The following is a 72089-nucleotide window of genomic DNA, read 5'->3' on the forward strand; positions in this document are numbered from 1 at the left end:
TCTCCTTGTTTGCTATTCCCTGCTAAAACCAGATGGCACTTGAACCCAGACAGAGCTCAGACTGGGACAAGAATCCACCATCCCAGACTTAAGAGGGGACTCGAACAACTGTCTTTTAACTAAAACCATTCACCTGATATCTGGAGTTTCTGAAGCTCAGGTTCTCATGTCTCAGAGCCAAGAAGAATTCAGTGAGAGACCAAATGGCAAGCAAGTTCAGTTCAATTCAGTCTCTCAGTCATCTCTGACTCTTTGCGACCCCCCACCGCAGCACGCCAGGCCTCCCTGTCCATCACCAACTCCCGGAGCTTGCTCAAACTCACGTCCATTGTGTCGGTGATGCCATCCAACCATTTCATCCTCTGTCGTCCCCGTCTCCTCCTGCCTTCAATCTTTCCCAGCATCAGGCTCTTTTCAAATGAGTCAGCTCTTCACACCAGGTGGCCAAATTATTGGAGTTTCAGCTTCAACATCAGTCCTTCCAATAAACACCCAGGACTGATCTCCTTTAGGATGGACTGGTTGGATCTCCTTGTAGTTCAAGGGACTCTCAAGAGTCTCCTCCAACACCGCAGTTCAAAAGCATCAGTTCTTCTGCACTCAGCTTTCTTTATAGTCCAACTCTCACATCCATACCTGACTACTGGAAAAACCATAGCCTTGACTAGACTGACCTTTGCTGACAAAATAATGTCTCTGCTTTTTAAAGAATGAGGTTATTACCACAGGATGCTTGTGAGAGATACAGTCTCTGCCCCAAGACTGGAGGACTTCATTTTTATAAGCAAAAGAAAAGTGAGGAAGGGAAGAAGACCACCTCCTTCCTCACTTTGTGGATAGCTGTCAAAGCTTACGTCATCCGTTCCTCCTTTAACACTGTGTAGTCTAACCGGGACTGTCGTGGCACCAACGAAATCATATGTTTGTGAGCAGAAGTGTGGTGACATACTAAAATCTGGTAATCTGGAATCAAGATTGCCGGGAGAAATATCAATAACCTCAGATATGCAAATGACATCACCCTTATGGCAGAAAGTGAAGAAGAACTAAAGAGCCTCTTGAAGAAAGTGAAAGAAGAGAGTGAAAAAGTTGACTTAAAGCTCAACATTCAGAAAACTAAGATCGTGGCATCCGGTCCCATCACTTCATGGCAAATGGATGGGGAAACATGGAAACAGTGGCTGACTTTATTTTTCTGGGCTCCAAAATCACTGCAGATGGTGATTGCAGCCATGAAATTAAAAGACGCTTACTCCTTGGAAAGAAAGTTATGACCAACCTAGATAGCATATTCAAAAGCAGAGACATTACTTTGCCAGCAAAGGTCTGTCTAGTCAAGGCTATGGTTTTTCCAGTGGTCATGTATGGATGTGAGAGTTGGACTGTGAAGAAAGCTGAGTGCAGAAGAATTGATGCTTTTGAACTGTGGTGTTGGAGGAGACTCTTGAGAGTCCCTTGGACTGCAAAGAAATCCAACCAGGCCATCCTAAAGGAAATCAGTCCTGGATGTTCGTTGGAAGGACTGATGTTGAAGCTGAAACTCCAGTACTTTGGCCACCTGATGCGGAGAGCTGACTCATTTGAAAAGAGCCTGATGCTGGGAAAGATTGAAGGCAGGAGGAGAAGGGGACAACAAAGGATGAGATAGTTGGATGGCATCACTGACTCAATGGACATGGGTTTGGGTGGACTCCAGGAGTTGGTGATGGACAGGGAAGCCTGGCGTGCTGCGGTTCATGGGGTCGCAAAGAGTCGGACATGACTGAGCGAGTGAACTGAACTGATTTCATCTCAGGTTTCAGTATAATGTTCCCTTTCATTTAATTTCTTTCCCCTTTCACCTTGAATCCTATCTTGGCTTCGAGCAGAGATGCTACTCTTCAAGGGCCATTAACTCCCTGATTTCATGTAGCAACATTCAGACCCCGTATCTACTGTCCTGTGTTTCAGCTATCAGGGTTTGTGGCTTGAGTGTACTTGGCACCGGATGTGTCTGGTCTTCCTTCAAGGTAGCCTAGATTGTTGCTAGGTTACTGGATTCTTTTTTTGAGCAGTCATTGGCTTGTAACAGTCTCCTAAACTCCCTTAAAATTCCCTCTCTGCTTTAACCTCCTAGCGGAATTTTTTAATTAAAATGACTTTATTTATCCTACTCTCTCCCCATCACTACAGCTGCACCTGAGTCAGGCACTGGGAAGAATGCCCTTTCTGGAGGCTGTCAAGCTTTAGCAGACACTCCTGCTTGCGTATATCCAGTCCCATCAATACCTTAGGGGCTTCACAGGCTGTACTGAACAGCCCAGGAGGTTCTTTGATAATCAAAACTTTTAAGATTTTAGCAGGCTTCCTCTATTTGCTTCAGTTCTATGAATAACCCTTATCTAAAGATCTTGTCCAGCCAGCTCTTTTCCAGAGCTGAAAACTGGCAGAATATGTCAACTCCAAATATGCTACTTTGGCATAAGGATTATTTTAAGATAAAGACATTTGAAAAACAGAAGGTACAAGAAGGACATTCTGACCACCCCTGCCCACCTCCCCACAGGCTGCACTATTCTTCCTGAAAGGAGGAGACAAAACTCCCTGGTGCAAGATGCCAGGCGTAAAGAAACATTGTAAACATTGTTACCACCAGAGATGGGAGTGGGGGCAGGAGAAATCTATACAAACAGACCTTGTTAAAATAACTCATTTCACCTTAGGCTCCCCATGTGTTTTAGTTACTTTTCCACTGTTGCCTCTCTATGTTCAACCAAGTATATAAACACTTAGGCCTCTACTCTTTGGGTTGGGGACAGCAGGCAGGTCGGTCTTCATTTTCAAAATCCACACGCTGGGACTTCCCTGGCGGCCCAGCAGTTAGGACTCCAAGGTTCCAAAGCAGGGAGTGTAAGTTCGATCCCTGGTCAGGGAACGAAGATCCCACATGCCACCTGCCATACCCAAAAATTAAAAAAAAAAAAAAGATCCATATGCTTTGTCTCTTGTTAATCTGTTTTAGTGAATTTAATTCTCAGGCCCAGTCAGAGACCCAGAAAGAATAGAGATAAAATTCTGCCTCCCCTGCAGAATCTTTCAGTCTAAAGACCTGATTTTTAATCTCTGTATTCCACCAACCTACTTCTCACTTAATTTAAAGGTCTTTGTCTCGAGACAATCCAAAATCAAAGATGGGGGGAGATGGTGGAATAGAAGAACATTTACTCATCTCCAGTGAGAGCACCAAAATCACAACTAGCTGTTGACCAGCCATCGACAGGAGGACACTGGAACCCATCAAAAAAGATCCCCCATGTCCACAGATACAGAAGAAGCTCCAAAACGGCAGGAGGGGCCCAATCACGACAAAATCAAATCCCATACCCACCAGGTGAGTGGAGAATAATAATACCAAAGAAGTTCTCCACTGTTATGAAGGTTCAGAACCTCACATGAGGCTTCCCAGCCTGGGGACCCGGCAGAGGCACTGGCAGTCTCCAGAGGGACCTTAAGCCCAATGGGATTTGACTACAAGACGTCCGCAGGACTGGGGGAAACGGAGATTCCAGTCTTGGAGGGTACAAACAAAACCTTGCACACACCAAGACTCAGAGAAAAGGAGCTGTGACTCCAAAGGAAACTGAACCAAAACCACCTGCTAGTGTTGAGAGTTTCCTGTGGAGGCCTGGGTGGGCAGGGGCTCACCGCAGGGTTGGGTGGGGGGGCCGGTAGCAGATGTCTGGGAAGGTCCCCTATGGTGTAAACCCTCTTGGAGGTCACCATCAACCTGCCCATAGAGCCCATAAACCCAAGGGCTGAGTCGCCTCAGGCCAAAAACCTACCAGGGAGGGAGCACAACCCCACCCATCAGCAGATAATTGGATTAAAGCTTTACTGAGCAAGGCTCTGCCCACCAGAGCTAGACCCAGTTTTTCCCACCACCACACCCTCCCAACAGGAGGCTTACATAAGCCTCTTAGCCTCCTTCATCAGAGACCAGACAGAAGAAAGAAGGACCACAGTCCCACAGCAACTAAAACAAAACCACTTTACAGCAAGTTAATCAGCATGAAAAAGCAGAAAATTATATCCCAGATGAACAAGATACAATCTCAGAAAAACAACTAAATGAAGTGGAAATAGGCAAACTTCCCAAAAAAGAATTCAGAATAATGACAGTGAATATGATCCAGGATCTCAGGAAAAGAATAGAGGCAAAGACTGAGAAGATGCAAGAAATATTTACCAAAGACCTACAAGAACTAAAGCTAGTGGAGGTGATGGCATTCCAGTGGAGCTGTTTCAAATCCTGAAAGATGATGCTGTGAAAGTGCTGCACTCAATATGCCAGCAAATTTGGAAAACTCAGCAGTGGCCACAGGACTGGAAAAGGTCAGTTTTCATTCCAATCCCAAAGAAAGACAATGCCAAAGAATGCTCAGACTACCGCACAATTGCACTCATCTCACACACTAGCAAAGTAATGCTCAAATTTCTCCAAGCCAGGCTTCAACAGTACATGAACCGTGAACTTCCAGATATTCAAGCTGGTTTTGGAAAAGGCAGAGGAACCAGAGATCAAACTGCCAACATCCATTGTATCATCAAAAAAGCAAGAGAGTTCCAGAAAAACATCTATTTCTGCTTTATTGGCTACACCAAAGCTTTTAACTATGTGGATCAAAACAAACTGTGGAAAATTCTGAAAGAGATGGGAATACCAGACCATCTGACCTGCCTCCTGAGAAATCTGTATGCAGGTCAAGAAGCAACAGTTAGAACTGGACACTGAACAACAGACTGGTTCCAAATCGAGAAAGGAGTATGTCAAGGCTGTATATTGTCACCCTGCTTGTTTAACTTATATGCAGAGTACATCATGGGAAATGTTGGGCTGGATAAAGCACAGCCTGGAATCAGTATTGCTGGGGAAAATATCAATAACCTCAGATGTGCAGATTATGCCACCCTTATGGCAGAAGTAAAGAAGAACTGAAGAGCCGCTTGATGAAAGTGAAAGGGGAGAGTGAAAAAGTTGGCTTAAAACTCAGCATTCAGAAAACTAAGATCATGGCATCTGGTCCCATCACTTCGTGGCAAATAGCTGGGGAAACAATGGAAACAGTGACAGACTATTTTGGGTGGCTTCGAAATCACTGCAGATGGTGATTGCAGCCATGAAATTAAAAGACACTTGCTCCTTGGAAGAAAAGCTATGACCAACCTAGACGGCATATTAAAAAGTAGAGCCATTACTTTGCCAACAAAGGTGCATCTAGTCAAAGCTATATATAGTGTTTCTAGTAGTCATCATGGATGGATGTGAGAGTTGGACTATAAAGAAAGCTGAGCGCAGAAGAATTGATGCTTTTGAACTGTGGTGTTGAAGACTCTTGAGAGTCCCTTGGACTGCAAGGAGATCCAACCAGTCCATCCTAAAGGAAATCAGTCCTGAATATTCATCGGAAGGACTGATGCTGAAGCTGAAACTCCAATACTTTGGCCACCTGATGAAGAACTAACTCATTGGAAAAGACCCTGATGCTGGGAAAGATCGAAGGCGAGAGGAGAAGGGGACGACAGAGGATGAGATGGTTTGATGGCATCACCGACTCAATGGACATGAGTTTGAGCAAGCTCCAGGAGTTGGTGATGGACAGGGAAGCCTGCTGTGCTGCAGTCCGTGGGGTTGCAAAGAGTCAGACACAACTGAGTGACTGAACTGAACTGAACAGGAACGGAAGAACAAACACAGGGAGATGAGTAATATGATAAAGGGAATCCATGGCAGAATATCTGAGGCAGAAGCATGGGTAAATGACATGGAGGACAGAGTGGTGGAAATCACTGCCTCAGAACAGAGTATAGGATAAAGAATGAAAAGAAATGAAGACAAGTGAAGAGACCTCTGGGACAGCATTAAAAGCATGAACATTCACATTATAGGGGTAGAAGAGAGGGAGAAAGGACCTGAGGAAATATTTGAAGAGACAATAGTTGAAAACTTCCCTAACGTGGGAAAGGGAATAGTCAGCCAAGTCCAGCAAGCACAGAAAGTCCCAGGCAGGATAAACCCAAGGAGGAACACATCAAGACACATAGTAACCAAACTGTCAAAAATTAAAGATGGAGATAAAATATTAAAAGCAACAAGGGAAAAACAGCAAAGGACATACCAGGGACCTCCCATCAGGTTATCTGCTGATCTCTCAACAGAAAGTCTACAAGCCAGAAGGGAATGGCATGACATATTTAAAGTGATGAAAGGGAAGAATCTGCAACCAAGAATACTCTACCCAGCAAGACTCTCCTTCAGATTTGGCAGAGAAATTAAAAGCTTTCCAGACAAGCAAAAGTTAAGACAATTTAACACTGCCAAACCAGCTTTACAACAAATGCTAAAGGAACTTCTCTGGGGAGAAAACAAGAGAAGGAAAAGCCCTACCTACAGAAAATAAACCCGAAATACTTAAGAAAACAGCAATAGGATCATACGTAGCAACAATTATCTTAAGTGTAAATGGATTAAATGCACTAATCAAAATGTATAGACTGGCTGAGCAGATGAAAACATGTGCATGTATGCACTTCCACGTAACCACATCGCTCTGCTTGACCAAATTGTATGTAATTATTTTATATTGTTAGGTTAATCGTGTTCTCATTATGGCTTGTCATCGTAATTATCTTTTATTTTTTGTCTAGCTATTGATTGTGAAAACTGACAAACATCTGTTACTATTGTGATTATTTAAATATTACTCACTTAATACCATTGGATCATGATTGGTCAACAAAAAAATTATAAAATTCTATATCACCAAAACTACCTTTTAATAGAAAAACCTGTAATAATTTTTTTTAATCCAGATACATATCAGAATTATCTTAGAATTTTTTGAAAAATACAAATGCCCACGTATTGCTTGTTGTTGTTGTTGTTGTTTTTCCTGCCAGAGGTCCAGATACATTTCTAACGAGCAGCCATGTTTAAAAATGACTGGACTATATGAGGACTTTTTACTTTTACCTAGCTTGTTTCACTTTTTCTATTTCATATTCAGTGCTCCCGCTTCATTTGGTTTACGTTTCCCAATTCCTCCATCTCTTTTTCTTCTTGATGTTCTTTCTCAAGCCTTTATCAAGCATAGTAGAAAAGCTTTTGTAAACATACATATAAATAATATGTATACTATATTAGAAATTTTATGAATTTTTGCCTAACTAAAAAATTTATGACATTTTGATTCCACTTATTTGACTTAGTATGAATAGAATGCTAGATTTCTAATTTTAAAAAATAGATATACAACAAGCAAAAAAGATTTACTATAAACACAGGTAACTACAGGGAATATCTTGTAATAACTTGTAACGGAAAATAATGTCAAAAATAACATATGTGTATATGTAACTGAATCACATACACGAAAAAGAATTCTGCTTTTTGAAATTTAGTAGTGTGTAACTTTTTAGCAGTTTTTCTAAATGTCCTATGGACATCTAATAACAATGTATCAGATACAAAATTTTAAGTATATTTGTGTAGGATATAATTAATATAAATTAATTAAATATAAATCTATTATATTTAAACTATTAGTGACATCACTCAAGATACTCTTATTATTTTTTCTGCACTTTGATCAAATACTCTCAGAAAAAGTCTATATGTCTCATGTGATCACATATTGTTTCTTTTCCCCTATGTTTCTTCTGACTTTTACTTTATGTATCTTTGTTTCTTTGTTGTTAAGGTGTCTAATGGTTTATGCTGTCTAACTTCTTTGGAATTGTACCCTTTATCATTAAAAATATTCATCTTTGTTTCATTTAAAATAATAAATAAATTTAAAAGGAAAAAAAATAGATAAGGGAGGGCTGCAGTGGGCAAGGAAATGTCCAGTGCCCTCTTTGCTAATAGATTTTACTCCCTTGAACTGGCAGATAATTCTTATGGAAAACCTGTTTTGGCGGACTTTGCCAAAGGGGCAGGAAATCACCAGCACAACAACATCAATATTCTAAATTTTTTCCACCACTTCCTCTAGCCCTGATTGGCATGACTGTGACTCTGTCCCATTGTGTAGCAAAAAAAAAACAGTTTGACTGAATGCCACCTCATAACAAAGCGCACCGGCTTTCCAGCCCGAAGCGGTTGGGGCCTCATTAACTACTGTTCTCCTCCTCACAGTTAATTCCACAGATTAGGGCCTGTGACTTCCAGAAGCCACCTTAAAATACTAGATTCTACATGCATCAGCGTTCCTAATTGTAGGCAACAGAAGCTGATCCTGGCTGGTTACAGAAAATAAGGGTATTGAAATTATCTCAATAGCCCACAGAATCTGTGGAACTGAAGAAACTGGCTCAAGATTAAGCTTCCAAGTAAAGTAACTAAAACCGAAAACCTGGCCTGAGGAGGAAACTACTGCTTCTGCTCCTGTGGCTGCCACCAGGATGCACCGAGGCCACCATCTGCAATTCAATCTGGCTCTCCACTTGTCTCCAGCCACTGCGACACCAGGAATGGGCTTCCCGGGGGCTGCAGTGGTAAGGAACCTGCCTGCCAGTGCAGCTGAGCCAAGAGATCCGGTCCGATCCCTGGGTCGGGAAAATCTCCTGGAGCAGGAAATGGCAACACCCTGTGGTATTCTTGCCTGGAAAATTCCATGAACAGAGGAGCCTGGTGGGCTACAGCCCATGGGGTGACAAGGAGTTGGACACGACTGAGCACGCACACGCATGCGTACACGTAATGCTGTCACTTGGGCATCAAGAGCTCAACTCTACTTGCAACTGCCGTATCCCTGAAAGCCTCTGCCACCACCTGGGAAACGGTTTCCACTCCAAGCCTCCTTCCTCAAACTGCTGCTTCTGAATCAGAGTTTCATAGGGCAAGTCCTCTTGGTGGAGAATAGCTCACAGGCCTGAGCCTGACCACAAAAGAGGCTGGAAAACACCTGTAGGGTGGAAACGGGATTCAAGTGGCTGGAAATTCCCCAAACAGAGCAAAAAGTGCTGAGAAGCCAGAAAACATGAAGGGTTACGTGGGGCATTCAGGTGGGGCATTCAGGTGGAGCAGTCTGGCCGATGACGACAAGGCGTATACAGCTTGGGAGGGTTACATGGGCTCAGAAGCACAGAGATGGTGCTATGGGCTGAACTGTGTCTCCCCCCAATTTATATCCTCACCTTCCAGGCGAGGCTTCCCAGGCAGTGGTAAAGAACCCACCTGCCGACGCGGCAGACACAAGAGAATCGCGTGTTCTTAGTTGGAGAATCCCATGGACAGAGGAACCTGTCACAGGAGAGTTGGACAGGACTGAGCATGCTCGCCCATGTCCTCACCTCCGGTATCTCAGGATGTGTCCTCAATTTGGAGACAGGGTCTTTGCAGAGGTGATTGAGTTAACATGAGATCATGAGAATTGGCCCTAATCCAACATGACTAGGAAATTTGAACACACAGATTGCCATGGAAAGATAAAGGCAGCAAGCCAACAGACATCAGAAATTGCCAGCAAAATGCTAGAAGCTAGGAGAGAGGGATGGAACAGATTTTTTTTTCCCTCACAGACCTTAGAAGGAACCAACCCCACCACTCCTTGATCTTGAACTTCTAGTCTCCAGAGCTGTGAGACCATCAATTTCTGTTGCTTAAGCCACTCAGTCTGCAGTGCTTTCTTACAGAAGCCTTAGGAAACTAACACAGATGATAAATTAAGCCAGGGAATTAGGTAAATTTGCCTAGGAAGGGTGTGTTGATGCAAAGGGAAGTGATCTCAGAGAGACAGGAGTGAGCAGTCCTGAAGACAGACCTTTAGTTCCCTGCCCAAGAATTCACCCTGGGCAGCCTGGATGAAACTAAGATCATGGCATCTGATCCCATCACTCCATGGCAAATAGAAGGGGAAAAAGTGGAAGCAGTGACAGATTATTTTCCAGATTATTTTCTTGGACTCCAAAATCACTGCAGATGGTGAAATTAAAAGACCCTTGCTCCTTGGAAGGAAAGCTATGACAAACCTAGACAGCATATTCAAAAGCAGAGGCATCATTCTGCCAACAAATATCAGTATAATAAAAGCTATGGTTTTTCCAGTAGTCATGTATGCATGTGAGAGATGGATCATAAAGAAGGCTGAGAAACAAAGAACTGATGCTTTCAAACTGTGGTACTGAGAGTCCCTTGGAGAGTCCCAAGGAGATCAAATCAGTCAATCCTAAACGAAATTAACACTGAATATTCATTGGAAGGACTGATGCTGAAACTGAAGCTCCAATACTTTGGCTACCTGCTGTGAAAAGCCAACTCATTAGAAAAGACCCTAATGCTGGGAAAGATTGAAGGCAAAAGGAGAAGGGAGCAACCTAGGATAAGATGATTAAATAGCATCATCAACTCAATGGGCATGACTTTGAGCAAATTCAGGGAGACAGAAGAGGACAGAGGAGACTGGTATACTACAGGCCATGAGGTTGCAAAGAGTCTGATGTGACTGAGAGATTGAGCAACAACAGCCTGGATGCAAAACAGGGAAACCTAACTGCTAGACAAGGGTTAGAAGTTAGAACTAAAGTGGCCCTGGCGCTTGCCACCCTCCCACCCCGTTTGAAAGCAAGCATGTTTCAAGAAGGCAGCAACTGTAACAACAGGTGCGAAGTTTTCTATCAGAAACACAGCCCAAGTGGGAGAGCACACAAAGAAACAAATTGTTGAAGACTGAAGCAAGGCAGAGATCCACACCCAGAGAGAAATGCTGTGAGCACCATTCCTAGGGAGCAGGAGCACAGTGAAGACGTGCAGGGCGGTCCTTCCAGATCTTTGTGTCCCTTGGGCCAGTTACTTCTTTTTTCACATCTGACCCATCCTAGGACCCTCCCCAACACGTGCGGCACAGAGTTTTGCCAAGATGGATTCCACCACACCGGCCGGTGGCGTGGTGCCCCCTCCCACTGTGCATGTGCAGACAGGGAGGTTTTCCTTGACCTCAGGAACGGGCACTCTATCCCTGCCATTAGCTTTGTCCTTGGAGCCTCTGGGGAAAAACGAAGCTTCAATTTTATTCCACTTGACAAATACCAGCTGTCCAGCCCGGAGGCCGGTCCCCCTCCCACCCCCTCAGGGAAGAAGAAGGAGGGCGAATACTTGGGGTTATGTTGAAGGAAGGAGACACTTCTCCGTGAGAGAGAGAAGGCAAAACCAGACGCAGGTGAGACGAGGATTCCTGGGCAACGACCTGTCAGGGAGCAGGACTATTCTCAGGAATAACCTGAAGGGAGGAAGGAAGAGAGAGCAGGAAGGGAAGATCGCCATGATAGCAACGTACCACGAAGGGCACCCTGACTTGGGCTGTCTGCCTGCCCGGGGAAGCTCTCCCACCTCAGAGTCACTCCAGTCATGGGGCAAGGTTGCTGGGCTGCTGGGCTATTAGTACTCCCAAACCCATCAGTCAGAGGTTAAGAGCCGCCCTCAGTAGGTGGAGGTGGGGAGGGCGGAAATTCCTGGCCACCTGCGCTTCTCTGTGCAGGGAGAGGGATTCAGGCAGCCTGAGGGCGCTGGTGTGCCCCCAGACAATGAAAGGAATCCAAGATGACATGGGCAGAGCTCCGGCAGCCTCTGCGATACAGCTGTGGGTTGGCAGACATCTCAGTGTCCGTGAACAGGAAAGTGAGTAGAAAGGGAGGCCATGGAGAGGCCAGGTGCTTGGCAGTTTTCACCAATTTGAAGAACGTGAATGTTCTGTATCCCCTTCTGTTCTGTAGAAGAAGACATTCAAGGAGAATGAAGAAGGTTTAAATTATGAAAGAGAAGGCTGATCAGGAAGATACAGAAAGGTTGCCAGGCAACAAGGACCCAGCTGAGAGAGAGAGAGAGAATGACCTTGTCATGGCACAAATATCAACAGCATCAGGTGTGAGAGGGCAGTGGTGCCCAAGAGGCGTGATCGGTAAAGACGTGGTGAAGGCATTCGGCCTTTACTGGGCAGGAGAGGAGCTTAAAACAGGAAAGTGAAGAGAAAGGGAGACAGCAGAGAGGCCTGCATCTTGGCAGTTTTAACCAGTTTGAAGAACGGGTGTCGTGGGAGCAACTGGGTAAAAATTAATTAATTAATTAATTAATTAATGATTGTGAAGGATGAGAGGGTGTGGTGATGATGCAAGGTCCAGGGTGTGGCCGTGGCAGTGGGTGCTTAGGTGGAACAGAGTAAGGTCACGGGAGTTGCGAAAGCCAAAGAGCCACCAGGCTAGAGCAGCATGTTGCTAGTGCCTGCATCACCCACTCCTCCCCTCTCCCCTCCTGGCCGAAGCCTGGGGGGCCAGGACCACTGCAACCCTGCCAGCTAGAGTGCAAAGAGGAAATGGAATTAGAAACCATGGTTTGGCTTGAAGACCAGAAAATCAGATACCAGCAGATAAGACTGAAGACAGAAAGACTTTATGAAACATTCACAGCAGTGACTCGATAAGTTCTTCAAAAGATATCTCACAGACAGGAACTGTTTTTTCCAGATTCAAGATTTCCAGGTAACAATTGCCTGGCTTCTTGGTTCAGCTATGAGACTTGATTATGCAGATAATGCTGAAAACTATAAGGACTTGGGACCTGATAATGCAAAACACGTAGAAAGAGAGAAAGTGAAGTTGCTCAGTTGCGTCTGACTCTTTGCGACCCCATGGACTGTAGCCTACCAGGCTCCTCCATCCATGGGATTCTCCAGGCAAGAATACCGGAGTGGATTGCCATTTCCTTCTCCAGGGAATCTTCCCAACCGAGGGATTGAATCCAGGTCTCCTGCATTGCAGGCAGACGCTTTACCCTCTGAGCCACCAGGGAAGCCCAAACATGTAGACAGTGCAACTAAAACTGCAGAGCCCTGGATCCGTTTGGATGTAAGTAGTCCTGCTTGGAAGCCCGGGGTAAAGGCTTGCTACCCTTCTTCAGGTTCAGTGTCGTGGCGACTACATGATAATGCTGAAAGTGCAGGTGATGCTAAGGCAGTTCTCACTGTGGTCCAGGAGCTCCCGACACAGGATGTAGTTGCTGGGACAAACCGAACCAAAGGAGGCTTTCCTGATGCTTCAGACGAGCATATTCTTGCTGTTGACACAGGAAATGCAGTTCTCTGTGAAGCCGCTCAAGTTCTGCTGCAAATAGAAGAACTCGGAGAGCTGCAGACAAAAATGAAGGCAGCCGGAGTGGCTGTTCAGGCAATTCTTGCTGATCCAAAGACGACCACGAACCCAGAGGATTGTGGGGAACACCAGGTTCACCTGGTCACATATTTGGAAAGAATCATTCTGAACAGACTTATCTGATGGATATAGGAGCCACTCAGAACATTCTAGAAGAAGTCAGCCTTGTCCTAAATTTCTTCAGCTTTGGAACACAGTGTCCACCCAGGTACACTGACCGGTGAAAGTTCTATTTAGCCCCCAGGACTCTATCAGCCGTTGAACACAGCAGAGGGAGTGGGCATGATTCAGGTCTCTAGGAATGTGTCAGCGATGGCCTGTACCGATTTGCTTCTAACAAAATCATCCAGCGCTACAGGGTAAGCCTGCAAGTTCCTGGACAAAATTTGTTTACTCAGCTCTGTAACTCCAGAGCCTAACAGATGCCCACCATGCATACCAGAAAGAAGCTCTCTAAACCCTCATTGATTGAGGGCAAGAGGAGAAGGGAACAACAGAGGATGAGATGGTTGGATGGCATCACCAACTCAATGGACATGAGTTTGGCTAAACTCTGGGAGTTGGTGATGGACAGGGAGGCCTGGCGTGCTGCAGTCTGTGGGCTTGCAACACGACTGAGGGACTGAACTGAACTGAAACCCTTGTTGATTGAATGATTACTGGTTTATACTATTTTTGATGGAATTTAGCATGGCCATCTAGTAACAGGAAGTATATCAAGACTTTTAAGTTCAAGATTCAGTTCAGTTCAGTTCAGTCGCTCAGTCGTGTCCGACTCTTTGCAACTCCATGAATCACAGCATGCCAGCCCTCCCTGTCCATCACCAACTCCCGGAGTTCACTCAAACTCATGTCCATCAAGTCGATCATACTATCCAGCCATCTCATCCTCTGTCATCTCCTTCTCCTCCTGCCCCCAATCCCTCCCAGCATCAGGGTCTTTCCAATGAGTCAACTCTTCACATGAGGTGGCCAAAATATTGGAGTTTCAGCTTCAGCATCAGTCCCTCCAATGAACACCCAGGTGACTCCCCAACAAAATCCTTGAAATAGAGCAAAATGAAGGCTATTTTTTGTGTGTGCAGTAAAAAACACCTAACAGAAGATGTTCTGTTTTAACCATCTTTAAGTGTACAGTTTAGTCACGTTAAGTATATTCACATTGCCGTGAAACAGATTTCCAGAACTTTTTCAGCTTGTAGATCTGAAACCCTATACTCATTTAACAAAGCTCTCACCTTTTGCCCTGCTCACCAGCCCCTGGCACCCCATGAATCTACTTCATATGTGTGAAATCATACAGTATTTATCTTTTTGTGATTGGTTTATTTCATTTAGCATAACGTCCTCAACTTTCACCCATGTTGTGGCGTGTGACAAGATTTCTTTTCTTTTTAAGGCTAAATAATATTCCATTGTGTGTATATACTGTATTTTCTTTACCCTTTATTTCCACCTGCTATATCTCACTCATCTGTTGACAGACATTTGGGGTGCTTTACCTCTTGGCAATCGTGAATAATGCTGCTATAAATATGGTTGTATGCATGTATTTCTTTGAGACTCTGCTTTCAGTTAGGTAGGATATACACACTGAGTTCCATTTTTAATTTTTTGAGGATCTTCCATACTGTTTTCCATAGTGGTTGCACCATTGCACAATCTTGACAACAGTGCACAAGCGTCCCTATTTCACCATATCCTCACTAATCCGTCTTATTTTCTGGGTTTTAGTGGCCTTTCTGATGAACGTGAGGTGATATGTCATTGTGGTTTTGATTTGCATTTCTCTGCAACAATTATAGGATTCCCTCTTTTCATTTTGATGATCATATTTCCAAGCCTTCTATTCCCAAAATCTAACCGATTAATCAATAATCACATAATTCCTATTCAACAATGACTAATCCAACTTACATCAAAACAAATAATAAATAACCATAATTATAAAGGACAAACCTGGTGATTAGTGATGTTGAGTATCTTTTCATGTGCTTGCAGGCCACTTGAATGTCACCTTCAGTGAAATGTTTAGTGAAGTTTTTCCCTATTTATTATCAGAGTATTTAGGGGCTTTTTTCTGTTTGTTTTAAGAATTCTTTATTTATTCTAGATATTAATCCTTTATCAGACATATGATTTTTAAATAATTTCTCCCATTCCATAGGTTGCTTTTTCTCTCTGTTCACGGTGTTCTTTGATGCACAAAATGTTTAAGTTTGAGGTGATCAAAATATAGACAAAATTTTAACCACAATGAAGTAGCTAAGAGATTGTGAACCTAATATACCTAATGTTGGCAAGAAAATCTTGCTTATATGATTAGGAAGATATTCAAGGTAAACTGAAATTTTCCCTAAGATCTCTCTCTATTTGAAGTGTTGGCTTTGCAACTGACTCTGCAGTTACTCTAAGCTATATTCTTCAAAGGACTCTGTGCAACCCTGGACCTGCTTAACACAATAACACAATAAAGCTGATGTTAGAAGACATGGTTCAGTAAGACCAAAAAAAAAAGAAAAACAAAAAATAAAACATGGTATAGAAATTATTACTAAGGAAATGTTTTGAGCCGTGTAGTGTCCTAGAAACCAAGTAAATAAAGTATGCTGCTGCTGCTAAGTCGCTTCTGACCCTGTGCAACCCCATAGACAGCAGCCCATCAGGCTCCCCCATCCCTGGGATTCTCCAGGCAAGAACACTGGAGTGGGTTGCCATGTCCTTCTCCAATGCATAAAAGTGAAAAGTGAAAACTGAAAGTGAAGCCACTCAGTCGTGTCTGACTCTTAGCGACCCCATGGACTGCAGCCTACCAGGCTCCTCTGTCCATGGGATTTTCCAGGCAAGAGTACTGGAGTGGGGTGCCATTGCCTTCTCCAAAAAAGTATGCTAGGTGCTATATGTTGTTGTTCAGTCTCTCAATCATGTCCAACTCTTCGCAACCCCATGGACTGCAGCACCCCAGGCCTCCCTGTCCATCACCATCTCCCGGAGCTTGCTCAAACTCATGTCCATTGAGTCGGTGATGCCATCCAACCATCTTGTCCTCTGTCATCCCCTTCTCTTCCTGCCTTCAATCTTTCCCAGAATCAGGGTCTTTTCTGATGAATCGGTTCTTCACATCAGGTGGCCAAAGTATTGGAGTTTCAGCTTCAGCATCAGTTCTTCTGATGAATATTCAGGACTGATTTCCTTTAGGATGGACTGGTTGGATCTCCTTGTAGTCCAAGGGACTCACAAGAGTCTTCTCCAGCACCACAGTTCAAAAGCATCAGTTTGTTCCCTCTCAGCTTTCTTTATGGCCCAACTCTCACATCCATTACATGATTACTGGAAAAAACAAAGCTTTGACTAGAGGGACTTTGTTGTCAAAGTAATGTCTCTGCTTTTTAATTTGCTGTCTAGGTTGCTCATAGCTTTTCTTGCAATGAGCAAGTATCTTTTAATTTCATGGCTGCAATCACCATGTGCAGTGATTTTGGAGCCCAAGAAAATAAAATCTGCTTCCACTTTTTCCCCTTCCATTTGCCATGAAGTGAAGGAACCATATGCCGTGATCTTAGTTTTCTGAATGTTGAGTTTTAAGCCAGCTTTTTCAATCTCCTCTTTCACCTTCAAGAGGCTCTTTAGTTCCTCTTTGCTTTCTGCCATAAGGGTGGTGTCATCTGCATATCTGAGGTTATTAATATATCCCCCGGCAATCTTGATTCCAGCTTGTGCTTCGTTCAGCCTGGCATTTCACATGATATACTCTGCATTGAAGTTAAATAAGCAGGGTGACAATACAGGGTGTCATTACAGCCTTCATGTACTGCTTTCCCAATTTTGAACCCGTCTGTTGTTTCATGTGCATTTCTAACTGTTGCTTCCTGACCTGCATAATGTTTCTCTGCATATAGGTTTCTCCATCCAGGAGGCCGGTAAGGTGGTCTGGTATTACCATCTCTAAGAATTTTCCCATTTGTTGTGATCCACACAGTCAAAGGTTTTAGCATAGTCAATGAAGCAGAAGTAGATGTTTTTCTAAAATTCTCTTACTTTTTCTATGATCCGATGGATGTTGGCAATATGATCTCTGGTTCCTCTGCCTTTTCTAAATCCATCTTGAACATTAGAAAGTTCTTGGTTCAGGATCTAATTAAAGGAAAGAAAACCAGTTTTAAACATTTCAAACAGAAGTAATTAATAAAGGAAATGGCTACAAGAGTATTAGAAGAGATGGAGGGGCAAAAGAGGAAAGGGGTGATTTCTCAAAGATTATTAACTTCAGGAAAGCATCACCACTCTGGGCTAGAGGGGCAAAAGTGTTCCCTAAAACCCAGGGACCCAGGCACCCTGAGGCACCTGTTGGCTGTTGGAGCCCAGTGGTGTGAGCAGGAGCCCGGGAGCCTACACCTCCAGGCTGTTGCTCTCTTGTCCGCAGCCACCACCTGACTCACTGCTGCCCCTGTCACCAGAGCCAACGCTGTCGCCACCACCGACACTGTCTCCTCAGCTGTTCTGCCCTCGCTGACGCCACAGGAAACCAGAGTCAGAAAGGCAGTCAGTTCTCTCTCCCTTTCATCTTGCAGCGCCTTATGTTGACAAAACCTAAACAGAAACCAGCCAGCTTGGGAATCTGGAAAATACAATTTCTCTCTCACCGATATATAGCAGAGCACAGAAGGGCAGATGAGGACAGAAAGCAATAGGCAAATGACCAGCACAGGCTACCCTCTTGGTCACAGAGCATCCCTTCCCATTCTTCTACCTCTATTTAGGTGACAGACTCAAAGACTAAATGGAAGTTACTCATCAGTGCTGCCTGCATCTCAGAAGCCTTTCACATGTGCCGTGTGCTCAGTCGAGTCTGACTCTTTGTGGAGGAGCCTGGCAGGCTCCTCTGCCCATGGGCTTTCCCAGGCAAGAATAGTGGAGTGGGTTGTCATGCCCTCCTCCAGGGGATCTTCCCCAAACAGTGATCAAAACTTTGTCTCCTGTGTCCTCTGCGATGCAGGCAGAATCTTTACCCACCAAGCCAGCCTCTCATAGATCTCCTTTATCGTCAGTGTAAAGTTATTTTGGGGGGCTCCAAAATCACTGCAGATGGTGACTGCAGCCATGAAATTAAAAGACGCTTGCTCCTTGGAAGAAAAGCATATTAAAAAGCAGAGACATTACTTTGCCAACAAAGGTCCACCTAGTCAAGGCTATGGTTTTTCCAGTAGTCATGTATGGATATGAGAGTTGGACTATAAAGAAAGCTGAGCACTGAAGAATTGATGCTTTTGAACTGTGGTGTTGGAGAAGACTCTTGAGAGTCCTTTGGACTGCAAGGAGATCCAACCAGTCCATCCTAAAGGAAATCAGTCCTGAATATTCATTGGAAGGACTGATGCTGAAGTTGAAACTCCAATACTTTGGCCACCTGATGCAAAGAACTGACTCACTGGAAAAGACCCCGATGCCGGGAAAGACTGAAGGCAGGAGGAGAAGGGGACAACAGAGGATGAGATGGTTTGATGGCATCACTGACTCACTGGACATGAGTTTGAGTAAACTCTGGGAGTTGGTGATGGACAGGGAGGCCTGGAGTGCTGCAGTCCGTGGGGTCTCAAAGAGTCAGACATGACTGAGCAACTGAACGGAACTGAAAGCTAAAGCCCCATGGTTTGGAGGTTAAGAACCTACCAAGTTAGACCAAGCTTCCTGTCACAACTTCTCACTATCCCAGTTAGATCGATCCATATTTCATTTCCCAAACACATCTTGTGTGTTTCTTCCTCTAAGCCTTTGAGCTTGTCACTTCCCCCACCCAGAACGCATTCCCCATCTCACCTTTTCTACCTCCTCGGCTTCGGGCCTACCCAGTGTTCTCGGCATGGCTCAGGTTCAATTCCCGCGCACAGGCCCCTCCCCAAGGCGCCGGCCCACAGGACTTTCCCCACCCTCCGAATCCCTCCTGTCTATCCCACTGATAGAGACCATTAGCCTTGCTGGCACCCCTATGGCATCTGGTGGCATATTGTTTCCAACCTATCCACTTACTGACTGATTTCTGGCAGTGGAGCATAGAGAAAATGAATTGGCAATGCATAGCCAGCTATTAATTTGAAGCCCAACCAGTTTACTGCCTGCCCAATATCAGCTTTCCTGCAGCCTCCCGTAGGCCCCACTAGGCTCTGCCTGTTTGATTCTGAATTGTAATTTGCAGCAGTTTGTCAGCTCTCCATAGCAAACTTCAAAGGAGTTCAGCTGGCCTTCAGAAATACTGTTCTCAGATTACTACCAAGCTAGCAACCTGATTGAGGGTATTACCAAACCACACAGCTTGCCAGCTAGTATCAAGTCAAAGCAGAAGCAAACAAAATGTTTTTGAGGGTGTTGCTCAACAGGAATTGTGAGAAAACTTGCAAAGACTCAGAACTGAACAAATTTCTGCATAGCCATCCTGAGTCTGCTCCTGACAAAGATGAAAAAGAAGCAAAGGAACTATAAACCCTTCTTCTCTATGAAAGTTTAAGATTAGCTTTTACCAACGAAAAAATTCTTCATCAACAGGAAGGGCAATCAGCAAGGAACTGAAGACATGATTCTTGTCCCAGTTCTTGCCTGGGATGAGGCATGTCTCTCTCTCTCTCTGGATTTCAGTTTCCTCATCTGAAAAATTAGGAACTTGAACTAGATAATCCCCAAAGGCCCTTGCAATCATAAAATCTGAAGATATCTTTCATTGCTTTCTGATATCCTTTTATAAAATATCCAATTAATTCATTGAATTAATAGGTTATTAATTACCTAATATACTGAGAGCTACAACACATGGTGGTTCAGTTTGTACACTGAACAAATCCCAAGGCCACCATCTACATTATAGTATGTAAACTATACCCCTGTGTTGAGTGATATACAGCCTGAACATCCAAACACAGCAGCCTTGACTATGTTCTCCAATTTTGCAGATACTTAAGTTTTCACCTTTCATTTTCCGTTTTGTTTTTTGTTGTTGTTGTTTTGTTTTCAAAAGTAGGGTATACTTTTTTTCTTTTTTTGACTGCACTGCACAGCATGTGGGATCTCAGTTCCCCAACCAGGTATCGAACCCACGTCCCCTGCAGTGGAAGCACAGAGTCTTAACCACCGAACCACCAGGGAGGTCCCTCATCTTTTATTTTTTTAATACCCATTGTTTCTTGACCTTGGGTCCCTCCCAGCAGAAATAAAAACTACATTCATATCTGGTACTGAACTAAGTACTCTTTTTTTTTCTTTTTTAATATCTCTCTATTTATTTATTTAGTTGTCTTGGGTCTTACTTTCAGCTTGTGGGATCTAGTTCCCTGACCACAGATCAAACCCCCTGCGTTGGGAGCACGGAGCCCCAAGCCGCTGGACCACTAGAAAAGTCCCAGTACTCTCTTATTGATTAACTTCTAATCATGGATAAGAAATGAAACTATTAACATTAATATACCATTTATTGATCACCTCTGTGCAAGACACTTTACATTATTACTACATCTAAACTTTATGAAATCCTATCAGGGATAAAAGTTTCATTCTTATCTTTGGATGAGAAAGTTGAGGTTCAGGGGAACTAAGTTAACTACCCCCAAGGGTTCCTAACCAGAGCTAGAAAGTGACTGAGATAAGGATTCAAAGCCACCTCTGACCCCAAAGTTCACTCCATCTTCCATGACACTTACTCTTGGGTTGGCCAAAAAGTTCATTTGGGTTTTTCTATAAAATGTTATATAAGCTCCATAATCTCCCAACAAGCCTGATGCTCTTGTGATATCAGTGAACAAGAACAAGTAATTAGGACATTCAATTAACCAGAAACAGCAGTAATATTGCATAATCACCCTAGAAAGAAGTTAACATTCCCATTTCCATGCTGATGTTGTCACTAACTGGAAATGGGCTTACCTCTCGATGGGCCTGTGTTCTCATCTGTCAGATAGGGGTAATGTCTTGGGACCTTTTTAGGATAGCTAAGTACTAGCAATTCCTACGGCAATGAGCACTTAATTATTTGCGTTCTCCGAGTTTTTGTTAGATTTTTTGGCTCCAACTAAATTCTTGCACCACTCTTGTGATCACTTCAGATACCAAAGAGAGTTCTTTTGTGGTTCTTGTTTCTTTGTGCCTCCCACAGGGCGTTCCTGTTCTTCTTGTCCCTCATCCTCAAGATCTCAGGTCTGAGAGCTCATTCCATATAGATCTGTAGGCTTTGAGACATGTGCTTATTATCAGCAGTCCTGTCCTTCCCTCTCATGTCCCCGGCTCTTTCTGGATTTCCCAGTGAACTGTCCATTGCATTCCTAAAGTGGGCTGGTGTCAGAAATGTGGTCAAGCTGGGGGTGAAGTGGAAGGATGGATGCTATCTGGCTCCTTCATAGACTCTTTCAGCTCAGTATCACTCGCTAGAATTAGAGGATGCCCTAATGAGTGGCCATAGAAGTTTCAGATCCAGACCAGGTTTTCCTTCTCAATATGAATAATCAATCATTATGACTGTGATTATGAGGGTCGGAGAAAATAGAGATCTAAATACAATTAAAACGTGTGAGTTATTTCCCATATATAGCTAATGTTTTCTTCTCCATACCACTTGGACGCAAGACATGATGTTTTATTTGTCTGTGTGTGCGCTTAGTCACTCAGTCATGTCCGACTCTGCGACCCCAGGGGGTAGCCCACCAGGCTCCTCTATCCAAGAGGATTCTCCAGGCAAGACTGTTGGAGTGGGTAGCATGCCCTCCTTTGGGGGATCTTTCCAGCCTAGGGATCGAACTCAGGTCTCCCGCGTTGCAGGTGGATTCTTTATCTGGCTCTGAATTCTTGTCTATGTGGATGGAAAAAAATATAACCTTCGTTATATGTAGAGGCCCACCTCCTTCCCCTTTGCCCAGAATTGTATTTGCATATTGGGGCACTTAGGTAATCCCAAAAATTTGGGGGAAAAGTACTCTGATTCCCAGTCTGTTGAGGTTGACACTAAAAGGCTCACTACCCAAAATTATGTGGCCCATTGAAAGATAACAGTTCAGGGCCTTCCCTGGTGGTCCAGTGGCTAAGACTCCACACTCCCAATGCAGATGGCCCTGGTTTGATCTCTGATCAGGATATTAGATCCCACATGCTGCAACTAAGAGTTCACGTGCCACAACTAAAGATCCTGCATGCAGCAAGTAAGACCTGGCACAGTCCAATAAGTAAATAAATAAAAACAAAAATAAATATTTAAAAAGAGATGACAGTTCATAGCCCAGCCCTGAGGACCTCAGTCACTTCCAAGACTCCCATGATGCTGAGGGTTTAAACCCCAGGGTCCAGGCATCACTTCCAGCAGAGGAGCCACTCCTTTTGGAACGCTGCATGGTGGCTGGGCACTGGCCCGTGCCACTCTTGTGACCACCACTGCCACCAGGGAGAGTTCTCTGTGGTCCCTGCCCCTGTGTGGTTCCAGCCTGCTGTCTAACCCTGGAAAAGGGGCGTGTGATTGGTGAAGCTTAGGTCACAGGTCCTCACCTTCACTGCAAGGGAGACTGGGAGAGCAAGTATCTATACTGTGAGGCAGGCTCTGCCTCTAACCAAGACATGGAAAACAGGGGATTTCCCAAACAGGGCATGAGCAAGAACAAAAGACAATGTCTGCCCTGCTTCAACCTGTGGGTCTTGGTGAAATCCCTTGATTTCTCTCTTTTTTTTTCCTTTGGTCGCATTGTGTGGCATGCGGGATCTTAATTTCCTGCTCAGGGTGGAATCTTTGCCTGCTGCAGTGGAAGTGTGGCATTTTAAACACTAGACCACCAGGGAAGTCCCTCCCCAGCCCCACCTTGTCTCTCCTCTTAGCTTCCTCAACTGAGAAAAGAGATAATGATACTGACTTCACAGAGTGAAAGACCAGGAAGCAAAAGCAGACCTGGGTAGCCCAGCCTCCCTGCCTCAGTGGTGTGGCAGGATGGGGCAAAGAAGGACGAAACCCCAGGAGAGGAGGGATGAGATATAAAGCGCAGGCCTGGAGGTGATTATGGTCTGATCATCCAGGCCAGGACTTGAGCTGAAATGCCCTCTAAAAGCGGGAATCATCCAGAAAGTCATTCCTTTCTAACAGTTATCTCTAAGCCCAGAGGATTCTGGAAAGAGTCAGACTGAAAGAAAGGGAAAAGAGAACGGGAAAGGTGCTTTAAAATAGGACACTGGGTGCACAGGAGAGGGAGGGAAGTCAAAACAGTGCTGAAGCAGAGGTCATCTTGCCCTAAATCAGAGCGGGGTAACCCTCGGCAGTTCCCCACCCGGGGCTCCGAGTCATCTGACCCTCCCACATGCCTGTGGGCGCCTGTTAACCAAGTCAGAGTTGCAGCACAGCAGCCGTGGAGCTAAACTATTAGACCTCTGCGTTTTTCCTTTTCATGCCCAAGGTCTCTACACGTGAAAAAAAAATCTAATGCAATTTTTTTTTTTCCTCATAGCTATGTGTCTCCGCTCATGGTCCAGACAGGAAAATAAATAACAATGGATTATGAAATATGGTTCCAGAAAGAATGTTGAAGTTTTTTTCCTGGTATTTTTCATCTCTACAATTGTGTGAGCTCAAAAATAATAACAAAAACACTGTGACTGTATAAATGAAAGATACACACATATTTTTAAAACATCCTGCACAATTCTATAGTTACTATATATTTTATGTCCTATATATACCTGTGCATATATATATATACATATATATATATATAGAGAGAGAGAGAGAGAGAGAGGCTTCTCTGGTGGCTCAGACGGTAAAGCATCTGCCTACAACATGGGAGAACTGGGGTTCAATCCCTGGGTTGGGAAGATCCTCTGGAGAAGGAAATGGCACCCCACTCCAGTACTCTTGCCTGGAGAATCCCATGGATGGAGGAGCCTGGTAGGCTGCGGTCCATGGGGTCACAAAGAGTCGGACACGACTGAGCAACTTCACTTCTTTCACTTCTATATATATAGAGAGAGAAAGACAGAGAGAGGGACAGAGAGAGAGAGAAGTCGTGTCTGACTCTTTGCAACCCCATGGACTGTAGCCTGTCAGGCTCCTCTGTCCCTGGGATTCTCCGGGCAACAATACTGGAGTGGATAGCCATTCCCTTCTCCTGGGGATCTTCCTGACCCAGGGATCAAACTAGGGTCTCCTGCATTGCAGACCGATTCCTTACCGGATGAGTCACCGGTAAAGCCCAATGTATATACATAAAAATAATTAAATTGTACATTTTAAATTTTATTAAAAATTGTTGAATTGTACATTTACTATGGGGGTATTTTATGGTATGTAAATTATACCTCAATAAAGCTATCTTTAAAAACTAACCTACACAAGGTTTGAAGACAGATTACAAAGTAGCAGAATATATTTGCCATGAAAATAACTGGAATAGAGGTATCCTTACTACATAAAGAACTCTCCAAACTTGTGAGAAAAATGTTTACACACGAATAGAAAAAAATGGGCTAGAGAATATATAGAAACGGTCAATAAACATGGGGAAAACCTTCATCTTCACTAGAAATCAAATATATATAAGGTTAAAGAAGTAAAAATCTTAATCTGGAAAAATCTAGAAAATTACAACTTCTTTTTTAAAATAATGTTCAGAATTGGTGACAGCGGCTGACTCAGGCCCTAGATCTGCCAAATATCACCCCCCTTCCAAACCAAGAGTGAATTAAGCCCCTCTTTGTTTCAGTGTCACCCTAAACTTCCATCTCTTATCCCTTACTGTTACTGGCTACTAACATACTGTATCACCCAGTTAAATTTCAATCCCCTGAGAACTGTGGCTTATTCTTCAGTGTACTCCCAGCTTTAGCAGAGTATCAATTCTGCACATGTTAGGTATTGAATGAATAAGAAGAGTATAATCAGTACAGCTTTCCAAAGGGCATTTAGATCATGTCTATCAAGTCCTTAAAGTTTTTCATATTTTTTGACTCAGTGATTCAAAACAAATTATAAATTTGTCCTAACCAAAATGTACAATGATATTCATCTCAGGATTAGTTTTCATAATGAAAATTTGGAAACCATGCAGATGTCCCAACATTCAGCAATACATTAAATTTTTTTCCTATTTTCATGACCTCTTTTTATTGTGGCAAAATGTGCGTAACAGACTATTTACCATTTTAACCGTTTTAAAGTGTGCCATTCAGGGACACTTAATACACTCACAATGTTGCTGTTGTGCAGCCATCACTAAGACCTCTTTCCTTTTTGTGTTCCTCTTTCGAGCACATTTTCTTCACCCCAAAATAGAACCTCATACCCACTGAGCAGGCCTTCCCCAGCAGCCCCCGGTGACCACAATCTCCTTTCTGTCCCTATAGAGTTACCTATTTAGATATTTCGTATTAATAGAATCATGTGGTCTTTTATGTCTGGCTTGTTTCACTTAGTATGATGTTTTCAAGATTCATCCGTGTGGTAGTAATTCATTCCTTTTTATGGCTGAATAATATTCAGCTGTATGAATAATATCATATTTTATCTACCCAGCAATCAATTAATGAATATCTGGGTTGTTCCACCTTTATCTATTGTGAATAGTGTTGCTGTAAACATTCATGTCCAAATTTTCCTTTGAACACTGTTTTCAATTCTTTGGGGTATCTACACCAGGAGTAGAATTACTGGGCATTTCTATGTTTATGTTCTATATAATTCTATGTTAAGTTTATTGAGGAAGGGTTGAATTGTTTTCCGCAGTGGCTGCACCATTTTACATTCTCACCAGCAATGCACAAAGGTTCCATAGATTCACATTTTATTACATGCTTTTGCGACATGAAACTGTCCCGGCATGAATAAAATAGACAAGTCCATGCTTTTAAGAAACAGACATTCAGCAGACGGAGTTGGGTAATACACAAATAAATATTAATCTTTTGATTTTTTTCAACCATTTAAAAATGTAAGTGAAGTTGCTTAGTCATGTCTGACTCTTTGCGACCCCGTGGACTGTAGCCTACCAGGCTCCTCCATCCATGGGATTCTCCAGGCAAGAATACTGGAGTGGGTTGCCATTTAGACTCATTCTTAATATGAAACTGAAACTGTTAGTTGCTCATTCATGCCTGACTCTTTACGACCCCATGAGCTGTAGCCTGCCAGGCTCCTCTGTCCTTGGGATTTCCCAGGCAAGGATACTGGAGTGGGTTGCTATTTCCTTCTCTAGGGGATCTTCCCAACCCAAGGATCAAACCCAGGTCTTCTGCATTGTAGGCAGATTTTTTACCATCAGAGCCAGCAGGGTATGAGGATCATACAAAAACAAGCTACAAGCCAGACGTGGCCCAAGGGCTGTCGTTTTTAACCCCTGGCATACATTTCCACTTGTCAAGACTGACCTAGCTGCTGCCAACCTGCCAGGAACAAAGATCAATGCTTAGCCCTGGGTACAATGTCTCACAACAAGCTGATCAACCCCTTTGGCAATAAGAGGAAGGGTTACTGTGATACCACTGGCGTTGGGAGGAATGCATGTGGAACCCAGGTGACCTGGTCAGGACACTCTTGGTGTCCCCTGGCAACTGTACTGTGAGTGGACAAGTGCTGCAACCCTGACCTGAGGAGGACATGGTGACAAGGGGCTCAGATCACCACCAGGCAAGCCATCAAGATTGGAAGAAGTGACTTGAGTGTGAAGACAGAGGGGGAGAGAGAGGAAAAATGCCAGATGTGGCCCAAGACCAACTGCAGCTACGGGATCCCAAGAGCCTCCCTCTTCCAAGTTTTCCCCTTGGTAAGAGAGTCATGGAACTCATGGAGATGCTTCCCAATAATATAATAAAAAGGGAATCTGCATGGATCGAGGCGTGGACTTTAGCCACCACGGATGTGAAACCATGCAGGACCCTATGGGGCCTTCCTGGGACAGACCCCTCCCCATATCCTCTGCTGTAGGTAGCCCTCTTTGAAGGACCAAATAATAGTATCTCAAACGATTTCCCGAGATTTTCAGATACTAAAACCCTCCACCAAATGGAAAAAATTAACCATTTGATGGTCATGAGCATGCAGCCCCAGACCTTCTGGCACCTGAAGATTGATCACCATCAACCAATGAGAGACATGCACACGAGGCGATCACACACCCTGTGACCCTCATCCCTCACCTGACCTTTAAACATGATTTATTGAAACCCTTCAGGGAGTTCAGGATCCAGCGACGTGAGCCACCTGTTCGCCTTGCATGGCCTCACGATAAACCTTTCTCTGCTTAAAACTCCAATGTTTCAGTTTATTTGACCTCACTGTGCATCTGACACATGATCTTGGAACTTGCATTCGGTAACAGAAACGTGCTGCCTAGGTCTCCCTTTTAGAGTGAGCCTCCTGCTTCTCCCCACCCAATGTGTAGTTAGCTAACAGCCTCAGCCACAGTGCCTTCAGGATCCAGTCCAGGAGCAGAAGACCAATGTCCCAGTTCAATCAATTAAGCAGATGAAGTTCTCTCTGACGGCAAGCTGTTTCAGACCTTCTATTCAGGCTTTCCACTGACTGGATGAAGCCCACCCACATTAGGGAGGGCAACCTCCTTTACTCAGTCTACCTGATCAAATGTTAATCTCGTCCCAAAACAGACACACAGACCCACACGACATAATGTTTGACCAAATATCTGGCACCACAAAACCTGGTCACGTTGCCTATGTCTGTCTACTCGTGCGTTGCGCTTCAGATAGTCTCTGACTTAGGCTTGCTGACGCTCAAAAAACACGTAGATACTTTAAGCTTTTTTTACTTGGCCTGTTGTTACTCTGGGATTGGATAGTAGTTGATTGGCATCTTGGACAATATACAACTAATCTGATTAAAATTAAAACAAGCCAATTATGAACCATGTCAAACTAACCTGAAACTCAGTTTTATAAATATTGGGTACCTCACCGGCTTAAGAACTCCTTGAAAACATGGGAACTGTCTTAAATTATCTTTTATCCCCTTAGCCTTATATATTGTCAGGAAGCCTCATAGTGTCTCAAAGTTTCAATCTCTTTATCTGTAGAATGGGGATTAAATGATCAAATTAGATAATGCAGATAAAATGATAAACAGTATATGGCATGTAGTTAGTTCTTGTCCAGTGTTCCCTTTTATTGTCATCATCACCATTTCTACATAAATCAATCATGCTAAACTACGCAGTAAAATGTACTCTCTAAATGTACCCACAAAATCCTTACATTCCCTCTTATTCCTTACAAACAGAACTGAGTGTGGAGGGGTAGGTGACGATTCAAGGAGGATATGCCTTTCGAACTTTGTCCTACTCTTTCTTTTTTCTTGGAATGTAGACATGATGCCGGAAGCTCCAGCAGCTATTTTGTGACTATGAGGCAATTTGAGTATAGAAGCCAGCACTGGGGATAGTGGAAAAGAAAGGAGGAGCCTGCATAACCTGAAGCTGCCATACCACTCCTGGACTCCCCATTCCTGACTTCTCAACATACAAAAAGCAAATAAGTGAAACTCTAATTTGTTTACACAATACTGTATACCTGTTTCTTCATCTATTAAATGGAGAGAATAATAGTAACTTAGTGTATAGGTTTGGTGTGAGGATTAAATAGTTAATATACATGACTAAAAATAATTGAAAACTATGAGCAGAATGACCTCTAAAAGTTGTAACGATCTGCTATTTCTTTCTCTTTTGTGAGAAAAATGTCTGGCATTTAAGTGCTCAATAATGTATACGCTATCATGAGCAACACTATTATTATTTCAAGTTTTTGTTATAAGTAATTTAATGCAGTTCATAATTAATACTGCAATGATTTAAAACTCTATTAAAACAATCTAATGGTCAGAGAAGATATTCTTTATAAAATGTTTAGTGAGAGAAAAAACACATTATTAAACTATATATATAGTATGACCCCAACTTAAACCATTATAGAAATGCTCAGAAATTTGGAAAAGTTTTAGAAATTAGTTCTGAGTGATATGAACAAACATCAACAGGTGATGTTTGTTGTCTTTAAAGTTTCTCCATTTCCAAAATGTTAACAATAAATGCAGAACATTTATAACTAGGAAAGATGTTATTCTGAGACATTAAAAGGAGGCTAAGCTATTACTTTGCCAACAAAGGTCCGTCTAGTCAAGGCTATGGTTTTTCCAGTGGTCATGTAGGGATGTGAGAGTTGGACTGTGAAGAAGGCTGAGCACCAAAGAATTGATGCTTTTGAACTGTAGTGTTGGAGAAAACTCTTGAGAGTCCCTTGGACTGCAAGGAGATCCAACTAGTCCATTCTAAGGGAGATCAGCCCTGGGTGTTCTTTGGAAGGAATGATGCTAAAGCTGAAACTCCAGTACTTTGGCCACCTCATGAGAAGAGTTGACTCAATGGAAGAGACTCTGATGCTGGGAGGGATTGGGGGCAGGAGAAGAAGGGGACGACAGAGGATGAGATGGCTGGATGGCATCACCGACTCAATGGATGTAAGTTTGGGTGAACTCCATGAGCTGGTGATGGACAGGGAGGCCTGGCGTGCTGCGATTCATGGGGTCGCAAAGAGTTGGACACGACTGAGCGTCTGAACTGAACTGAAGATATAACAAGTGATTTTTATCTTAAGCAGATTTAAAGTAGCAATCCATGTGCTACCACAAATCATCTAAGGAATAAGATAAATAAGTTGCATTAGTGGTGAATTCATTCACACAGCAGAGCTAGTGGGAGTTGGACTTCAAAAGAAGAGCCTGTACGTAGATAAACTGATACTAAGTTTATGAGCGTCCTAAAGTTTCTGACCCACAGGTAAGGCATGTCTAAAAGGGAACACCGAGTCCTTAGTGTGGGGAACTTGGCTTGCTGCCTACTCATTAGAGTGAGAGGGAAACACCAGGCATGATTTATTAAACACATTTAAAGAGCGTGCTTCTAACTGATTGTTTGTTTATGGAGACAAGCAGTACCCAGCACCATGCAGGGCAATTGTCTGAATTAAACAACTGTAGCAATAAACTTAAGCTTGATATACTGACTCAAGATTTTGATTTTGTTTATGGAGACAGGCTCATAACATCATTCAAGGCTTTAATAAAAACACAGAATTGATCCCTGAGTCTCCCTTCAACAAGCAGCACAGCCCTCTTGGGTGTGATGTCTGTACCCTCACCTACACATCAGGAGAGAGTTGTTTCAGCGTCAAGGAAATTCATAGGTATGTATTTTACACTTGGATTTTTTTGTGTGTGCATTTCTAAGAACAGAACGCAAGGAGTGTGGTTTTCTGATGCAAATCCCAATGAAATATAATTTCTTCAAGAAGCGAAGCAGTGCCAGCAGACGGTTTTCAGAGGTTAACATTTGGCTTTCAAAAAAATTACCAACTTTGGCATTGTGCTCGCAAATACGGTGCTCTTCACCACACGTGGAAGCACTTTCGGGAGGAAGTGTTTCGCTTCCAAAGTTCTCTGAGGTCGCTCCTCCCCAACCTGCCGCCGGCACGCCCACCACCACCTGCAGCAGATTGCTAGCTTGGTAAAGTGCCCAGCTCCAGCCCCAGCTGAAAGGGGCTTACTTCCTCTACTCTTCCCAATATCATCTCTTCAAGACTCTGGGATTCTAAAACACAAAAGTTAAAGGGGCACTGGCATGCAACGCAGAAAGCGATGCTAGTCAGTAAATATTTGCTCCTATTATTATATTCACTGGCTCCTGTTATTTCTCAAGGCATTAGGAGTCACAATAGTAATTGCTAACATTCAGGCCAGGCTTCAGTGGCCGTGGCGCCTGGGCAGTTGCTCGGGAGCCCACACTCGGAGCCACCTTGCCCTTGGCTTAGAGAGCTGCCATTGTCATCTTAATTTTTGAACATTTTCGATTTTCCCTGAGTCCCACAAATTATGTAGCCATCCATTAACATTTATAGAGCACTCACTATGCATCAGACTCTGCTCTAAACTTTTATCCACGTGTTAATTTCCTCATTGTTGTTTAGTGGCTAAGTTGTGTCCCACGTTCTGCAACCTCATGGATCGTAACCCACCAGGCTCCTCTGTCCATGGGATTTCCCAGGCAAGAATACTGGAGTGGGTTGCCATGTCCTTCTTCACGGAATCTTGCCAACCCAGGGATGGAAACTTGGCAAGTGAATTTTTTTTTTAACCCTTGAGCCACTAGGAAAGTCCAATTCCCTCATTATTGAAGGTAATTTACTGGAGTCTGTTTTCTAGCCAGTAAAAAATGCTTAGCTTTGGAGGTGGGGAGTGGGAAGACACTTGTTCAGCAACTCTTTGTTTTTTAAAAGGGATTTTTTTCTTTTAACTCACATTACTATCTCTTTTATATCATAGATCTGCCATTATTTGTTGACTAGCTTGTTTTTTATGGAAACATAAGCTCCCTGATTTTTACTACTAAATTTACAGTATCTAATACAATATCTGATACATGATACATAATAATTACATGTTTTAGTAAAGTAAGTGTCCAAAGCTTTTTAGAAAATATAAAATTAGCAAAACAATGTTTCTGCAACAGAGACCAACAGACTATCACCATTCATGTCAAATCACTTAATTGCTATGGATGCTGATGCTGACTGATGTAAAATTTTTTTTTGGCCTTTTGTAAAATAAAAGCTCATTCAGTTAAATAGTTATCGAGTCACTGCTATCTGCTTGGCAATGTGCTACATGTCAGAAGCATTCTAACAGATGGCCCCTCATCTCTAAAAGTTGAGTGTATCAGAGCAAGTAATGGTTCTCAAAGTGTGGTCTGGAAAGTGTCTCCAGAATCCTTTCAAAGGAGTTTCCAAGGTCAAAACTATACTAAACATCATTTGCCTTTTTCATATCTGTGGCCTACATGCTCAGTCGCCTCCAACTATTTGCAACCCCAGGGACTGTAGCCTGTCAGACTTCTCTGTCTATGGGATTTTTCCAGGCAAGAATAGGGCAGTGGGCTGCCATTTCCTTCTTCAGGGGATCTTCCATACCCAAGGATCAAACCCTCATCTCTTGCATCCCCCTTTTGGCAGGCAGATTCTTTACTGCTAGTCCATCTGGGAATACATTGGTAGCAAGTAGATGTGAAAGTCGCTCAGTTGTGTCCAACTCTTTGTGATCCCATGGACTCTAGCCTGCCAGGCTCCTCTCTATGGGATTCTTCAGGCAAGAATACTGGGGTGGGCTGCCATTCCCTTCTCCAGGGGATCTTCCCAACCCAGGGATGGAACCCAGGTCTCCCGCATTGCAGGCACCTTCTTTACCATCTAAGCCACCAGGGAAGCCCTTTCATGTCCAGTCTCTCACAATTGCAGTTTCCCAGAGGCTACAAGAAGGATGAAGGATGGTGGGATATGTGCTTGTGTGTTGTGTCAAAACTTTCTCCATTTTAAGTTCTAAGTTCAGTAAATATTAATAGCTATAACCCACATGTCTTCCCTGAGAGTTCAGTTGGTAAAGAATCTGCCTGCAATGCAGAAGACCTAGGTTCTATTTCCTGCGTCGGGAAGATCTGCTAGAGAAGGGATAGGCTACCCACTCCAATATTCTTGGGGTTCCCTTTGTGGCTCAGCTGGTAAAGAATCCGCTTGCAATTCGTAAGACCTGGGTTCCATCCCTGGGTTGGGAAGATCCCCTGGAGAAGGGAAAGGCTACCCACTCCAGTATTTTGGCCTGGAGAATTCGGGGTCGCAAAGAGTGGGACAAGACTGAGCGACTTTCACTTTCACAACCCACGTAAACCAACCTCTTTGAAGTCTTCCCATAATCTGTTAAAGAGTGTGAAGTTCTGAGACCAAAAAGTTGGAGAAACACTGCAATACAGAAACAAAGTACACTCTCAGGAAGCTGTTAGCAACAGAGACGGTGTAGATGACAATGGCGACTAAGATGTGAGGTTTGCGCCCCATTTTGGTAGGAACAGCCTTTCATGGGGAGGAAACCGCGTGGATAAGAGGAGGGAAAACGACCAAGAATGGTGGTGGCTAGGGGCCGCCTGGGCAAAGGCGCTCAGGGAGTGAGCCGGCTGAAAGCACTGGATAGGCAGGCCGATTTCTCTGCAAGGACACACACCTCCTTCCCTCTCACACTAATACCAGAGAGGCCGTAACTTCTTCTCTTGCAGGTCAGCGATCTAATGAAAGCCAGGAGGACATAACGTGGACCAGACAGAAAAAAAGGCCTGTCTCTCCGAATTATAACATTTAAAACTCTGTCCAGTTTGTAACGTCTGTACAGTACAGCACACAAGTTAAAACATCTGCTTCCTGACTTGGGCGGGGTGAAGGAGAGGGGAAAGCGACCCAAGGCAGGAAAAGGCGGGAAAATAAAGCCTTAAAGAAAGAAAGAGCGGGCTACTGGCAAGGGGGAGGAGGTAGCTCAGGAAGCCAATGAATGAGACCGAGGCTGCGGCACGTACTCCGGCCGTCCGTGTGCGCAGGCGCACGCCTAGTAATCTCGCGGGAAAGAACCGTTGCAGGTCCCGGCGTGGAGCCCAGGTAGGAGGGGAGGGGGTGGGGGAGCAGGAGTGAAGTCTCGCGAGAAGAGGCTGTCGCTGTAGCGGAGCCCTGTGGCTGTGTGTGTGTGTGTGTGTGTGTGTGTGTGTGTGTCTGAGGAGGATCCGGCGCCGAAGCTGCGGACGGTTTGCTGAGCCCGTTAGTGTCCCTGCGGAGACTCAACGCCGGCGTCATGTCCCGGTACCTGCGCCCCCCCAACACGTCTCTCTTCGTGAGGAACGTGGCCGACGATACCCGGTATGTACAGGGGAGGCCGCAGGCGGTCGGGGAAGACCGGCGCGGCGACGCATGGGGCCTGGGTCGGGGGGAGGGGAAGGGGTGAAGATGGCGGGTACTGCGCGGGCTTTCGGGCCTCAACTAGGCCGCGCCGCCGGCTCAACCGCCGCGTGGGAGCGAGGGCGGCGGCCGCTGATCCTCCCAGGCGGTCGCGGGAGCGCGGCCCGCGTGGCGCGGGTTTCGGCCCCCTCCCCCTCCGCAGATGGGGGGAGCCTTCCTCCTCGCTTCCTCTCTTCGGTTCCAGTCTCGGGTCTCCGCCGATCATCAGCTCCCCATTGATTTGAAGTTAACGTTCTTTGGGGTGCACGCCCCCTCGGTCCACAAGTTGTTTTTTTTTTTAGTTAAAATTGCTTTGCAGTAAAATAACGGGATCGGGGCGGGGGGGGGGGGGAGTGTGGCGTAGCATTTGCTACCCATTTTGCTGTGTTATACTTGCCTCTCTCTTTTTTTTTTCTTTTGGTGTTAGAGATGTTTGGAGAAAAGGGATGTTGAGATTAGAGATTAAAAAAAATTCTCCCAGTGAGACGGTACGAAGTAGTCCTTCCCCTTTTCCGGGAAATGCCGATCACCCTTTGAAAACGGAGGTTTAGGAAGCTTCTACCATTAGGGCGTTGATAGCTAAATTGGATTAATCTGGACCGTCCCTTTGTTCTCGCCAATTCCCTTAATTGCTTGGAGTTGCGGTCAGAATTTTTTTGGAAGAGATGTTACCAGATTTACGGTTTCACAAGTAACCACTGTACACACACACACCATTTTGGTAGCCTTGTGTGATTTTTCTGTCTTAACTTTTAAATAGGGAAAGTAAGCAATAGTAATTACTCTAGCTTCTAGGAAAATTTCCCCTTTATGTCAAGTTGACATTTATTGAGAAATTTTATATATTTGTCTTTTTATTTTTCAAATCGTATTTACCTGTTAAATTTGGGGCTAAAAAAAGTGCTTGGTATTTTTCAGAATACTAGAATTGCTTTAATGTTTTCTTTTAATTAACAATACTTATATACAATTTAATGTTAACTATACTTTTTATGAGAAGTTATGAAGGCTGTGGATAAAAGCAGTGAAGATTAAGTTGTAATGAGGTTTCCTTAAATGTCTTGTTTTCCTGTTGATGTAAAATACTAGTAGGTTTTATTACCAGCTCCTTTATTATGTTCCAAAATCATGGATTTCTGGCTGTCCTTTCTCAAAAAGATACATGTTGTATATTTTTACAGTTGGCTCTCCCTATTTGTTTCAGGTCACCCAGGAACATAGCACAGTCCCTTTCATTATTTAAAATAGTACAGAAAAGAAACCTATTTCTTACAAAGAAACTGTTAAAAGCGTGAACATAAAGATCTGGCGTCTTCTTATGATGTTTTAGGTCTGAAGACTTACGTCGGGAATTTGGTCGTTATGGTCCTATAGTTGATGTGTATGTTCCACTTGATTTCTACACTCGCCGTCCAAGAGGATTTGCATATGTTCAATATCCTTTCTTCAGATGGCTGATTAGTGAGGGGTGTTGAAGTTTGAAATTCAAGTTTTTGTAAGAGGTAACATCTAAAAAGTAGTTTTTTTGGTGTTTTTTTTTTTTTTTTTTTTTGGTCCTCTAATAAATGTTTTGTCTTCAATTTTTTTCTAAATTAATTCTGACTCACATTGTTCTTACTATTTCTTAAAGTTAATCCAAAAACAGTAAATTATTTAAATTCCCATTCATGCTGCTGAAACTCAAATCAATTATAATATGTGATTTAAATTTGAATACACTCTACCACCTCTAATGTAACTCAAATTAAAGGTTAATATGTTCTTGTGCTTAGCAATTTAAGTTTGGTATTCTTGTTTGTTAATTTGAATCACTTGATCAAAAACAGATTGTATAATAACAATGAGGTAAGCTTCTTTAATATTGTCCCCTAATTTGCTGTCCTCTGTTGTTACCTCAGAGAATGTAAAGCTGTACAGTTAATGGCGACCCCAAAGAGAAAGCATGAAAGAACCTTTAGAGTAGAGTTCAACACTTAAGGCAAGTAGACAAGCCAAAGACCTCTTAAGGATCAGGCTTGAAGAGAAGGGAGAGTTTGGGAAAAGAAAATATAAAGAAAAGCTGGAAGAAGGACAAGCCTAATGGGAGACAAAGCCTCGCTTTATCTACAAAAGGGGGAAAAGGTTGTTTTTCAAAGTTAAAGATAAAGCCATCTGTCATATTTGGCCAAGCATCTCATGACAAGTCCTTCTGACAAGCACTTAAAGAGTTAAAGGTCAAGATGAAGTTGAATGATGGCCAAGATTAAAGGAGTCATACCTGATGTATCCTACAGAATAACTATTTTCCTTGTTTTTTTTTTTTTCTTTTTTTCTTTTTCTTTTTTTTTTTTTTCCTAATGTTTTGTAAGCAGTTAATTTCCAAAATTTTTCCGGTTTGGTCTAGGGACAAAACCTGTAACTTGATTTTGTGGGCTTTTGATGTTGTGATGTGGTCTTGTATAAATGCATTCTCTCTTAGCTTGTCAAGTTAAAGTGTACCAGGATGTAATGTTGTTAAGCTTAAATTCAGCGTATTTCTGCTTTGGACCAAGTGGTCAGGTGCCGTAGGGTGGCAGGCAGGGCTGTTGGAGTAGCATGAGGTTCTGGAGTCAAACCAACTCCACAGAGGCATGCTGAAAGGGGACACAGATGCATGGACTGGGGATTACTTAGAAACTGTTCTGGTGGTCTAAGAAGGTCATATCCACTAGGGATACTATCTGTTTATAGGTTTTTAAAGGGAATGCTAGTGGCACACACATTCTTTTAATATCTGAAGCTTAGTTCTGTGAAACTTGGTGCCCCTGAATGCTTTAGCACATATGATCAGTTGTCCCAGAATAGCTGCAGAAAGCCTTATCCTTGCTATAAGCACTAATTAGGATCTATGGGAAATTGTTCCCTGGCCCAGAGTCTCAGGTGACATTATTTCCTTCTTTGAGATCATCTTGTGACAGCAGAAGTTTGGGCTGTGTACTTAAATTCTTACTGTTCACATTCAGCGGATCTCTGGAAACTTAGTTCTAGAGAGACTTAGGGGAAATGCCCAAAGCTGCGACTCCTGCAGGGCCTCTGCTCAAGGACAGTTGTGAGAATTGGTTGCAAAGCTCTGTTACAGACAGGATAAGAGCTATATCTGACTTGTTTTTTGTTTGTTTGTTTGAAGTAGCAGTGTATTCTGGCTTAGAGTGTTGACCTGATTTTACCTGGTTTGGGGGTGGCCTGGGAACCAGGATCAGCAGTTTGACTCAGGAGTATGTGATACTTGAGCCAGAGAAGAGTTATTATTCAAAGGAACCTCAAGGCAAATTATAGCTATGTTTATATATATAAAATCTTTCTATGGTTTTAAAATAGTTAAAAAGAAATGGGTATCAGGATTTTGCAAAGACCTTGAGTATAAATTTCTTCATAGCTGGCATCAGAATATTTGACTGCCTTTGTGTCATTCTCTTTTTTATCTGACCCCATTCTCAACTAACTGTCTCATGGTAAGGTAGAGCCTTACCATGATTCATCTAACCCAGGGTTCTGTTTTTGAGGATAGCCTCAGATGGTGATTGGCTCTCATTAATAATTTTTATGCTTCATGGTCTAAATCCTTTATTTTGTCTCAAAGTAGTATACCATTAAATGACCTTGTTCTTTTCAGTTATTTTAGAGCCCAACTGCATTAACCTGGAGGAGTGTTTGGTTATAGTAGTCCGGGCTGTAAACTCCCTATCAACCTTTGACTTTTCATGATGAAAGCCTCGTGATGTAAAACTTGAGAAAACCTCTCCTTCACTATACATAATAGCCTCAGGAAAAGAGAACTGGGACCCTGCTGTGGTCCTTAAGTCCTTTCAGAACAAAAAAAAATAGCAAATATAGTGAGACAGACCTTTTAGTCTCTGGAGTAAGAGAATATTAATATCAGTCTTGAAGGGACTGTATCACTTTGGGATGTTTTTAATCAGCACTTAAGATCTGAACTCCTCTCAAATTTAAGAAATAGAAATGGACAAGTTAGAACAGTGAATTTTAGTACAGAATGAAAATCCACACGCAGACCTAGCCTAAGTCCACTTCAGAAGCTTTCCTGTTAAACACTACTTTCAATATGTGCTTGGCTTCTATTAGAATGGTGGTTTTAGGAAAGGAACTAAATTTGGCTAGAAGAATTTTGTAAAGCTTACATTGACTGGGGAGAACAAGGCAACTTGGCCTCTCAGATCAAAAGCTGGGTACCAGCAATGGCACCCCACTCTGGTACTCTTGCCTGGAAAATCCCATGGACGGAGGAGCCTGGTGGGCTGCAGTGCATGGGATCACTGAGGGTCGGACACAACTGAGCGACTTCACTTTCACTTTTCACTTTCATGCATTGGAGAAGGAAATGGCAACCCACTCCAGTGTTCTTGGCCTGGAGAATCCCAGGGACAGGGGAGCCTGATGGGCTGCCGTCTATGGGGTCGCACAGAGTTGGACACGACTGAAGTGACTTAGCAGTAGCAGTAGCAACAACTCCTGCTTTGGGCTTAAAAGTATTATCTTGAAATTCTCAAATTGAAAACCAGTCCCAAACCCATTTCCTCATGGGAAACTTTATGCTTAAGTGTCATGGTTAGGGCTTTCTGGTCCAGGAATCTTTAGAAATGGTCTGTAATTTCTTGACAGCGTGCTTTTATAGTCTGTGCATGGATGTAATGTGCTTCTGGTATAGTGATGTCTTGAGTATTGCTTGATTCTGTCCTTGATAACTGCAAGTGGCTAGCATATCAGTCTTCTCAGCGTGGTATATAGTAAGACAGCTACGTGAAATAATCAATTAGATATGTCTGAAAAAATAGCAAGATTAATTTGAGGTTAATGCTTTCATTTCTTGTATATTCCGCTTGCTTACACAAGAACTATTGGCATTTTTTTTTTCATTTGAAACAAAAATACGAAAAACAGTTTTGGTTTTATTTTAAGAAATTTTTGTTTTGGCATACAACATAAAATTGGCATTTGTTTTTCTATTTTGTCTTTTTCTGTAAAATTCTTAAAACAGGAAAATCCTGATGGGATTACTTGGTAGTTCAGCTATAACAGACTTTATATCAATTATAACTTTATAATATGTATTCACATGTGTTTTCAACCACAGGTGCTTTAATACTGTGAAGCGTTTATAGCTGAATCAACCAACTAGTTAGTGGGGTCTTGATTTTCTAGAATAATGTTGAGAGATTGCAAATTGTTCCAGACTTACCAGCTGAACTCATTCATTATCAAAGTTTGCAAAACTTCCCGAGCCCCTTAACATTTAGCACATTTGAGGATGTTCGTGATGCCGAAGATGCTTTACATAATTTGGACAGAAAGTGGATTTGTGGACGCCAGATTGAAATACAGTTTGCACAGGGGGATCGAAAGAGTAAGTATAAGGACTCTTATGTCTAATACATGTAAAATACATCATATTTAGACACTGTTTTGAGAATGCTTCTTGGAAATATTTGTGCAATATGTCTATCTGTTCAAAACCGAAAATGATAGTTTGGGGGAATTCTTGAATACTTCGCAGAATTTCAAGGTAGACATAAGGATTTAGAATGCATTGATTAGAATCCCTGAAGTATGTTTGGACCCTAAGAAAGTGGATCATTATTATCAGTTAGGGCATGTTTAATATACTGATTGTGTAATCGAAAGGGATAAAATTTGTAAAGTTTTGGTTCTCTTGAGCTGTTTCCCTTCCTTATAAAGATCATCACTGTATATTGAGTAATTATGTAGGTGACTAGCTGTGGAAGTTGACAGACTGGGAAGAGTATATAGATTAAACCTAGAGTAGATGCTTTTATTGGTACTTGATTTTTGTTAATGCAGGCATACACCAGGTGTTGGCTGCATGCTAATAAGGCAGAAGTACAGGCTTTGCAGTCAGATGGACCTGGGTTTAAATTCTGGCTTAACCTTTATGTTACCTTAAGCAAGGTAGTAAAAGATAGAGATTAAAATAGTTACTGAAGAGACGAGGATCACTTAGGTAGATACAAGCTATTGGTAATTCTCTAGTTCTTGGGTTGGATGATAGGTTCCTGGGTAGTCACTATATTATTTATACCTTCATACACACGTACATAAGGTATACGTAAATCTGCTTCATAGGATCAAATGAGATTAATGAAAGGATTGAGGCCTGTCCAAGGGTATGAGTATGTCTAAGGCATTCAGCTTCCCTCATAGCTCAGTTGGTAAAGAATCTGCCTGCAGTGCAGAAGACTCAGGTTCGATTCCTGGGTCAGGAAGATCCCCTGGAGAAGGAAATGGCAACCCACTCCAGTATTCTTGCGTGGAGCATGGACAGAGGAGCCTGGCAGGCTACAGTCCGTGGGGTCACAACAGTTAGACACAACTTAGTGACTAAACCACCACCAAGGCATTCAGCAAGTGTTAGTTTTCTTTGTCATGGTTTCTCAGAACTATATAACTAAATGTATGTTGTTGCATTTTGACACTACATATTGTTCATAGGCCACCATTAAGTATTTTGTCATTGTTAATTGTGTTCCAGATAAATGGAAACTATGGTGAGATTGTTCCAAATTAGCATGTGGTTCAAAAGTCATTTGTGTTTTAATTTGGAATTTTAAAAATATTTTCCTGATGTTAAAGTAGTTGGCTTATTTTGGACAACAAACTAGATGTGAGAGGTCTTTGGGAAAAAAAAATTGAGATATTTGAGAGTATCATTTTTAACATAAAACCATCCCCTAATAGCCTTGCTTGAAAATAAATACCTTTTCCAAGATGCTCACAGTTAGCCTTGACACAGATTTGGGGGCAAAAGGGAAAGTGATACAGGAAATTTTCCTATAATTTGAAGGCTTAAATATTAAATTTTTAATATTTGTAAATATTTCCCTTCTCTGTTTCATAGCTCCAAATCAGATGAAAGCCAAGGAAGGGAGGAATGTGTATAGTTCTTCACGCTATGATGATTATGACAGATACAGACGTTCTAGAAGCCGAAGTTATGACAGAAGAAGATCAAGAAGTCGGTCCTTCGATTACAACTATAGAAGATCTTATAGTCCTAGAAAGTAAGTGATGTGTACCACAGTGATCTGTTAGAAAAACTTTGTTAGTCTTTAATTTTTTTTAATCTTTTTGTATACTTTTTAATTATGTATATTGTATGCTTCACTGAGACTTAAAATATTTTTACTACTTTATTTTTAAAAGTTTTATGGTTCACTTTTTAAATTAGAAACTTATAAATAGACATGTGTCACTGTTTGCTTTTTCTGATATACTTTTTAGCAGTAGACCGACTGGAAGACCACGGCGTAGCAGAAGCCATTCCGACAATGATAGGTAAATAACTTTGCTTTGAAAAAGACTTTATACATTTTTCAATTTCAGAGTGAACTTTTGCTCTAAAAACAAATTTGATTAATATAGAATCTAATTTTTACTCTAATTGTATTTCTCCTCTGTTTTGAAAGATTCAAACACCGAAATCGATCTTTTTCAAGATCTAAATCCAATTCAAGATCACGGTCCAAGTCCCAGCCCAAGAAAGAAATGAAGGCTAAATCACGTTCTAGGTCTGCATCTCACACCAAAACTAGAGGCACCTCTAAAACAGATTCCAAAACACATTATAAGTCTGGCTCAAGATATGAAAAGGAATCAAGGAAAAAAGAACCACCTAGATCCAAATCTCAGTCAAGATCACAGTCTAGGTCTAGGTCAAAATCTAGGTCAAGGTCTTGGACTAGTCCTAAGTCCAGTGGCCACTGATAGTATAAACCATGATATTTTTAGGCATGTATCATTCATTTACTCATAGTTTGGTTTACTTAAATTATCAGGAATACAATGTTGCAATGATGCTTAAAAAACACTTTGTCAGTTTTCCCTGTACCAGGCAATGGTTATAATTAAAATGATATGCTGTTGAGAAGCCACTCTTAAGAGTCCAGTTTGTTTAATGTTATGGGCAGCTACCAATTCGTGGTGTCTCTGTATATTTTTGTAAAGATTCTCATTTTTTATGCTTGAAGTATTGGTGAAAAGATGTTGGTTGACCATAATTTGCAACATTGTCTTATTAAAAATAAACTTTCATATCCATACTTGGTAGAACTGTTAACCTAGAAATGTAGCTTGCTAATAAGATAGAATGATAAAAAAGTGAAGTTGTAGCCACAGTACAACACTGACCGACCAGACACATTTAGGTTCAGGGTGGACCTGTTTGTCTTGTCAAGATGTCTAGGCCCGTGATGGTAATTTATGGCACAGTGTGGAATAGTTCTTTTGTTAACCCCCACTGTCTTGGAAAATGAGAAGTGGGTTAAGTAGCATTTTCAGGCAGATTGAAACAAGGAGCCTTCACTTTCCTGGTTTCTATGAAGATTTGGAACCATACAAACGTCGGAAAAACTCACCTTAAAACTTGGGCAGGTTGATGATGGCAGAAATAATTTTAAGGGGAAAAGAATGCTCTTATGTAGTTACTCTCAACTTTAAGGAGCGTTGTTGACCATAATATTGCGTAGTTTTCTTACTGCTGTTAAAAGCAAGTAAAGTGTTTCAAAGGAGGTTTTGTTTGTGAGTGTGCATAGTGTAAGAGGACTGAATTTTGATGCTTAAAGCACTTGGTGTGTGCATTTGTATCAAAATGTGCCCATCTCTTTATGAAGGAAGCTTGTTCTTCACACCTCAGTTTATTTAGCATGAGGCAAGTTAAAAAAACAACACTCCCATTCTAAGTGATTCTCTGGTGCCATGAGATTTAAAATAACTTTGAAAAAAATTAGTTTCAAGAAAGTCACATCTCTTTGAGTTTTTGATTATCAGTGTAGTACCTGATAAAAATAAGAGAATAATACCCTACTCTATAAAAATTCCTGACATCTCTTTGTGAGATCATGTGGGGGCAATAAAAAGTGACTTGATATGTCCAGTCTCATTTCAGAGTAAAAGCTAGCATCTTTAAAATTTTAGATCGCTGGCTTACAGGCATAAGTAAGAAATGCTGTGGGGAAACTATCCCTTTTAGAGGATTACTTTTTTCAGTTTTGGTTTTAGAGATCTAGGCCTTGCCTGTAAAGAACAAAAGGTGGTTTTTAAATACTGTTTGTGGAATGTGTTTAAAGGATTGATTCTAGAACCTTTGTATATTTGATAGTATTTCTAACTCATTTCTTTACTGTTTGCAGTTAATGTTCATGTTCTGCTATGCAATCATTTATATGCACGTTTCTTTAATTTTTTTAGATTTTCCTGGATGTATAGTTTAAACAAAAAGTCTATTTAAAACTGTAGCAGTAGTTCGCAGTTCTAGCAAAGAGGAAAGTTGTGGGGTTAAACTTTGTATTTTCTTTCTTATAGAAGCTTCTAAAAAGGTATTTTTATATGTTCTTTTTAACAAATATTGTGTACAACCTTTAAAACATCAATGTTTGGATCAAAACAAGACCCAGCTTATTTTCTGCTTGCTGTAAATTAAGCAAACATGCTATAATAAAAACAAAATGAAGGAAATAATGATTAACTGGAATTATTATAGTTTTGAATGAGATTCTAAAATAACAGTGGAAACAGTTCTTTGTAGATTTAGGAGTATTTTAAATCAGTGTTGCACTAGGCACAACTTTTACTTTGGAAATGATAGAACTTGCCAGAAAGGTACATCTTTTACATAGTACTTAAAATTTCCTATGTAATTTCAAAAGTTGTTTCATGATTGCATATTAAACCCCTTGGGTTAAATAACTTAGGTTACTTGTATTAAGATATGCATTAAAATGAAATGTGAGTCAGATTTTTAAGTTTATATTTTCATTATTAGATGGACCAATAATTCTACTCGTCCCCATCCTAAACAAGATGGATTGGGCTTTATCTTTATGGCATGATTTAAAATATTTTTGCGTTCAGTGTTGGTGAGCACTTAATGTTAAGTGATAATCACTGTGGGAAACTGGTTTAGGTGTTTTGTGGTCTGAGTTCTAGCTTTATAATGAAAACAAGTATAGCTGATATTATGATGTGCCAGACACTGTTCTAAAGTTCTATGTATTAATTCATTTACTCAACATGAACTCTGTGAGAAAGCTACTTTTATTTTCTCCATGTCACAGATGATAAACTGAGGCACAAAGAAAAAGCTATAAAAGGCAGATCCAGGATTTGGGCTCAGGCCTGATCCTTAGATGATTTTTTTTTTTTTTTAGTGGACTATAAATAGAGTAGATTGAGGAAATAACCCATTGAAATTGTTCTCAGTCCATATAGGATTAGAAGGCCTGATGTTTTCAGTTTTTTTATGTGTCACTTATTTTTAGACTTTCTTGAGAACTATATTATTTCTAAAGTGACATGTTTAACATGGCTTCAAAGGGACTATTTTATAGTTGAACCCATGATAGGGATCCTACTGATACTTGAGGATCCTTATAGAGGACTTTAATGTTGGGTTACATAGTTGCATAATTATTGAGTATGTACTGTGTGTCTGGCACGACCCATTATTGGAGTAGAACATATCAAGACTCAAGTGAGAGCTGACAGTTCACCTCTCTTTTTACTTAAGATCTCGCTGCATTTTTTTTTGAAGCCAAGTAAACAAGAAGAATAATGACAGATAATGCTTAAGGAAAGGTGCTACATAGAGTATGAGCTCTTAAGTTAACAACCCAGGAAAAAGACCTGGGAACTATTATACTATTCTCTTGAAAATTTGGCCCTGTAAGCTGCTACATCCAGTTCAACTAACAAAATCCTGTATACCACAGAGAAGAATAAAGAAAAACCAAACTGACAAACATCCTTCTTTTATTTAAGACCAAACTGCAGCTGGAATACCCAGTACAGTTCTGCTTACTACACTTCAAGAAAGATCTGAGAAAGCGGAAAAAGAACCAAAGAAGGGCAGTTCAAGCGACCAAAGGGTGGGTGGAAGGTGCTGCAGTATGAATACTGTACGAATATTTTGACTCTGGTCTGAAAAGATAAAAGAATGTTATGGAAACTACATGGAATATTTGAAGTCCCTTCAAGTTTGAAAGTAAGCATTTTAGGACAAATAAAAGGAAATTCAACTTTGTACTTGTGGAAACTAATCCCTAAATCTGAATAGGTTTATACTGATTCATGGGTAACAGGTCCATGTTAAATTATTGGAAACTAGGATGTCTGAATATCAAGGAAGACAGCCATAGTCTCTTACAGTGCCTCTATTGGTCTGTCTCAAAGTGAATTGGGTGAGAAAAGGTATGGTCCAATATAAACTTGGTTATCTCTTAAAGTCAGTTCTATTTTTGCTATTGGGAAATCTTGCCTTTGTTTATTATTCCAGTGCCAGTGTTTTCTGCTAATGCTTTGCTTTGTTGGCATCTGAGTTTCCTTACTTGTATGCCATATGTGGTTTACATCTTCCTTAAACACGCTCCCTTGTAAATTCCAATTATGATACTTGACATCCAGATAAGAGGGTCCATCTCTTCTCACCTCTTTCCTAGTCAGTATATTCAGCAAACATTTACTGAGCCCTTATTATGCCCCAAAAATTGTACTGGGTAACTGGGGAGAAAAACAGATAAAACTCACTTATTCAATAAATGTCTACTGAGCACAATCTAGTGAATCATAACAGTGTGGCCTCATTGTCTTGTTTGAGGTGTATTATAACAATATTTTACACCATTTATATCCTATGTAATTATAAAATCCAATATACTATCAAAGAAGCAATTTTGTGGTTATTTGCCATTTAAAAGTATCCAGTATTTGTTTGCATCCCATTAATACAAATGATGAAAAAAATGATTTGTTTTAATCTGTAATAAACTGATTTATTGTGCAGTGACTGTAATATACTAGAGTTATATTTAATTGTTAACTCTGCCTCCTCAAACACATATTAGGCAACAATCCCCAAAATAAGTATTTAACTTTGCATCAGATGTAAAGGAGACTCTGGGTGCTATAATTAAGATTATTTTGAGGCAGACAGAGAGCTGTTAATTCCCAACTGATTTAGTATGCTCTGTAATTGAGAAAATGTTCACCAAACTATACTTTTTAGTGATTTACATGTACATTTTATAGGGGACATGTTCTGTGTATAGTGAATAAATAACTTTTGTAGTATCACAAAATGTTTTGGATTCCTTAGTTCCTCATTAGGATGTGCAGTTTACCTATACATTGATTTCATCACTTGCATATTTTTGTCTTATTTCTGCTGCATTTAAAACTTTTCATCTAAAGTTATTCACCTAAAAATACAGAAGTGTTTAAGCCTTTATAAAGATTTTGAAAATATAGCAGAATACATATAAGGGAGATGTGAAATGGAGGTATTTTTACCCCTGCTTCATTTTTTAATATTTCAAACTTGCGTAAGACCACACAGCACGTAAGTGGCAGATACTAGTTAGTGTCCATGGTTTTTCATTTGGTTCATCTGTTTAAATCAAATAGGTAAATTTAATAACTTACACAATTAATACAATGGAATCTAGAATTCACTTGCAAGATTTAATAGATTTATGAACACAATTTAATTACAAAGAGTTTTTTTGAACTTTCTTGGATGAAAAAGAGGTTAAATGTAATCCAAGATCAGCTGTTGACAGCAGCTGTCACTCACTCTCCAGTCTAGCTTTCCAAATTTCGATCACATTGTATTGCATTTTGAACAGTTTTGTTTACAAAATCCTGAGATATTTTGAAGTGGGGAGTCTGTGAACTTGAACAGCACAGTGGTAGCTCAGGAGAACAGTGTTCAACTAAGAGGTCTGTCAAAGCTTTTTACACCTGGAATCCCAGGTGTAACTGTCCTCATTGATAAATGAAGTCAGCAGCCTTTTCACAACTACTGTTATCTATCTGTAAAACATAGCTAGCTGCTATGGAAAAGGTTCCTTTTGGGTTTTCCCTTTGTCCCTCCTTTAGCAGTGTTGGTTATGTTCATTGTGTTGTTCCTCTGTACTCCTAACAGTTGTTTCACCCTTATGTTAAAGGTGGGATTCTTTTCATATTTGGCCTAAAAAGCAAGGTGTGTAAATTGATTATTGATAATTGACAGAGTAGTTTGTAAAGAAGTAAAAGGCCTTTTTGTGTCTAGTTTTTTGTAGAGCACATCTCTGAATGCTAGATAATGAAATAAAACTGGTCAAGGATCCAAAAAATCTTGAATTTTTTTATTTTTTTTAGGTTTAGCTCTGCCTGACAGATTTGTGACTGGGTAGGCTTTCCTCATTTGTGTAAGAGGTTGGGGATGTACTTTATCCCACTTATTTTACAAAGTAATTGCCTATGAGAATACAGTTAAAGAAACACTAGAAAACTTACCCAAAACCCTTTGGTTTTTTCCCATCTTGTGCTTGCTTCTGGGATGAAGAGAACTTAAGTGTAAAGATAGGTTATAGACTGAAGATTCTATCGAACTGTATATGCTGCCATCAGAGATGATATTTAAATTATAACACTGACAAGGCTCAAGCTTTTGCTGACCGCAGCCCTACAAGATGAGTTCTAAACTTTTGGGTTCTTAAAACAGTTTGGGAAATTGATGTCAACATACTTCTTGTAGGCTAACCATAACTTTGTATCTAAAGGTATAAAGTTACCCTTAGCTATTAAAATTTTTGTAGTGAACATTTTTTACCACTTGAGTCAATTCCAAGCCAAAAAATCCAGAATATATATTTGTATGTATACATCAAACCCTAACTTAATGCCTGGGGTAAGGACTGTTCAGTCCAGTGGATTTCAGCAGGGCACAAAAGAGCACTTGGCAGTTGTTTGCATTATTGCTCATGGAAATTGCAGTGGGACACAGGAGAAAGGTGATGACTCAGAAGAGTGCATGAGAGAAAACAGCCTGGCGCTGGGCATTGCAGCCTGCTTAGTGTGGAATTTAGAACTACTTTAAGCTACCCTGTCTTTTGCAATGTATTAGAAAGCTGGTTATAGTTCTTTTTTCCCCAAGGCCCTCTTGTGAAAACTATGTTAACAAATAGGTAACACAAATGTTCCTGTCAATTTGAATAATTCTAATTTTTTTTTCTACAAACCTAAGCCATCTTAGGCACTTAAACCTGCTTTACTGAGTATGAAATAAATTCAAAAGCTTTATTTAAGTTCCTTAAATATTCTGTGGCCTTTTACTGTTAGCCCTGTTGTAAAGAGGAAGTCATTTGCCTTTTTAATGTATAGTTGCTAATCCAAAAGTCTTTGTCAGCAAATGGGTTGCTTCTTAAAAACCAATGGTTCTGTTGTATTTCAGTGGGGTTAATTATGCAAATAGGTAGTCATAACAACTTCTATACAATAAACACAAGCCAGTGGGGAAGAAACAACTTTATTTTTTAATTTCATGCTTTGAATTCATGTATGTACATTAAGTACTATATAAAACTTGTTTTTAGGATATCATCATTTGACTTGGACAGTACTATCTCACCTCAATTTATTCGGAGAAACAATTAAGTATTAAAAAAGCTGCCAAATTAGAATAGACCCCCCCTCCAATACACACACTTTACTTTTACTACTGGGTTGGCTGTTTTAATTAGCATGTTTAAAGTAAGCAAAACATGTTATCAAGGTATTATGCAAGAAATTACATCTTTTGCAATAAGTTGGTCCCCTGGGTTGCACCTGTTGACAAGGAAAAAAAAATACACTGACATTGTACGCTATACTCATGGGTTACACAAGTTGTTGAAAGCCAAAAGGAATCTTAAGGTTGGAGGGACTGCTTAATAGTTAATCTTTGGGTTTAAGGAAAAAAAATAACCCCATACTGCATTTCACATCTCAAAAATAGCAAGTGTTTTAGCAGCTTAAAACCTTTTCGGTTATATAAAACTTCTTACACTAGGATTTACGTTGAAATATAGTTTACAGCAAGATCAATTATAACATACATACACTGGCACTTCAGCACAAGGGCAAAATTTAAAACCAGGTTTTGTGGGGTGTTTAGACCTTTAAAATTAGGCCATAGTATAAGAGTCCATGTCTTACATTCAGCAAATTCGTACTAAAATATTCTATTTTTGTAGGATAAACGCCAACAAAACTTTACATATGCTACAATTTTATTACATATATTTACATGGCTCTTTCCTAGGTATGCAGAACTTTCACATTATACAGCTCTCAACTTTAAAATACCTTTGCAGGGATGATTTAAAGCCATATCACTGTCAGAATAGCTTGTGCAGTGCCATCATACAAAAATGTATTTTGAAAGCTACTCTGAACACCAAATACTGTTTCTAAAAAAATGGTTTTGGTGCATTTGTTGGCAGACACTATCCACTGCACGTAACAGGGCCAATGGGGTATACTTGTTTCATTCTAAATAGCCCCTAGTGCCCTTTACACATTCACCACCATACAGTTCATTAAAATACTATTCTCTTAAAAAAAAAAATTTCACATTTTCTTTAGGCAGTGCATCAGGTTGTCATCCTACTGGTTTAGGTGTACTGATTCAGGTGTCTCTAGGACAATAACGTCTCAAAGATTCAAATAGTTTTCAACCCCTGTATGTCTTTAACTGGATGATTATAATCAGATTTACCATATCTTAATAAGTCAATCTGCTGACCCATGAAATGATAATCTCCAGTATTTTCCCCCAACAAGCAATATAAAAAGTTGATTCCTTTACCATTCCCCAAATCTAAACTTGAATGGTTTCACTTGTATGGTTACTCAATTGAGAATACTAGTGAAGAGATCAAATACAATTATCCATAATTCAGTTATTTTAAACTGTACTGATTCCTACCATCACAGTGCACATAAAACAAAATATAGTCTAATTATATTTTCTATGTTAATCAGTTTTACAGATTAATTCCCTAGTGAATTTGGTCTGAAACAATTGCCAGTTATCCTTAAATATGACTAAGCTTAAATGTTAGTACTTTATCTCATTTTATACCTGTACTTTAAGTAAGGTTTTAAGTTGAAATGTCATTATTTCTTTATCAGAAGGATTAAAGGAGACAGGAACCCAGTGGCTTGGTGGTTTAGGAAGAACACTTGGTGATGGTGGCTCACTAAACTTGGCCCCGGCATAGTTCTGATTAGTTTGAGACTTAAAAAGTAAGGTGGGACTTGATAAGCTAGAGTTCCAGTTTTGATTGTTTGGAAAATTTTTGTTCTTCCCCCCATTTTGCATGGCCTGCCATGCAGCTGATGACGAATTATAAGTATGTCCTCTTTCCTTTTTCTTGTGAACAATCTTCATCTGGGAATTCTGATCCTTGGTCTTCTGTCTACTAAGCTGTTGTTGGTTCTTACTAACATTTCTAGTTTGAGGGGCTGGAATGTTATACCTCTCTCCACCACCCATCTTCAGCTTCTTTGTCACCTGTGAGTGGAAACAAAATACTGAGTGAAATTCCAGTACAACTTCAGTGGCCCCAATTTGCAACTCCAAATATCTCGAAGACGACTCACGTATGTGCTATTCAGCTGCTTTAGCTTTACTATACGTTCACACTTGTACAGCCTTTATTACCTTCCTAAGAAACAAATGAGTCTACCAACAAATCTAAATAATACTGCATTTAAAAACAATTTGTTTAGGATGTGCCCGAGTGCATGCTCAGTCATATCCAACCTTTTCCAATCCCATGGGCTGTAGCCTGCCAGGCTCGTCGGTCCATGGAATTCTCCAGCAAAGAACACTGGAGTGGGTTTTCATTCCCTCCACCAGGGGATCTTCCTGACCCAGAGATCTAACCCCGGCCTCCTGCATTGGCGGGTGGATTCTTTATCATGGAGTCCCCTGGGAAGCTCTAGTTTAGAATGAGTGAGTGAAGTCGCTCAGTCATGTCTGACTTTGCGACCCCATGGACTGTAGCCTAACCAGGTTGCTCCGTCCATGGGATTTTCCAGGCTAGAATACTGGAGTGGGTTGCCATTTCCTTCTCCAGGAGATCTTCCCGACCTAGGGATTGAACCCAGGTCTCCAGCATTGTAGGCTGACGCTTTACCGTCTGAGCCACCAGGGAAGATCCTGGTTTAGAATGAGTCCATCATAAAATGTCGGCCCCATTACAACCGTAAGTTTTTAATACCTTTCAGTCTGCTTTTCCGATTGCAGGATTTCCACTACCTGTCCTCTTCCTTGCTGCCACGCCCAGGATAATAGATGTTGCTTTCTGACAGATCCTTTCCTTTGTCTCAATACAGAAGTTTTCATGGGCCGATCTGCTGAGTTCAGCCTAGGAGCTGAGGCCAACATCTGAGTCTCCTCAGCACACAAGTTTGAGAGAAGTCTTAGCTAGAAAAGCAACGATTTCTTCATTATTTCAATTAAAAAACAGAGAAAGTGATCGTTTATATTTACTCCAGAAAAAATTTAAAGAATGGCTACTTAACAAAAAGGCAGAAAATAATGTCTCACATGGATTTAGTGACCAAACTGTTGTAAAACCATGGAAATGTTAGCCTCTACAGTCATGCTAAGAAATGTGCTTAAAATTTGTTTCCTAAAGACCATGTTTTTAAAGTCCCACCAGAATTTTCCAATCTTTAGACACATCACGTATCTGTTTTAGCAGAGCCTCCTCTCCCAACATGTTTACGTCACGCAGCGCTTCCTTTGGTTATGAACTCTTGACTCCTCCCCGTTTTAAAATAAGTTTCACAAGCCATAACAAGCAGTTTCCCATCTTAAATACATAAAACAATCACTATTATAAACATTAAACATCTGCGATCCCACTTGATAGTCCAAGAAGCCAAGTTACCAAGCAAGAAGCTCTTATCGAAAGGGTTGAGAGGCCCTTCCAGACTGTTTCCACGCCCTAAAGAAATTAAAGTTTCCAGACCCTGAGTCATTCCCAAAGCGAGCCCGGAAAGTTCGGGTTTTCCGCAACGAGGTTGGGCTTCCAAGTCGCTCCGCGTCCCTCGAGCCCGGCCCGGGAACCCGCTCCTCCGGGCCGCCCGCGCCCCCCCAGCCTCGGATCTCGCCTCCTTCCCCCAACAATAGGGAGCGCCGCCGCCAACATGGCCGCACCCGTCGCGCCGCCGCCACTCACCGACTTCAAGCCCGGGACTACGGCGGCGGCGGCTTCTGCTCGGCTTCGAAGCCCCCCTCCCCTTCCAGGGAGAGACGAGGCACGGAACGGGCGAAGCCCACGAGCACCGACGAGCGAGCTGCTGGCCACCTCCACGTCTCAACCGACCTCCTCCTCCTGTCTCTACCGACAAAATGGAGGCGGCGGCGAGCGCGGAAGCGGGGCCGGGAGGCGCTGCGGCCAATCAAAACACGCTTTCGCGCGACCCGGCCAATGATACGCGGGCCACCGCCTGTTGCTGGGGCCCGACGGGGCCGAGGGAGGGGAGTTGGCTGTGGCCGAAGGTTTGAAATCCTCCCCGAGAGGAGCATGTCGGGAATAACCGCCGCGGTCCCGGTGGCCGGCCGTCTGCGGGCGCCCGGGTGACACTGTCCTCTCCCGGGAGGCGCCCGCCCGGCCAGGCTCGGTAGCCAAGGACGCAGTCAGCGCCAACCCCTCACGGCGACTCCGAGCCCCGCGCGCGTCCGGCGCCGGGGAAGGGACGTGAGCGGCTCACCCGGATCGCGGCTTATACCGGGGCTGCCCGGTTCGCGGGTCCCGCGGCCCTTGGAACCCGATGGTTCCCTGCCGTGGGGCGTCACCGAAGGGGGCTTTGAGTTCCCGAGTTAAGTTCACCTAGCCGTGTATCCAGTCTCTTACGATGCAAGATACTCCACCAAGTTGCTTCCCGAGGCCGACCCTTGGCCACTTAGTCCTGACACTTCGACTGTGTTCCCCTGTCAAGGAAATTGCTTTGCCCCTCCCCCAGCTTGTGGTCCCCTCCTGTCCTCCCTGCCCGCAGCCTCGAAATTCTTGAGAAGTTGTCTCCTCTGTGAAGAGGTTTCCGACACTTGTGCGGATCAAGTTAATCAGTTCCTCTTTTGTCCTGAACTTGAGTCACACCGTAGTGTAGCTACTTGTCCACCCAGTCACTCGTTTGAGCCCAGAGCACATGCTAAGTGCACATGCTAAGTGCCCGAGAAAAGTTTGAGAAAATGGAGCTCTCTCATTTCCCCCTTTCGGCTCCGTCTGTAAGTGAAAGGGGGTTGATTGTGCCACCAAGGCGCCAGGAAGAGAAGAAGGGCAGCTTCTTTGGAGTAAATGGATAAGCAACCCAAAGCTGGCGTTTTAAAGGAGAACACCAGTTTCTACAAACATATAAACATTTTTGTTACAAGATTTATGTGTACTTTGTGTAAGTCCCACATAATTCGTTTTTTAATCTAGAGTTTTTCTGCTACCATCATCTCCCACTCCTATGTTGTTCTACCCATGGACCTTAAGTTTCTTAAGAAAACCATTTTAAAAGAGTTTGTTAATCAAATTAATTTGGTGAAATGTGTAGAGTAGAAGAGATATTTCTGAGCGTGGGACTTCCAGCTGCTAAGCATTATAGTCAAATAAGATGTATATAATAAGGAAATGCTACCTCACTGAAAGTGTAATCTGTTACCTAAAAATTTAAGAAACTGACTTAGACATGCAGCTAGATTACAGCTAAGCAGTATTTAATGGATTCAAGACTTTGACTTTAAAAAAGACCATTGCAATATATTTTTTAATATAGTGGTTTGGGCTTCCCTGGGGGTTCAGTTGGTAAAGAATCTGCCTGCAATGCGGGAGACCTGGATTGGGAAGGACCGCTGGAGAAGGAATAGGCTACCCACTCCAGGATTCTGGCCTGGAGAATTCCATGGACTATAGAGTCCATGGGGTCCCAAAGAGTAGGACAGGACTGAGTGACTTACACTGTTTGTAAAATGAACAGTCTTGTTTTAGTCTGAGCACTTTCTGTTTCTAATTCTTTTTTTATTATCATCATCCAAATATCTTTAAAATTCATCCCTGCTACAATCCTACTTCTCCCTTCATTCTGCCCTCATGGATCTGATTGTGTTACTTTAAAAAAAAAAACAAAACCTGTATTGGCCCCAAGTTGTAATATAAAATTAAATCAGCCTCCAGATTTAATCATGCAGATGGTGACTGTAGCCCTGAAATTTAAAAGAAGCTTGCTGCTTAGAAGAAAAGCTATAACCAACCTAGACAGCATATTAAAAAGCAGAGACATTACCTTGCCAACAAAGGTCCATCTAGTCAAAGCTATGGTTTTTCCAGTAGTCATGTATGGATGTGAGAGTTTGACTATAAAGAAAGCTGAATTGCCGAAGAACTGATGCTTTTGAACTATGGTGTTGGAGAAGACTCTTGAGAGTCCCTTGGACAGCAAGGAGATCAAACCAGTCAATCCTAAAAGAAATCAGTCCTGAATATTCACTGGAAGGACTGATGCTGAAGCTAAAACGCCAATACTTTGGCCACCTGATTCGAAGAACTGACTCAATGGAAAAGACTCTGATGCTGGGAAAGATTGAAGGCAGGAAGAGAGGGATGACAGAGGCTGAGATGGTTGGATGGCATCACTGACTTGATGGACATGAGTTTGAGCAAGCTCCAGGAGTTGGCGATGGAGAGGGAAGCCTAGCATGCTGCAGTCAATGGGGTCACAAAGAGTCAGACGTGACTGAGCAACTGAATTCTACTGAATGTATTTGATGCTTGTGTACACACACATGATGTATTGGATACTATTCTGCCTCCCTCTGCCCTGTGCTAAGTTGTTTTGTTGACAAAACATTAATATAGAGTAGGTGATATTTTGGGCTTCCCTGATAGCTCAGCTGGTAAAGAATCCACCTGCAATGCGGGAGACGTGGGTTCAATCCCTGGGTTGAGAAGATCCCCTTCTTTGATCTCCACTGTACAGATAAAGAATCTGAGGCTTAGAACAGTTTAAAGCTGAAAGACACAAACTAAGGCTCCAAAGCCCACTCCATGTTCCCTGCAGCATCTGTGTCTGACTCACCTCTGTGTCCTCCCCAGGGCCCTCCAAAGAGCACTGTTAAAGCCTACTCCATGTCCCAGGCTCCCAGGAGTCTCATAGTACAGCTCCAGCCTCATCCTTCATTAATAATTTACCAAGTACTCACAACAGCCCAGAACTGGAAGCAGGAGTTGAAAACACATTCTCTTCAGGACATCCAATATTGTTGTTATTCAATCGCTCAGTTGTGTCCAACTCTTTGTGACCCCATGGACTGCAGCCCATGCAGGACCCCAACCTCCCCATGGACAGGTTTCCCTATCCTTTACTATCTCCTGGAGTTTTCTCAAATTCAAGTCCATTCAGTCCATGATGCTATCTAACCATCTTATCCTCTGTTGTCCTCTTCTCTTTTTGCTTTCAATCTTTCCCAGCATCAGGGTCTTTTCCAATGAGTCAGTTCTTCACATCAGGTGGCCAAAGTATTGGAGTTTCAGCTCCAGCGTCAGTCCTTCAAATGAATACTCAGGGCTGATTTCCTTTAGGATTGACTGGTTTGACCTCCTTGCTGTCCAAGGGACTCTCAAGAGTCTTCTCCAACACCACAGTTCAGAAGCATCAATTCTTCAGCGCTCCCAGCTTTCTTTATGGTCCAACTCTCACATCCATATATGACTACTGGAAAACCCATAGCTTTGACTATACAGACCTTTGTCAGCAATGTGTTGTCTCTGCTTTTTAATATGCTGTCTAGGTTTGTCATAGCTTTTCTACCGAGGAGCAAGTGTCTTTTAACTTCATGACAGTCACCATCCACAGTGATTTTGGAGCCAAAGAAAATAAAATCTATCACTGTTTCCACTTTTCCCCCGTCTATTTGCCATGAAGTGATGGAACTGGATGCCGTGATCTTAGTTTTTTGAATGTTGAGTTTTAAGCCAGTTATTTCACTCCCCTCTTTCACCCTCATCAAGAGTCTCTTTAGTTCCTCTTCGCCTTCTGTCATTAGAGTTGTGTCATCTGCAAATCTAAGGTTGTTGATATTGCTCCTGACAGTCTTGAGTTCAGCTTGGGATTCCTTCAATCTGGCATTTCGCATGATGTACTCTACATATAAATTAAATAAGCAGGTGACAATATACAGCCTTGATATACTCCTTTCCCAATTTTGAACCAGTCCATTGTTCCATGTAAGGTTCTAACTTTGCTTCTTTACTTGCATACAGGTTTCTCAGGAGGCAGGTAAGGTGGTCTGGTATTCCCATCTCTTTAAGAATTTTCCACAGTTTCTTATGATCCACACAGTCAAAGGTTTTAGATTAGTCAATGAAGCATGAGTAGAAGTTTTTCTGGAATTCTCTTGCTTTTTCTGTGATCCAACAAATGTTGGCACTTTGATCTCTGGTTCCTCTGTCTTTTCTAAACCCAGCTTGTACATCTGGAAGTTCTCAGTTCACATACTACTGAAGCCTAGCTGAAGGATTTTGAGCGTAACCTTGCTAGCTTGTGAAATGAGCGCAATTGTATGGTAATTTGAACATTCTTTGGCATTGCCCTGCTTTGTGGTTGGAATGAAAACTGACCTTTTTAATCCTGTGGCCTCTGCTGAGTTTTACAAATTTGCTGACATATTGACTGCAGCACTTTAACAGCATCATCTTTTAGGATTTGAAATAGCTCAGCTGGAATTCTATTACCTCCACTAGGTTTGTTTGTAGTAGTGCTTCCTAAGGCCCACTTGACTTCACGCTCTAGGATGTCTGGCTCTAGGTGAGTGGCCACACCATCATGGTTATCCAGGTCATTAAGACTTTTTTTGGTATAGTTTTCCTGTGTATTCTTGCTACCTCTTCTTAATCTCTTCTGTTTCTGTTAGGTCTTTACAATTTCTGTCCTTTAATGTGCCCATCCTTGTGTGAAATATCCCCTTGATATCTCCAGTTTTCTTGAAGCGACTTCTAATCTTTCCCATTCTGTTGTTTTCCTCTGTTTCTTTGCATTGTTCACTTAAGACGGCTTTTTTATCTCTCCTTGCTGTTCTCTGGAACTCTGTGTTCAGTTGGGTCTATCTTTCCCTTTCTCCCTTGCCTTTCTCTTCTCTTCATTTCTCAGCTATTTGAAAAGCCTCCTCAGACAACCACTTTACCTACTTTCTTTTTCTTTGGGACGATTTTGGTCACTGCCTCTTGTACAATGTCACAAACCCCTGTCCATAGTTCTCCAGGCACTCTGTCTACTGGATCTAATCCCTTGAATTTATTTGTCCCTCCACTGTACAGTCATAAGGAGTTTGATTCAGGTCATACCTGAGTGGCCTAGTGGTTTTCCCTACTTTCTTCAGTTTAAGTCTGAATTTTGGAATAAGAAACTCATGATCTTAGGCACAGTCAGCTCCCAGTCTCGTTTTTGCTGACTGTATAGAGCCTCTCCATCTTTGGCTGCATAGAATATAATCAACCTGATTTCAGTATTGACCATCCGGTGAGCTCCGTGTGTAGAGTTGTCTCTTGTGTTGTTGGAATAGAGTGTTTACTGTAACCAGTGTGTTCTCTTGACAGAACTCTGTTAACCTTTAACTTGCTTCATTTTGTCCTCCAAGGCTTGCCTGTTACTCCAGGTATCTCTTGACTTCATACTTTTGCATTCCAATCCCCTGTGATGAAAAGGACATCTTTTTTTGGTGTTGGTTCTAGAAGGTCTTGTAGGTCTTCATAGAACTGGTGGTCACTTTTAGCTTCTTTGGCATTAGTGGTTGGAGCATAGACTTGGATTACTGTGATATTAAATGGTTTGCCTTGGAAACGAACCAAGATCATTCTGTCATTTTTCAGATTACACCGAAGTACTACATTTTGAACTTTTTTGTTGACTATAAAGGCTACTCCATTTCTTCTAAGGGATTCTTGCCCACAGTAGTAGATATAATGGTCATCTGAATCAAGTTCATCCTGTCCTGTCCATTTCAGTTCACTGATTCCTAAGATACTGATGTTCACTCTTACTATCTCCTGCTTCACCATGTCCAATTTACCTTGATTCATGGACCTAACATTTCAGGTTTCTATGCAGTGTTATTCTTTACAAGATTAGACTTTGCTTTCACCACCAGACACATCCACAACTGAGCGTCATTTCTGCTTTGGCCCAGCCTCTGCATGTCCTAGGCTGGGCTTTAAAGTCAGTTCCACCAACACTATCTAATTAATGGTTCTCAATTCAAATAGGAAATTGTTGATATAAACAAATAGCTCTCAGGATGTAGATGAATCATCATGCATTTGTTTAACAAAGATTTGGCTGGTGGCTTCTTTGAGACAGGCATTCCATGAAGCCCTGGGAATACAGCCATGAATGAGGCTCCATTCAAGCACTAAACAACTCAAAACTTTTTCCTTTTACTACATATCAGAGAGGGAAGCTGGTGTCTGGGACATTTGTTTTCTCAGTTCTTCCCGAGAATTGAGGACAGGTAGTGCCAATTATATATAAACACAAAAATTAACCTGCTAACATTGGAAATCTGTATGCAGGCCAGGAAGCAACAGTTAGAACTGGACATGGAACAACAGACTGGTTCCAAATAGGAAAAGGAGTCCGTCAAGGCTGTATATTGTTACCCTGCTTATTTAACTTCTATGCAGAGTACATCATGAGAAACGCTGGACTGGAAGAAACATAAGCTGGAATCAAGATTGCCGGGAGAAATATCAATAACCTCAGATATGCAGATGACACCACCCTTATGGCAGAAAGTGAAGAGGAACTAAAAAGCCTCTCGATGAAAGTAAAAGAGGAGAGTGAAAAAGTTGACTTAAAGCTCAACATTCAGAAAATGAAGATCATGGCATCCGGTCCCATCACTTCATGGGAAAAAGATGGGGAAACAGTGGAAACAGTGTCAGACTTTATTTTGGGGGGCTCCAAAATCACTGCAGATGATGACTGCAGCCATGAAATTAAAAGACACTTACTCCTTGGAAGAAAAGTTATGACCAACCTAGATAGCATATTCAAAAGCAGAGACATTACTTTGCCAACTAAGGTCCGTCTAGTCAAGGCTATGGTTTTTCCGGTAGTCATGTATGGATGTGAGAGTTGGACTGTGAAGAAGGCTGAGCACCAAAGAATTGATGCTTTTGAACTGTGGTGTTGGAGAAGACTCTTGAGAGTCCCTTGGACTGCAAGGAGATCCAACCAGTCCATTCTGAAGGAGATCAACCCTGGGATTTCTTTGGAAGGAATGATGCTAAAGCTGAAACTCCAGTACTTTGGCCACCTCATGCGAAGAGTTGACTCATTGGAAAAGACTTTGATGCTAAGAGGGATTAGGGGCAGGAGGAGAAGGGGACGACTGAGGATGAGATGGCTGGATGGCATCACTGACTCGATGGACGCGAGTCTGGGTGAACTCCGGGAGTTGGTGATGGACAGGGAGGCCTGGCGTGCTGCGATTCATGGGGTCGCAACGAGTCGGACACGACTGAGTGACTGAACTGAACTGAACATTGGAAAGGAATGCAGATTACAGACATTGTGCTCAGACCCTGTAGAATGGGAGGAAAATGAGAGGATTTCCACATTCACTGACATTCTTCCCCCCCGGAAATCTGTTTTGAATTAGTATCTGTAGGAGCTAAAATCAACAAAACCTACCTAATCTATAAGTAGAAGTAAAGCGAAAAAGCATTTCTTTCTTTCTTTTTTAAAAATTATTTATTTTTTGGCTGCACTGCATGGCATATGGGATCTCAATTTTCCAAACAGGGATCGAACCTGTGTCCCCTGCATTCCTGCAAGGCATTGTAACTGCTGGGCCACCAAGGAAGTCCCCAAAAAGGCATTTCTGAAAGTCCAGCTTTGAAGGACTGGCGAGTGGCAGGTTGATGTATATTGTTCAATATTTAGACCCCACAAAGGTCAGGGCTGGTGAGACAAAACGCACGTGTTTGCCAAACATTGGGAAGAAGTCTCCTGTTGAACTGCCTGGCTTTCAGGCTGGATCCCTTACCCCCCTTGTATGTTTATCTCAAACAAGCTGGTTTGGTTCTTTTTCTTCTTCAAGCTCATCTATGAATTTGGGGCACAGCTTTGAATGCTTGCAGCTCTGTCAGCTGATGGTTTATTTCATTTAGGGGAAGCAAGTTTCCTGGGACCTGCCAAGAGGAAAGTGAACCACCTGCCTGATGTTATCTTGGCGGGTCTTATCTTGTTGCCAAACTGGTATCAAAACACACACCCCTCCCCACACAGTGGTTTTGTTTCCTGGGAAAGCAGCTGCTGTGGACTTCCCAGTTTCTCACACATTCCAGAGCAATTGCAAATCAGTCCTCAGCCATTATAGCGATTTTGGTTTAATTACTAAATAGGGCACAGGAAGTCACTGCGAAACTCCCACACTTTCTGTGATTCTGATCCAAAGGTTCTCAATTTCCAGGACCTTTCAAGGCTTCAGATGCCAGGACCCCCAGTCCAGGATCAGAATCTTTAAGGATGGGTGCTTGGGTATTTCAGATCCAGCTGAAGGCTGGCAGAATACACAATTCCCAAATATGCCACTTTGCCACAGTGATTATTTTGAGCTAAAGACACTTGAAAAACAATAGGTACCAGAAGGATGCTCTGACCCTCCTTGCCTTTTCTTCCTGAAAACAGGAGAAAATTCCCTTGTGAAAGATATCCTGGTATTAGGAGGAAAGAAACAGTCTTATTGTCAGCAATGGGGGATCAAAGCCAAGAGAATTCTATACAAACAGAACTTGTCAGAAGTAACTCCCAAATGAAGCAGAACCCTGAGGCCACACCCCCTTCCCCAAGTACAAGTCAGTTCAGTTCAGTTGCTCAGTCATGTCTGACTCTTTGTGACCCCATGGACTGCACGCCAGGCACGCCAGGCCTCCCTGTCCATCACCAACTCCCAGAGTTTACTCAGACTCACGTCCACTGAGTCGGTGATGCCACCCAACCGTTCTCATCCTCTGTCGTCCCCTTCTCCTGCCACCTTCAGTCTTTCCTGGCATCAGGGTCTTTTCCAATGAGTCAGTTCTTCGCATCAGGTGGCCAAAGTATTGGAGTTTCAGCTTCAGCATCGGTCCTTCCAGTGAATATTTAGGACTGACTTCCTTTAGGATGGACTGGTTGGATCTCCTTGCTGTCCAAGGGACTCTCAAGAGTCTTCTCCAACACCACAGTTCAAAAGCATCAATTCTTTGGAGCTCAGCTTTCTTTATGGTCCAACTCTCACACCCATACATGACTCCTGGAAAAACCATAGCTTTGACTAGATGGACCTTTGTCAGCAACATGATATCTCTGCTTTTTAATATGCTGTTTAGGTTAGTCATGGCTTTTCTTGCAAGGAGCAAACATCTTTTAATTTCATGGCTGCAGTCACCACCTGCAGTGATTTTGGAGCCCAAGAAAATAAAGTCTCTCACTATTTCCATCATTTCCCCATCTATTTGCCATGAAATGATGGGACCAGATGCCATGATCTTAGTTTTTTGAATGTTGAGTTTTAAGCCACTTTTTTCACTCTCCTCTTTCTCTTTCATCAAGAGGCTCCTCAGTTCCTCTTGCTTTTTTCCGTAAGGGTGGTGTCATCTGAATAACTGGGGTTATTGATATTTCTCCCAGCAATCCTGACTCCAGCTTGTGCTTCGTTCAGCCTGGCATTTCACATGATGTACTCTGCATCGAAGTTACATAACCAGGATGATAATATACAGCCTTGACATACTCCTTTCCCAATTTGGAACCAGTCCACTGTTCCATGTCTGGTTCTAACTATTGCTTCTTGGCCTGCATGCAGATTTCTCAGAAGGCAGGTAAGGTGGTCTGGTACTCCCATCTCTTTCAGAATTTTCTACAGTTTGTTGCAATCTACACAGTCAAAGGCTTTGGCCTAGTCAATAAAGCAGAAGTAGATGTTTTCCTGGAACTCTCTTGGTTTTTCGATGATCCATCGGATATTGGCAATTTGATCTCTGATTCCTCTGCCTTTTCTAAATCCAGCTTGAACATTTGGAATTTATCGGTTCAGGAAATTGTTGAAGCCTGCATGGCGAATTTTGAGCATTACTTTGCTAGCATGTGAGGTGAGCGCAATTGGACAGTTGTTTGAACATTCTAAGTACAAAGGCCCCTTCATATCTCTTGCCTCTTGTTTATAGAAAAGTTGAAATCTCCCAGGCCTCCCTGAATCACAAAAGAGCAGGCTCAAGTTAATGATTAGGATAATGGAGTCACAGATTCAGTGTCTGATACATATTCCTGAGTTGTTTTACAGACACTATAAGAACTGCCACAACATAGGGAAAAAGCTAACTGCTTGATGACCAGATTGCAACTATGACATAAGCTGCTCCATCTTGAGCAGTACTGAGTCCGTGGCTCACGCATTTCCCAGAACTGGCTGTAAGAGAATGGGATTAGCATTACTGCTCATAATAATCTATATATTTGTTGGCATCAGAATAATTGTAGCTTGTTCTGCCCACATGTGTAAATAGGTGAGTACAACTGGCAGCAAAGAGGTTCTGCATAACCATGTAGATATTTTCCACTCTAAAGATATGGTGCTCTATATTAGCATGAAGAAGCTACAGAAGATGAAATTTCACCCATGATGCTGTAGAAATGGAATGATGTTCTGACAAGTAGGGATTTCTAAGCAGCTTTTGGCAGAAAAAAAAAATCCCTTTGCAGGAAAGAGCTCTCTGAAAGAAGCACCCCTTTATCTTGACTCTAATCTTAAACAAGGCACCCCTTTGCTCTACTCATCTTCAGCTCTAGCACTCCTTTCAAATCTTTTGATCACACAATATTTGCCTAACTGGTTGGTTCTTTCCATAGATCGATGAAGTAGAAATGAAGAAATCAACAGATGATCAAATCTCTTCTGTAGCTTCCCCCTCAGCAATCTCTCAAACAAACTGTGTGAACAAGATAACATCTAAATAAAGATCGTGAGTCCTCAAGGACTTACTTTACTTAAAATTCATTTTGCCTTTGGCTTTTTTCTAATTGAGACAAAATTTAAGTGAAGATCATGAGGAGTCAACAAGCTTGCACACAAGCCTGCACAGTGGGGGATGGTGACAACTCTGACCCCTCATCTCAATGATGAACTGAGATTGCTTCCCTGTTCCCTTTAAAAGTTATCGTGGCTGAGCAGAAACTTCAGAAGTAGTTTTGGAAGACACTGAATCCATCTCCCCAGATTTCTGGCATTCTGATTAAAGGCAGCTTTTGTATCAACACTGATAGAGTATGTATTGATTTTATAAGCAGCAAGTAATGGGACCCAATTCAGTAACGACTCATCTTCCTTTGTGCGTGCATGCTCAGACATGTCTGACTCTTTGTGACTGTATGGACTGTAGCCTGTCAGGATCCTCTGTCCATGGAGTTTCCCAGGCAAGAATACTGGAGTGGGTTGCCATTTCCTTCTCCTGGGGATCTTCCCAACCCAGGGATTGAACCCGAGTCTCCTACGTCTCCTGCATTGCAGGTGGATTCTTTACTGCTGAGCCATCAGGGAAGCCCCCATCTTCCTCTAGGCTCCCCAGATATTTTAGTTACTTTTCCGCAGCTGCCTCTCTTCATTCAGTCTAATAGAGAAGTATGTAGGGAACTTCTCTGGTGGTCCAGCAGCTAAGAATCCTTCTTGAAATGAAACTTCTGGTCCAAGAGGTTCCCAAATGCCAAAGGGCAACGAAGCCCATGTGCCACAACTACTGAGCCCCTGCTTTAGAGCCCAAGGACTGTAGCTACTGAAACCTGTGTGCTTAGATCCTGTCCTCTGCCACAAGAGAAACTACTGCAGTGAGAAATTGGCTAGGGAGTAGCCCCTGCCCCCAGAAAGTAGAGAAAGCCCAAACACAGCAGCAAAGACCCAGCACAACCAGAAATAAAATAAAAATAAACAAATAAATTTTTAAAAAATGAAAAGCATTTACGCTTTGCCGCTGCTTAGGGTCTTCATTTCCCTATGTAGGCTCCTATGTCACACAAAACTTATATTAAATAGACTTGAATGCGCCTACCTGGCTAGTTTGCTTTATGTCCATTTCATTCTTAGGTTCAGCTGAAGATCTTACCAAGGTGAAGATAAAGTTTTGCCCACCATACACCTGATTGCAGTGTCTCACTCTAGTTGACAATTTCTGCTCTCGGTTTTCCTAAGGGCAGCCCCCCTACATGGGGATGCATGTGTGAAGGAGACACCCTTTGTCCTCCATAATCCTCAAAGATGATGATCATATGAAACAACCAGAAAGAGTGAGAAACTAGCTCCTGAATACCCAGAGGAACATAGGTTAGCTTCATGAAGTGTATGTCTCACATGTGGACTCCAGGCTCTATCAGCAAGCTCCCTGCTAGTCCATTAAGCCAAGCTGTCCATCCTTTGCCCACTGCGGGGAGAACTCCCAGTCCTTCAGGCCAGAAGCTGTGTGAACAATGAGAGGGGCAGCAACATTCGGAATAACCATAACAGCCTCCGACGGGCAAGTGGATTGATAATAAGACGAGATCCGGGAGACCAATACTCAATGAAAAAAAATAGTAATGGGCTATGAGAGCCATCTACTTATATATAAACCATGACAATACCTGTCTCCCAACAAGTCACGCGTAGGGCATGAGGAAGAGGCACATAATCCTCAGCTCAGAAGTCATCGGAGGCTCGGGACTTCCCCTGTGGCCCAGCGCTAAGAGGCTAAGATTCTCCCAGCACAGGGGGCCCAGGTTTGATCCCTGGTCCAGGAACCAGACCCCGCATGCCACAACTAAAATATCCTGCATGCTGCAGTGAAGATGGAAGATCTGCATGCCACAGCTGAGACCTGGTGCAGCCAAATAAATATACGATGCCAAAAAAAAGTCATGGAAGGCTCTAAAGAGAATCAGAAGAGCAATGAACCCCCTCCCATGAGTTTGCTCAACTTGACAGTCTCTGAATTCCTGCAGACATCTTGCCTCATTGCATTCTACTTTGTATTGCTTTGTACTGTAGCATCTGGTACTTTTTCAGTTCAGTTGAGTCGCTCAGTCGTGTCCGACTCTTTTCGACTCCATGAACCACAGCACGCCAGGCCTCCCTGTCCATCTCCAACTTCGGAGTCCACCCAAACCCATGTCCATTGAGTCAGTGATGCCATCCAGCCATCTCATCCTCTGTCGTCCCCTTCTCCTCCTGCCTTCAATCTTTCCCAGCATCAGGGTCTTTTCAAATGAGTCAGCTCTTCGCATCAGGTGCCCAAAGTATTGGAGTTTCAGCTTCAACATTAGTCCTTACAATGAACACCCAGGACTGATCTCCTTTAGGATGGACTGGTTGGATCTCCTTGCAGTCCAAGGGACTCTCAAGAGTCTTCTCCAACAGCACAGTTCAAAAGCATCAAGTCTTCGGAACTCAGCTTACTTTATAGTCCAACTGGCACTTTTTAACACATTCCAATTATACATTGTCAGAGTGCTTTCACAAGCATTGCTTTAATACAGGCATTAGCTCTGTAGGAAAGATGTTATTACTCTCTATTTGTACTATTAAATAGAGTAAAGAATTTGTAGTGTTCTTCTACAAATGAGGAAATTGAGGCTTAGAGAGACTGGTTCAAATCTGCAAAAAGATCTCCTTAAACATTTTTTTTTCTTTTTTTATTAAATTTTTATTTTTACTTTATTTTACTTTACAGTACTGTATTGGTTTTGCCATACATTGACATGAATCCACCACGGGTGTACATGCCATCCCAAACATGAACCCCCCTCCCACCTCCCTCCCCACAACATCCCTCTGGGTCATCCCCATGCACCAGCCCCAAGCATGCTGTATCCTGCGTCGGACATAGACTGGCGATTCGATTCTTACATGATAGTATACATGTTACAATGCCATTCTCCCAAATCATCCCACCCTCTCCCTCTCCCTCTGAGTCCAAAAGTCTGCTATACACATCTGTGTCTTTATTGCTGTCTTGCATACGGGGTCATCATTGCCATCTTTCTAAATTCCATATATATGTGTTAGTATACTGTATTGGTGTTTTTCTTTCTGGCTTACTTCACTCTGTATAATTGGCTCCAGTTTCATCCATCTCATCAGAACTGATTCAAATGTATTCTTTTTAATGGCTGAGTAATACTCCATTGTGTACATGTACCACAACTTTCTTATCCATTCATCTGCTGATAGATATCTAGGTTGTTTCCATGTCCTGGCTATTATAAACAGTGCTGCGATGAACATTGGGGTACATGTGTCTCTTTCAATTCTGGTTTCCTTGGTGTGTATGCCCAGCAGTGGGATTGCTAGGTCATATGGCAGTGTTTTTTTTTTTTTTAATTTTAAACTCTTTAATTCTTACATGTGTTCCCAAACATGAATCCTTAAACATTTTTATTGGCGTTTGTCTTGCTACATAAGGGTAATGTGTGTTAACTGTATAGAAGGCAGATAAACAAAAAAACACAACAAAACATACCTCCCAGCGATAAGCACAGAGATAAGGTTTCCTGAGGACATCCTTCCAGCCTTTTTTCCTATACTGAGAAGCAATATGAGCACAGGCTCCACAGCCTGTACAGAGTCGAATCTCAGCTCTATGACTTACTGGCATATGACCGTGGCAGGCTCTTTAACCTCTCTGTGCTTTAGTTTCCTCATCCATAAAATGGTGATAATAATAGCACCTAATAGTTAGTGTAAGGAGTTAAATAAGTCAACACCTTTGAAGTACTTGGAACAATGCCTGACACATAGAAAGACCCTAGTTATTGAGCTTTTTCCCCCTTGTTATAAAAATGGTAATAAATGGTATACATTCTTTTGTTACCTGACTTTTTTCTTTTCACTTCTTAAACTCAATGTGTTGTGAACGTGTTTCTGTGCATATATACACACCTACTTATGGTTGCTAACAGTGTTCTATGTTGTGACCATCTGTCATTAACTTCGCCAACCTCCCTACTGTTGTTTTCAATCTCTCCTATTACATGCTGAGCTGAATATCCTTATGGATGAAACTTCACTTCTTTAAATAAATTCCTAGAGGTGAAATTACTAAAGTAAATATATAGGTCAGACTCTTAATGTATGCCCCCAACATCAAGGGGGCGCTTCCCTTGTAGCTCAGTCGGTAAAGAATCTGCCTGCAATGCAGGAGACCCGGCTTTGATTCCTGGGTTGGGAAGATCCCCTGGAGAAGGGAATGGCAATCCACTCCAGTATTCTTGCCTGGAGAATCCCTGGACAGAGGAGCCTGGCGGGCCACAGTCCATGGGGTCGCAAAGAGTCAGACACGACTGAGCGACTAAACCACCACAAACATCACGGTAAAGGTGAAGTCTCCAGCTTTGAGGATGCCCTTCCTCCTTGCTATTTATGGCTGCTTCTCTGACACTGGGTCTGTAAGCGGAGTTAGTGAATTTACACAGAAAAGAAATAGTCTAGAAAAGTTGAAAAGGCTTTTAAAGATGACATATTTTATGTGGCCCTTGTAAGGAATATGCCTATGGGACAGTTCTTTCTTCAGGGGACCATGGTGGTAATAGGCTTTAACTACTCATCACAGTTGATGGCCTCCCTAGTCATCGATTTGGCAGCTAATGAGCAACAAACATCTGGAATTTTCCAGTAACTCAAGCAGGCTGATGTTTGTTGAAGAGACTGTGAGTCAAGCTTCCGTGGCCCAAGAGCTTGCGTTTGCCACAGCATAAAAAAAACGTAGTGACATAGCTTTAGTAAATGATTAAAACACTTTGGCCTAATTGACACCATGGTGTGACTACACAGGCACCAAGCAGTCTCCTTTAAATTCACTGTTTCTAATGCATAGGGATATGAAATATCTTGCCCAAGGATGGTCTGATTTCTTGACTCCAGTTCACCATTGCTGAATTTTCATACCATCTCCTTCTCTTTAATGGATAGATCTTTATTTTATTTTGTTATAACTAATACCTTGTGCATTTCAAAACTATGATATTTTGCATATTCCAAATGAACCCCTTATTAGATAATAAGGAATGAGTATTGAGCACTTTACAATAAGCAAGACAGTGTACCAAGCAATTTATATACATTATCTTATTTAATTCTCAACACACTCCTCCTAAGGTATGTAATATTATTATCTCCACTTAACAGATGAGAAAATTGAAGTTCAGAGAGGCAGGTTGAGAGATATTCTCAGAGTCATACACAGAGAACTCACACCTGGCTTAAGGAGATACCAAAACCTCTGATTTGAGTCTCTCTGCTACACTGGCATAGTCTACAGGGTTTGTATCCCTAGGAAATAGACTATAACTTGCTCTGGAATGGGAGGTTACTACCCTTCTGAGTCCAAGCTATCTTCAGCCCAGTAAATCTGTGTATATATCCTTAATGCCAATTAGAAAGGAAGCAAAGAAAAGCTAGACTATAAATATGTGGGGTTATCTTCAAAGGGATCCTGCCCACAAAGGTGGTTCCTGCAGTGAAAGTATACTGCTAAGAGGCAGAAGCTGAGAGAACTGCAACCGCCACCTTAAGGAGGAGCATGACCCACTGCAAAGAAATTGCAGGCAGGTAAACTCATGAACCTCAGTCCATAGTTCATCAGGCACTCTATCAGATCTAGGCCCTTAAATCTATTTCTCACTTCTGCTGTATAATCATAAGGGATTTGATTTAGGTCATACCTGAATGGTCTAGTGGTTTTCCCTACTTTCTTCAATTTGAGTCTGAATTTGGTAATAAGGAGTTCATGATCTGAGCCACAGTCAGCTCCTGGTCTTGTTTTTGTTGACTGTATAGAGCTTTTCCATCTTTGGCTGCAAATAATATAATCAATCTGATTTCAATGTTGACCATCTGATGATGTCCATGTGTAGAGTCTTCTCTTGTGTTGTTGGAAGAGGGTGTTTGCTATGACCAGTGCATTTTCTTGGCAAAACTCTATTAGTCTTTGCCCTGCTTCATTCCTATGAAGAGAAGAGAGGCGAAAAGCAAAGGAGAAAAGGAAAGATATAAACATCTGAATGCAGAGTTCCAAAGAATAGTAAGAAGAGATAAGAAAGCCTTCTTCAGTGATCAATGCAAAGAAATAGAGGAAAACAACAGAATGGGAAAGACTAAAGATCTCTTCAAGAAAATTAGAGATACCAAGAGAACATTTCATGCAAAGATGGGCTTGATAAAGGGCAGAAATGGTATGGACCTGACAGAAACAGAAGATATTAAGAAGAGGTGGCAAGAATACACAGAAGAACTGTACAAAAAAGATCTTCAAGACCCAGATAATCATGATGATGTGATCACTCATCTAGAGCCAGACATCTTGGAATGTGAAGTCAAGTGGGCCTTAGAAAGCATCACTACGAACAAAGCTAGTGGAGGTGATGGAATTCCAGTTGAGCTATTTCAAATCCTGAAAGATAATGCTGTGAAAGTGCTGCACTCAATATGCCAGCAAATTTGGAAAACTCAGCAGTGGCCACAGGACTGGAAAAGGTCAGTTTTCATTCTAATTCCACAGAAAGGCAATGCCAAAGAATGCTCAAACTACCGCACAATTGCACTCATCTCACATGCTAGTAAAGTAATGCTCAAAATTCTCCAAGCCAGGCTTCACAAACACGTGAACCGTGAACTCCCTGATGTTCAAGCTGGTTTTAGAAAAGGCAGAGGAACCAGAGATCAAATTGCCAACATCCTCTGGATCATGGAAAAAGCAAGAGAGTTCCAGAAAAACATCTATTTCTGCTTTCTTGACTATGCCAAAGCCTTTGACTGTGTGGACCACAATAAGCTGTGGAAAATTCTGAAAGAGATGGGAATACCAGACCACCTGACCTGCCTCTTGAGAAACCTATATGCAGGTCAGGAAGCAACAGTTAGAACTGGACATGGAACAACAGACTGGTTCCAAATAGGAAAAGGAGTACGTCAAGGCTGTATATTGTCACTCTGCTTATTTAACTTCTATGCAGAGTACATCATGAGAAACGCTGGACTGGAAGAAACACAAGCTGGAATCCAGATTGCCAGAAGAAATATCCATAACCTCAGATATGCAGATGACACCACCCTTATGGCAGAAAGTGAAGAGAAACTAAAAAGCCTCTTGATGAAAGTGAAAGAAGAGAGTGAAAAAGTTGGCTTAAAGCTCAACATTCAGAAAACGAAGATCATGGCATCCGGTCCCATCACTTCATGGGAAATAGATGGGGAAACAGTGGAAACAGTGTCAGACTTTATTTTTGGGGGCTCCAAAATCACTGCAGATGGTGATTGCAGCCATGAAATTAAAAGACGCTTACTCCTTGGAAGAAAAGTTATGACCGACCTAGATAGTATATTCAAAAGCAGAGACATTACTTTGCTGACTAAAGTCTGTCTAGTCAAGGCTATGGTTTTTCCAGTGGTCATGTATGGATGTGAGAGTTGGACTGTGAAGAAGGCTGAGCGCCGAAGAACTGATGCTTTTGAACTGTGGTGTTGGAGAAGACTCTTGAGAGTCCCTTGGACTGCAAGGAGATCCAACCAGTCCATTCTGAAGGAGATCAGCCCTGGGATTTCTTTGGAGGGAATGATGCTAAAGCTGAAAATCCAGTACTTTGGCCACCTCATGCGAAGAGTTGACTCATTGGAAAAAACTCTGATGCTGGGAGGGATTGGGAGCAGGAGGAGAAGGGGATGACGGAGGATGAGATGGCTGGATGGCATCACGGACTCGATGGACGTGAGTCTGAGTGAACTCCGGGAGATGGTGATGGACAGGGAGGCCTGGCATGCTGCGATTCATGTGGTCGCAAAGAGTCGGACACAACTGAGCGACTGTACTGAACTGAACTGAAACTCATGAAGAGGAGTTCCTGAAGATCTCCCAAAGGTGCTCATGAGAAAAAGAGGCAGTTTTCGATGTCCATCTAGCTAGGAAAACATGAAGCCATCTGACAAGAGCTCTATCTAGTACAAAAGGAACTTTCCTGTTCTCCTTTGCCTTTCCTCCTCCGTGACTGAAATCTCAGTGGTGTCAAAAGCTACATAGTTAGCAAGCTGCAGAAGAAGAATAAGGAAGAATGGAGCATCAACTCTCAACCAAGTTCAAAGTTCAAAGTTCTGATTATTACCTGGACAGGCCAATTTTAATTACTGGGTCAAAATTGGGTTTAAAATTTAAAGTGATCAAAGATTTCTATTACCCACCCATCCACCCCCAAAATGCTGATAATGTAAAATAACTACTGGTGTAGCACAGCCCTTGCCTGAAGAATCCCATGGACGGGGAAGCCTAGTAACCTGCAGTCCATGGGGTCACTAGGAGTCGGAGATGACTGAGCGACTTCACTTTCACTTTTCACTTCCTGCATTGGAGAAGGAATGGAAACCCACTCCAGTGTTCTTGCCTGGAGAATCCCAGGGACGGGGGAGCCTGGTGGGCTGCCGTCTCTGGGATTGCACAGAGTCGGACACGACTGAATCGACTCAGCAGCAGCAGCAGCAGGGCCATTGGGAGCATACTGGATAAATGTCATCCCCACCTAGGAGTAATCAAAAAGGTCACCTGCCCATAAAAATGGGTGTGTCACCCATTGACTGAAAAAGACAATCAACTTGCACAGATTTAAAAGAATACGTTTATGTACATAATAACAAACTATCAAATGTATGAAGCAAAAATTCACATAGAACTAAGGGAGAAATGGAGATTTCTACTATGATGGTTGAAGACTTCAACATGCCATTCTTATTAAAAAATACAATAATCAATCAGGTAGAAGACAAGTGAAAAAAAAAAATAAAGAGGACTTGTCTAACAACACAATAAATGAACCAGATCTAACAGACATATAGAGGACACTCTGCCTAACAACAACAACATATACATTCTTCTCAAGTGCTCATGGGGCATTTTCCAGTATAGACCATATTTTATGTCTCAAATTAAGTCTCAATATATTAAAAAATATGGATATCATTTAAAGTATCTTCTCTGACCACAAAGGTCCATGTAGTCAAAGCTACAGTTTTTCCAATAGTCATGTATGGATGTGAGAATCAGACTATAAAGAAAGCTGAGTATCTTGAGAGTCCCTTGGACTGCAAGGAGATCCAACTAGTCCACCCTAAAGGAAATCAGTCCTGAATATTCATTGGCAGGACTGATGCTGAAGCTGAAACTTCCAACCTGATGTGAAGAACTGACTCATTTGAAAAGATCCTGATGCTG

General features: G+C 42.1%; 1 protein-coding gene and 1 pseudogene across 2 annotated transcripts; both read left to right on the forward strand.

The window, feature by feature from the left end:
• The first annotated feature begins 12359 nt into the window (after positions 1-12359).
• On the forward strand, positions 12360-17692 carry LOC128061399 (RNA transcription, translation and transport factor protein-like; annotated as a pseudogene).
• A 16071-nt stretch (positions 17693-33763) lies between these two features.
• Positions 33764-46891, forward strand: SRSF10 (serine and arginine rich splicing factor 10). Of its 2 annotated transcripts, XM_052655642.1 has the most exons (7): positions 33764-33912; positions 35321-35425; positions 39267-39370; positions 40880-41042; positions 41263-41316; positions 41448-41549; positions 44797-46891. In XM_052655642.1, exons 1-7 carry the CDS (start codon positions 33848-33850, stop codon positions 44855-44857), a joined length of 654 nt encoding a protein of 217 aa, XP_052511602.1. In that variant the 5' UTR covers positions 33764-33847; the 3' UTR covers positions 44858-46891. The 2 variants fall into 2 exon arrangements, 1 of the variants encoding a protein (XP_052511602.1); XR_008200875.1 differs by lacking the exons at positions 41263-41316; positions 41448-41549; positions 44797-46891 and adding an exon at positions 35889-36252 and having other exon boundaries at positions 33773-33912; positions 35321-35492; positions 39264-39370; positions 40880-40901.
• Positions 46892-72089: the final 25198 nt, after the last annotated feature.

Source organism: Budorcas taxicolor, chromosome 2, assembly GCF_023091745.1.
Source record: "Budorcas taxicolor isolate Tak-1 chromosome 2, Takin1.1, whole genome shotgun sequence".
Taxonomy (NCBI): domain Eukaryota; kingdom Metazoa; phylum Chordata; class Mammalia; order Artiodactyla; family Bovidae; genus Budorcas; species Budorcas taxicolor.

Excerpts from the sequence above, each read along its gene's own strand:
- SRSF10 (XM_052655642.1), top strand. The coding sequence starts at position 33,848 with ATGTCCCGGTACCTGCGCCCCCCCAACACGTCTCTCTTCGTGAGGAAC. Across the intron at positions 35,426-39,266 it reads AGAGGATTTGCATATGTTCA|ATTTGAGGATGTTCGTGATG; the intron begins ATATCCTTTCTT and ends AACATTTAGCAC. Across the intron at positions 41,043-41,262 it reads AGATCTTATAGTCCTAGAAA|CAGTAGACCGACTGGAAGAC; the intron begins GTAAGTGATGTG and ends TATACTTTTTAG.